Source organism: Beta vulgaris, chromosome 9 (assembly GCF_026745355.1).
Source record: "Beta vulgaris subsp. vulgaris cultivar EL10 chromosome 9, EL10.2, whole genome shotgun sequence".
In the NCBI taxonomy this organism is placed as follows: domain Eukaryota; kingdom Viridiplantae; phylum Streptophyta; class Magnoliopsida; order Caryophyllales; family Amaranthaceae; genus Beta; species Beta vulgaris.
This window is the reverse complement of record NC_079210.1, coordinates 2,140,295-2,212,383: the sequence shown is the minus strand read 5'-3', so window position 1 is coordinate 2,212,383 and position 72,089 is coordinate 2,140,295. Positions and strand designations below refer to the sequence as shown.

General features: G+C 36.1%; 6 protein-coding genes across 11 annotated transcripts in view; 2 read left to right on the top strand and 4 right to left on the bottom strand.

Moving 5' to 3' along the window:
- Positions 1-3,346, bottom strand: part of LOC104902623 (BTB/POZ domain-containing protein At3g19850) — a 7,031-nt gene extending 3,685 nt beyond the window's left edge. The window contains exons 1-2 of the mRNA XM_010690466.3: positions 3,107-3,346; positions 1,781-3,004 (exon numbers count right to left, since the gene is read on the bottom strand). Coding sequence (XP_010688768.2) covers positions 1,781-3,004; positions 3,107-3,169 — 1,287 coding nt within the window. The 5' untranslated portion in view covers positions 3,170-3,346. The remainder of the gene's footprint in view (positions 1-1,780; positions 3,005-3,106) is intronic.
- A 17,946-nt stretch (positions 3,347-21,292) lies between these two features.
- On the bottom strand, positions 21,293-29,007 carry LOC104902622 (transcription initiation factor TFIID subunit 15). Its single transcript, XM_010690465.4, has 8 exons — positions 28,765-29,007; positions 27,635-27,804; positions 27,158-27,498; positions 26,854-27,045; positions 26,175-26,258; positions 24,312-24,393; positions 24,107-24,233; positions 21,293-21,935 (listed from the first exon to the last, which is right to left on the bottom strand). The coding sequence occupies exons 2-8, from the start codon at positions 27,752-27,754 to the stop codon at positions 21,721-21,723; spliced, it is 1,161 nt and encodes a 386-aa protein (XP_010688767.2). The 5' UTR covers positions 27,755-27,804; positions 28,765-29,007; the 3' UTR covers positions 21,293-21,720.
- A 2,799-nt stretch (positions 29,008-31,806) lies between these two features.
- LOC109133526 (organic cation/carnitine transporter 2-like) lies at positions 31,807-41,867 on the bottom strand. Of its 6 annotated transcripts, none has more exons than XM_048635819.2 (4): positions 41,728-41,853; positions 40,157-40,396; positions 37,121-37,326; positions 31,807-33,490 (listed from the first exon to the last, which is right to left on the bottom strand). In XM_048635819.2, exon 4 carries the CDS (start codon positions 33,459-33,461, stop codon positions 31,923-31,925), a length of 1,539 nt encoding a protein of 512 aa, XP_048491776.1. In that variant the 5' UTR covers positions 33,462-33,490; positions 37,121-37,326; positions 40,157-40,396; positions 41,728-41,853; the 3' UTR covers positions 31,807-31,922. The 6 variants fall into 6 exon arrangements, with proteins under 6 accessions (XP_048491776.1, XP_048491775.1, XP_048491777.1 ...); XM_048635818.2 differs by having other exon boundaries at positions 37,121-37,279; XM_048635820.2 differs by having other exon boundaries at positions 37,121-37,279; positions 40,157-40,229; positions 41,728-41,851.
- LOC104902621 (pentatricopeptide repeat-containing protein At1g61870, mitochondrial) lies at positions 40,871-42,106 on the bottom strand. Its single transcript, XM_019251765.3, has one exon. The coding sequence runs from the start codon at positions 42,104-42,106 to the stop codon at positions 40,871-40,873; it is 1,236 nt and encodes a 411-aa protein (XP_019107310.3).
- A 21,930-nt stretch (positions 42,107-64,036) lies between these two features.
- LOC104902620 (organic cation/carnitine transporter 2) lies at positions 64,037-65,626 on the top strand. The gene has a single exon (XM_010690455.3). The coding sequence runs from the start codon at positions 64,037-64,039 to the stop codon at positions 65,624-65,626; it is 1,590 nt and encodes a 529-aa protein (XP_010688757.2).
- Positions 65,627-70,975: 5,349 nt separating this feature from the next.
- The window catches only part of LOC125493844 (uncharacterized), a 1,920-nt gene continuing 806 nt past the window's right edge, over positions 70,976-72,089 (top strand). Inside the window, exons 1-2 of the mRNA XM_048637369.1 lie at positions 70,976-71,680; positions 71,949-72,089. The exon at positions 71,949-72,089 is cut by the window's right edge and continues 21 nt beyond it. Of these exons, the coding sequence (XP_048493326.1) occupies positions 70,976-71,680; positions 71,949-72,089 (846 nt within the window). The remainder of the gene's footprint in view (positions 71,681-71,948) is intronic.

The window sequence follows — 72,089 nt, the reverse complement described above, 5'->3', positions numbered from 1 at the left end:
TAACAAAAGACCTCCACATTATATATTGGCCTATTTTGATAATTGATCTTGTCACAACAATTTTATGTCGTGCCTAAAGAGTCATAAAATACTCTTGGCTTATATATTTATCACTGGACTTTCATTAGAGCTGAAAATCTATAACACACAATACAACAATAAGACTTAAATTGACATGAAATTAATATGAGTTATTGAGAAATACTGAAACACGACACAATTACAAAATCAATTTGAGCCCTAACCTTAATTGACACAATACGTAAGTAATTATCTTATCATTTAATATTGTTTTTGATATATTTTGTGAACGAGTAAAAATCGACATGAGCCAAAACACGAATTATCAGCTCTAGATTCAACGCAGACATGTAAGCTGGAAAAAAAAACACCTAGTCTTAATTTACATATTTTGTCTATATCACTGTGTTTAGTCGCTCATTTACCAAAAAAGATAATCTAATCTTATTTTACATATTTTATATACCACTAATATTATCAACTAACTTAACCAGCTAATACTACCAATTTATCAAATCAATCAAACAAATTTTCTAACAACCTACAACTAATAACCAAACAAAGCCATTTCCCAAGAGAAATATATTACTTCTAAACACAACTCTTGAAATTAATTAAACTAGTTACCGAAAGATCAAACTGTATAATTTTAATACAAAATAAAGTAGACATAGTCACTAAATGGATTAAACTAGTTACCGAAAGAAATTATTATAGTCACTATTGGACTAATTCTCTATTTAACATTGAACATATCATTGTCTAATTTTAATTTAAAAGTAGACGATCTCTTAAAAGACAAACTCCTAGTCCTAGACCTAATAAATATTACTTCTTAAAGTGGTCATAATATAGATTTGAGTTTCAAGAAAGATTAAGATCATACTAGGAATATTAAAAGAAGTAGCCTCCAATAATTTGTAGGGAAGGGAAGAATAGTGTCAGTGGAGGGATGGCATATTTTCCATGTAACAAGAGGAAAAGGTCAGGAATAGAGCTCACAAGCAGGGAATCCTTTGTCTTATCTTTTAACTTGTCTCCTTTGTATTAAGTCTTTTTGTAGTTTTTATAATTTTAGTCCAAAAAATATCTATCAACCCAACTCATCAAAGATAAGAATTACGTAGTAACAAACAAACATTCAACACCATTTACACCACCAACAAAAAATTGCCTTAACCCAAACGAGATACAAAATTATGAAATATAAAATATCTATTTGTAGATGATTCAAAAACAACAAAATAAACCTAAAGTTAACTCGAAACTTCCTTATAGATTCAGCATTTTAACTTTTACGTTTACCAACAGACAATTTATAACATAATTTATCAGTTAAAAGTTTAAAAAAGGTCATGGTAACTCTTTTTTAAGTCAAAGTGAGTTATGTAAATACCGCGAAAGCTAACGTGTCATAATTTACTCAATGAAACAACATGGTACAAAAGAAGAAGGCTATATATATATACTCCTTCCGTTTCATTTTAATCTATACACTTACACTTTTCACGCATGCCAATCAAAACTTTGAGGACATATATTTTAGTTTTGTATTTGTAAAAATTATAAAAACTATATATTAATAAAATACATGTTATGATGAATCTAACAAGATCCCACGTGACTATATTTTCATCCGCGTATAACTCATAAATAATGGTCAAAGTAAAATTTGTGAATAGTGTAAAATGTCAAAGTGTATTGATTAAAATGAACGGAGCGAGGATATGATAGGTTTGAGTAGGTCAAAAATATTTACCTCAAGGTAGATATCTATGGCTCTGTAGACACCATCAAAGCAATCCCTTGCCAAATCTGGTAAACTTTGTGCAACACCTATGAATTTGGAGATCTTAAGGTTTTGATCAGGTGAAATCTCTGCCAAATACTGATCCACCAACCAACCAACTTTTTTCAATCTTTGTAATGATACACCATCACAATGTACAAAAACTCTAATCAATCTTATCACAAGATTAACATCATAAACACCAGAAACAGTATTACTGCTTTCAGTACTACTACCAGTACTATGACCAGATATTAACAAATCATCTAATTTGGCCAAGTCAATCATACTTCCAATCAATCTCTCCAACCCAGTTCTACAAACTTTAGTAAGTCCAAACCCAGATACAAGTCTCATCACCCAAAACAATGCTCTGCAAGAAAATGCAGTTTTCCCCATCAAAATCACACCATAAACTGCAGTATCAGCAAGACCACTGTAATCAGATTTCGAGTAAATGGAGCCGGTTTTCTTGCTCGTTAGCGCGATTTTAAGGTAGTGTAGGAGAAATTTTGTAAGCAATAAGCTGTTATTGTCACTCCCAAAAGCACTTAAACTCCTTATAACCCTCTCTATCACCATTGGAGAAAGTGTAGACAAATCATCAAACCACCATGCTTTGGTGTTACTACAAGTAGTAGTATTATTAGTGCTTGATGAAGATAATGGTTTGCTCAAATCTGGTGTGGTTTTACTTGATGAATTCGAAAGCCGAATTCTTCTGGACATGATAGTGTTATCAGGTGAAGATGAAGATGAAGAATTTGATGAGAAAATCAGGGAAATATCAGAGTTTTGAGCAATTTTAGCAAGCAAAGTTGTAACAAGTTTATCAATAAGGTTACTTGAATCAGCATAACAAAAGAATGATTCACAACTTCTTATGCAAATAAGCACATCATTCCAAGACCAATGAAACATCCCTTCAAGAAAAGTTTCAGATTGTTGCAATAAATTGCAATTTGAGAATTTATCAGTCATACCCAGAAAAATTGAAGCACAATATAAGTGGGAAACATTGTGAACTGTGATTGGAATTCTGCCATTGTTGTAACAAAATCTTGTAACAAGCTCAAACCCATCTGTACCACCTGGGAAATCTTCAAGTGAAAAACTCAAATTCTTCATATGGGTTCTTTTCTTTTCTTGTTTGATCAACTTTCTAAGTTTCCCTGAGAAAGCTGAGACAATTTTCTGCAGGAAATTTAATATTTTGAGCATATTATAAAAGTATTGATATAAAAAATATGTAAAGTTCTGATCTTTCTTGCATAATAAAAATGATGAAATTGTTACCTGATTGAGAAAGAATGTTTGTTGAGCATTGATATGGATTTGGAGATCACATTTGTCAGCCATGATTTGCTAAGTTTCATTGAATGAAGCCCCAAATAGAAAAATGTAAGAAAGAGAGAGAGAAAGAAGAGAAGAGAAGAAAAGAAGGGTAGTAGTTAAGAGTTATATGAGAAATAGACAGTGGTTTGGGTAATGCGATAGCATGTATGAGTGAGTGTGTTGGCAGATAAACAGGAAAATATTCCTGTCTTTATTAATATGCTTTGCCACAAATTTATATAAGGTGCTCTATGAGTACGTACAATTGAACAGCTCGAGCTCGAGCTTGGTTAAACCTTGTTTTTGTTCTTTTTTGGTGAATCATTTGATAATTACTACTACACTAGTTTAGAGATAGGGGATTGTGTATACAGGTCTTTCGGCACGAATCTGGTGGAGTTTCATCCTAAAACTAATTGAAATAGGTAGTTCCTATGTTACTCAAACACGGAGTTAGTGTCTACTCGGATACGGGTGTCCAAGTGTCTGACTCGGCTATTTTGTAGAAAAAAGCCAAGTTTTTAGTTTAAAATACAGTATCCAAGTAAAGTGTCGTGTCGGACACGACACCCCGTTCATTTGACTAATATGTTTGTTGTTCACATATGAGCTTATCAGCACAAAACTGGTGGAATTTTATCATAAAACTAATTGGCAATTGGTGACTTAGTTTACTTACATTTACATATGAGGTTGTTTTTTGTAAAATGACCCTCTCTTGGGGTAAACAATTTTGTCAAGTGATGTGCTCCAAATCGATCGTCAAAACCTCTTATCTCCATCTTGCATTTGTCAAATCGATAAGCTAAGCCCTTCTGCGCATAGAATTTTACCTTCGATGGAGGATTTCAATCTGAATTAAAAGTAAGATTTAGACATCCTATTTGAAATTGTTAACTATCTTATCATAATACTCAACACACATAACTCCTTCTATCCTTTTAATCTACAATGTTTATACTTTACAATATCCACTTGCTTTGATTTGAGCATCATTGGTAATTTATACACAATGAAAAATATAGTCATGTGAAATTTAATTACATTGCAGTCTCTCAAACATCAAAAAATTCACTTATTTAATAATTAATGATATTAATGATTGAAATCATGAGTTCACAAGCGTGAAAAGTCAATGTATATGAAATAAAAAGAAACATATATAAAGTACTATAGAAAATTTCGGTTTTGCACGTTGATATACTACTATATACATAGCTTTGAGTTGATAATAGGTGGTAGATCTTACATGTGAAAATTAAAATCACATGTAATTACGTAGAGCTTATCTTAATACAAAAGGGATCGGAGCATGTATGGAGCAGCGATAACCTAATAATATTTTTAATTTGAAATTAGTGTAACCTACTTTCCAAGTAATAAAAATTACTCTAATTCTTTTCTTAAACATTTTTTCAACGAACTATTTAGAAGGTATTCTTGGCACATTGTCCTTACATACTCGACCTTTGTTCCTTTTTGTTTCCTGGTGGGTGAGAGTTTAGCAACTGACAAATTAATATGAGATTAGAGGCTTGATTATGCTAGAGTGCCTCTAGTCTAGACCACTAAAGTGAATTAACAAGGTCCTTAATTAGTGATTATTCCATTTGTCTAGTATCTACCAAGCTAGTTGACTTCAAGTTGGTACTATTGCACCAAATTAAGATGATTCCTTCTACAACTGATTTTTAAATTATCTATTTTTACCTAGGGTGTCACTTGTGATAACTAGAGTAGTTTTCTCGTGCATTTAAATACGGGTACTTAGCATGCACATTATCTAGTTGTAAAAAAAAAAAAACTGATCATTTATAGTATATACTTTGATACACTATCAATAAAAACCATTCAAGAGAAAAAAAAACCATGTGTTTCAATCAAAATGGTGGGTTTTAAGGGTTTACCCTAAAAAAAACTACCTAAAATTTCAGGAAAATTTAACGTCACTTACCTCAATTACAGTCGGGTTTTTCCAAAAGTTACTCCCTTTGTTTTATAATGTAGTGTTTGTTTTTACGGTTTTTTCACCAAGTACCCCCGAGTTTTCAGAAAATTCACCTGGTACCCTCCAAGTTTTCAAAATTCACAGGGTACCCCTAAGTTTCAAACTAATAGACGGAGTACCCTTAAATGCCCTTAATGACTAACGACGTTAACCGCCATTAGTCATTAACCGTAATTAACATCTAATTTTCTCTAATTAACTTAAATAAACTCTAATTAACCTAAACAAACCCTAAAACCTAAAACCTAACTAACCCTAACTACCACCCAGCCCCCCTCCACCACCACCCCCCACCACCACACAGCCCCCTTCCCCCTCCCCTACCCCCACAACAGCTCGACTCCTCTCCCCCTCCCCCGCCAGCAGCCCGACCCCCTCCCCCACCCCCGCAAAAGCCAGACCCCTATCCCACCCACGCAGCAGCCCTCCTCCCCCAAAGCCCCACTCAGTTCAGTTCGACAGTCCCCCCACCCCTCCCTCCCCATCGCGCCCCCGACCCTCCCCCACCCCCGTGCCCCCCACAGCACCACCCCCTTCCATTTTCGCACCCCACCATTTGCGCCACCGGGAACCCCTTCTTCTTCTCTCTGTTTTTTCGCTGTGGGGTACTTTATGTTTCGCGAAAATTGGAGGAGGGTGGTGCAACGAGGGTGGGGGAGGGTTGCAAAAATGGAAGCGAGGTGGTGTTGTGGTGGCGCGGGGGTGGGGGTGTGCTGTGAGGGTGCGGGGGTGGGGGAGGGGTGAGATTTCGGTGCTGCAATGGTTGCGCGGAGTGGGGGAGGGAGGGGTGGGGGTTTGCGGTGGTTGCGGGGAGTGGGGGAGGGAAAGTGGGGGGTTGCGGTGGAGGTTGTGGCTGCAGGGGGTAGGGTGGATGGAGGGGAGGGGGTGGTGGTTGGGTGGTAGTGGGATTAGGGTTAGGGTTTGGTTTGAAATTAGGGGTTAGGGTTAGGTTAATTAGGCCTAATCAGGGTTTAGTTAGGTTAATTAGGCCTAATTAGGGTTCAATGAGGTTTAAGGCTAACGACGGTTAACGTCGTTAGTCATTAAGGGCATTTAAGGGTACCCCGTGTATTAGTTTGAAACTTAGGGGTACCCTGTGAATTTTGAAAACTTGGAGGGTACCAGGTGAATTTTTTGAAAACTCGGGGGTATTTGGTGAAAAAACCGTTGTTTTTATTTTTCACGAGAAATAAAGAAGTGGAATATATCATAATTTGTATTTATGCTTTACTTTTATTGGATAGTCGATGATTTTTTTTTCTTTTTAATTTGTAAAACAAAAATACTAATCAACATTGATTGAAACTCATGATAAATTATGCTCAACGTTTTAAACAATAAAATGAACTGTTATAAACAAAAACAACCAATAATATTACAACAAAGTAAAAAATTAAAATAGAAAGATTTCATAAGGGTACTATTGAGACACCCAAAATCAATAGATAAAACACTATGTTTTGAGATGGAGGAGTAATACATTTTGATTATCTTAGAGTGATCTTAACTTAAAGGTGTATTTTTGCTAAATTGGTTAATTATTATATGTCACACTCTTCCATTGGTTTAAACTAATTAAAAAAATGGGTTATGGCAGAGTAGTATATGCCATAACATCCCAACTTAACAGGCTGATTAAAGTGAAGCTAAGGGCCATTTTGGAGGACACTCATCAAAGTTGGGACTGCTTATTTTCAGAGCATATTGGTTATATTTAGTTGGGGTTGCTGGAATCCATTTTCAGTCAATGTAAAGACAGGTCCTCTATTATTGGCGTGTTTTTATTCGCCTATGCGGGATAAGCATGAATTTGAATACTTTATTGTAAAGGTTTTGTATTGAAAAATGTTTTAAAATAGAAGAAGTCACCACCAAGTCTTTAAAAGAAGACTCATAAATCTAATTGGACATTGGGAAATCATAGGGACAATTTAGTGACTTATCCAATGTAGATTTCCCCTTCATGACTCCATAGATGGTCAATGAACTATATATTGAGTTGTGGGTGAAGGTACAAATAAGATCAGGAATCAAATTCGTTCATTGATGACCTCTACTAAATATCAATTCATATCTATATTTATGCAAATAAATAACCACATAATATTTTAATGCAATATAATAATTAATCTATGTCGGTTTATTAAACAAACAAAAGACTAATTTTTTGGTGACATGTTATTATGCAATCAAATTACAGGAAACCTAATAGTTTGTCCAAATTATATGAATTTAATGTTAGAATAATATTTTAGGTCTTTGATTAGCAAGAATAAATTAAACGTGTGCGGTGATGAAATCATTAAACACATATACAATCAATATGCATATGAATAATATAATATAAAATAGAAAATAAAGAAAAGAGTAGAAGAGAATCTACAAGAAAGTGTAAATCCCTTTAAGATCTACATCATGACATGTAGATTGTTAGTTAATTAAATAAGAGATTAATTGAAATTGAATCTTAGAAATTATACCTTGGTCGTCTGGGTCTTATGTAATGATCTTCAGGTTGAGCAATCTTGAAGCATGAAATATGAAATTTGAAGGTATTAATGTGTGTGAATGTGAGTTGAGTGTTTGAATATGAGTTTGAGTATAGGAGAGTGTGTTTAGAAGTCGTAGGAAAGTATTGTAAAGCATTGCGTGAAAAGTCAAGGCAAAGGAAACCGAAAATGAATAATTGAAAAGATAAACTAAAACCGTGTACGACACAGAGCCATGGGCCAGACGCACTGACAACTTCGCACCACGTGCACAGATGTGCGCCAGACCTACAGCTTTGCGCCACACACACTTACTTTATTTGTAGCCTGTTTTTTTTATTGTTTTAAGATTTATATATCCTTTGATAAAATTTATCCTTTGAAATTCGAAATCAACTATGCTTAGGAATAAAATTCTGATTTTTGAAATATTCTTTAAAAATTAATTATCAAGAATAATTAATATTAAAATATTAAAATACAATTAATTATCAAAAATATTTATTGGTCCTTAAAATTGGGCTTGGATTTAATAAATAGATTTTGTATTTTGGAAAGGCTTTTGGGCTTAACTTGTTCGATTGATCTTCTTTTGGAGCGGATCAATTAGGACGATGATATGTTTGATCATTGGGTATTCAGTGGGGACATACAATTTTGTGTCTATACCCATGATGTCGAGAGTCATTCCAAGTCATCATGAGGCCAGCTATTGTGAAGCTTCTTCATAAATAATAAAGTATGTATCATGGAACATAATAACCAGCCCAAAGTTAAGTGAATTTGACGCTTATAGTACAAGCTTTTGAAATCTTCCCAAGGCATATATCCAAATGTCCTTAATCGGTGCATCCTAGGGCCAGTGAGATAATTAGAAAGTATATCCATGCCTCACAATGGTTATATGGTGGCTTTCTGAGCTATCTCGAGGATTAACATAGAAATATACGAACCAATGTGTAGAAAGTATTTTGAGTCAATGTAAAGGGTTCTAAAACCCTGCAATTCAAGGCCCTCACAGAGATTTCTAGATAAATAAGATCATTGAGTTTGAGACATTTCATATCTAGTCCAAAATAATTGAACTTGAAGGTTATAATGCATGATTATGGGACCTTCTTAGGGCACTCGAAAATTACTTCATTGGTGCATCATTGGGTCATGGGAGAAATAGACCATTTAAAACATATATATCCAAGCCTAAAAATGGAGATATGGTAGCCCTCAAAGCTATTTCGAGGCTAAATATGGAATGTACAAAGCAAGTTATGTGGAAGGTAGTTTAGGTCAATGTAGAGAGTCTCAACCAACCAAGAATCATACCAAGTCATCTTGAGACTCACGAAAAAGTCCACATTAAATGACATTGTCAAGTCTGAGGAAGTTCTAAATTAGCCTGAAGGATCCAATTCAAAAACTTTTGGGACCCAAAAACTTGTATATCACAAACCCAAATAGGATTGACGAAGGCAGTAAAAAAACAATCTAGATTTTTTTTGAGAAGGTTCCCCAAATTTTGAAATTCGTTTGAAATCATCAAAAATTAAAGTTGAGAGTATTTTGAGAAGATTGAAAGTTGGAATTTTTCCATATCAATTATTCTAATTATTAGTGAGTGAAATTTTAGGTGAAATACTTGTGTGTCTCCATGCCTTCCATCCATAGTTGCATGTGAGGGATGGCTATTATGCTAACCCGAGAAATGGATCAGCGATTATAATTTAGTACTCCAAAAACTCGCCAAATCTCGATTACATGATGCTAAATGAATTATAGCACAAGTAAAGCTAAACTTCTTTTTTTTTTTCTATATATACTTTCTATCGGACCAAAAACTGAATTTTGTTCAATTATTAACGGACACTAGTAATAAAGCTTGTTTAAAGCAATTATTAGATGTTTTATTTTATGATTTAAATCTTTACTAGATGAAATTGCTATTTGCTTTTGTTGCACTCAATTCATATCATATACTTCTATAATCTCTCACCATTGTTTACGTCTCATATGCTATAATTCTACACACAAACACAATACAATAATGATATCTTGAATTTGTTTTATAGTATTATAATATAAACAGATTAGGTATGATCAGGAATTCAGGACTATAATTTTTTCTTTTATATGGTTGTTATCTATACCTATGCAATACTTTTATTAGTTACTGAACTAATGCAACTACCTCTTAAAGCTTCCTATATACTTCCTCTGTTTCTAAATAAGTGCAACACTTCTTGTTTTCACGTTTGCCAATGCATTATTTTAACTGTTAATATCTTCAATTATCAATAAGTAAAAATTATAAAAAGTTGATATTAAAAAAATTCACATTCAGACAATCTAACAAGATCCCACATGACTATGTTTTTCCTAAAATGTAAATCACCAAAGCTAATTAAAGTTTAAACTGTGAATAGTAAACACTATGCAAATGTTGCACTTTTTTTGAAACGGAGGAAGTATATTTTTGGCAAACAATTTTCTAGTTTTCTCATACTTAGGTATCTAGTTATTTGACATGGTATATCTAGGTGGTCCATTCTACACTTGAAAACACGCGCATGGAGTTCACCACTTCTAGCCCAATCCATATTAATAGCACTTTAGGTATTATTTGAAGTGGACACACTAATAAGGAAAAATTGATTTACTCAATCCTAATCATAAGCGTCCTAACAAAAACAGTTCCAACTATAATTTTTTTATTATTTGGTCCCAACTTTAAAGGGCATTTTACTATAGTAGTCCAAACAGTTTAAAAAGCAGGTAATTCTACCATTTTTTCTTTTTCTTTCTATATTTTTCCTTCTCCTTCCTTTACTGCTCCCTCCTCCTCTTCACTGCCACTCAACCCCCTTCTCCTTCCACCCCACTACCCCCTCCCCCACCTCCACTAACCCCTAATCCCTTGCCCGCAACCCCTCCTCCTGTCCCCACCACCTATCCCCTGCCCCATCCAACCCTCCCCCACCCCTAAAACTCCCTGCCCTAGCCCCCAAACACCCCCTTCCCTCCTCTTCCCCCACCTCCCCAGCCACCCCTCCCCTGAAATCTCTCCTTCCTTCGGCTACACTGCCCTTGCCACCCATCCTCCCCCAAACCCCTCCCCTACTCCAGCCACCCCTCCTCCACCCTAAAACTCCCACCCCCTATCCCGTTGCCACCTCTCCCACCCCCCCCCCCAAAAAATCACCCCGAAACACCTCACCCACCCCTCGAAACACCTCCCCCACCACCCCTGAAACACCTCCCCCACCCTCGAAATCACCCTAAAACACCTTGCTCACCCACCTCCACCATCTTTTAAACCAGCTCCTGAAAACTCTAAAGATGAAGGCGAGAGAAATAGGGAGGATGCAGGGAATTGGGTTTAGGGGTCGGAGGGTGGGCGACGACAGTAGGGGGTTTTACGACTGCGGGGTGGTGGGCTGGGATAAGGTTGTTGGGGGGGGGTGTGGCGGTAGTGGATGTATGGTGGTGGGGTGGCAGGGGAAGGGGAAGGGGAAGGGGAAGGGGAGGAAGGAGGAAGGAGGGAGGAGAGAGAATGACTTAAAGAGTGGGTAGATAAAATATGAAAAAAGGGTTAGTTCATTTTTTTCACCGGTTTAGCAAGTCACCAGTAACTCGTACCACCAATATTAGGGGGGTGGTTAAAGTTGGAACTAAATAATAAAAAATGATAGTTGGGACTCTTTTTGTAAGGACATCCATAGTTAAGACTGATTAAATCAATTTTTCCAACTAATAAAACAATTAAAACTCTCATATTCTTTCCTACTTTAACCATGTGAGACTTGTAACTCTTTCCGCATTAGTAAAAAGGCAATTTTTTTTGTTTGAATCCTCATTTAAGGAAGACCGTCGTTATGAATACCATTAATATATTTTAATCCAAGATAATAATCTCTATTATATAAGGGAAGGGGGGAGCAATGGTGTCCTCTTTTGAAATGCCTATTTTGCCCCCTTTCCCTTTCTAAATTACAAAAGGATTGTCGAAATCAAAATCGACACTCAAAGAAAACTACCGAAAATTAATTTACAACACTCACTCACAAATCACTTAAAGAAGAAACTTTACAAATCACTCATACAATTGAGAAAAAATCACGTTATAAAAAGTCACTCAAATAATCAGGAAACTTATTAAAACTTAAAATTAACATACAAACTAAAATTAATATATTTATAACAATCACTCACAAACTACAACCTATGAAAAAATTGATTTGAAATCAAAATGTCCACTTTTTTTACAATTTATGAAGTACTGTACTTAATTCAAAAATCAATTAAAAAATTATAATATTAGAAATCATAAATAAATACAATAAATTTTTATTGTGTTCATAGAATTTAACTTTGAAAACTAAAAAAAAAAAAAGAATGGTGAGAGACTTAAGTGACAGAAACTAAACCAATCAAAATTTGCAACTAAAAACAATTATACTTCATATGTTTAATGTTCAAATTTTGGCTCCTATCCCGAAAAAAATCGAGTTTCTGTTTCGAAAAAAATAATTCAAACACGCATTGCGTGCAAAAAATTCTAATCTTAATAATTCAATCAACAATGAAATAATAGAGTTCTTTTGTATATGTGTGTGGCAATAATAGAGTTTCTTTTGTCTTCAAAAGTATTTTGGTTAGTGTCTTTGTTAATAAAAAAATTGATAGGTGATGCATGTCTTTATTACACGTGAGCCAAATTCACTAGAGAAAGATTAGAAAAAGGAAGAGATGAATTTTGTTAAATTTTTGCCAAAAGGAAGCCTTTGGGAGATGAATAAATTGACAAAAATGAAAGAAGCTGGATGAAAGAATAATTCTAGAAATTTGTCTCTTTTATGTAATATTAAGAAAATTTGTCTCTTTTATGTAATATTAAGAAAATTTTGTCTCTTTTATGTAATAAAGTTTTGTAGAGCCAAGAAGCTTAATCGTGGATATCCTTTGTCCCATGTGCATAACCTTTGGTTTCCCTTGCTTGCTTTCCTTTGGATTTTTGTGGGTACTACATTTTGATGACATGTGAACTAAGGGACCCAAAGACAGCACACACTCCAAATCCATCCATTAATTTGATGGAGAAACAGAAGAAACCTATACCAAATATGAAAAAAGCTTTCCCCCTTAAGGAAAGTGATCTTTTCTTGGTTAGCTAATAGTTATTGTATTTTAAATAAGGGTTTAAGAAGATATGATAAAATCCCGTCTTGTTGAATCCCATTGATTACCACATGTAAGTGTCTCACAGTGGATAAAGAGGAGAAACTAAAAGACTCTAATATAAACTTTGAAGTTACTTCTCCTATCACACAATTGGTTTTAAGATAAAACCTCCTTGGACTTGTAAGTGGCCTAAACTCTCATTCTCCTTATTGGGTTATCCAGTCCATTTCATATAATCTGAACATTAACATGTCTATTTCACTGCGCTTAGTATGCCACTCCCTTTAAGATGATTTAGAGTACTCCGTCCTCGTTGCAAATTTAAACGTTGGATATTGAAGTTCAAAGTTTAAGTTTCAAGGATATCTTAGGAAATTAATGCACTTGAAGTTCGATGTATGATAAGGGTATTTTGAGCCCAAACACAAAGTTAAGAAGTATATGAAGAATTATCCAAATGTGAGGGATAATTTGAGAATTACGTCAAACCTCAGGGATACCTGAGGAAATTTCAAAAAAAAAAAAAAAAATTTTGCCACCTAATGAGGGTTATAAATAGTTAAGAAATCAAGTATTTTATGATATTTACCCACGCTTATATTGAATTTCTTTGGAAGAATTTGGTACTAGAAACAAAAATGTTATGTTGTTATGCCAAATTACATGCAGCCCGACAATTGAACAATACATGGTTGAGTTTAAAAATCATGTAGTAGAAGAAATTGATCTACGGATATATGAAAGCTCACAGTTACATCATCAATAGACAACTGCCAGATTATATGTATTGTATACTCCTACATGGCAAAATGTAGCAACTAAATTGGGACGAAGGATTACATTTTACTTATAACGCATTGTTACTCCTTTGGCAATTGGTTTTAGACTTTTAGTGTGTGATGGACATTTTTCCTTTTTGGACATTGGCTAAAGCAAAAACTACAACATAGTGGGCCTGAGACACTTCTTGACCATCAACCTTTTGCATGAAGAATATTTTAAATTTTTAAACTTTTAAAATTTTAAAAATTTCAATATTCTTTTTAGATTTTTGTAACCAATATTCTTTTTAGAAGTGTTTTGCATTTTATTATTATATAGCTAGCCTTATATGCATGCTTTGTACGCGGAAAAAAAAAACATAAAATTGGTTGGATTGATTATAATTTTAATCGAATCATTATCATAGACACATATGATTTTACCTACTTTAAGTATGGTTTTGAGGACGATTACTTTTATTTTCGATTTTTAAAGAATGCATTGATTTGTATTATTTTTAAGAGATATTGCACTTACATAACCTCTTTTTTTTATAAAATTCTAGGTGTCTTTTTCTCTTCACATTATGTTTATTTTTTTATATTGACTATTATTTTATAACCAAAACTGCAAATTTATTATTGTAATTTTGCATTGCAAATTTTACTGCTTATGTTTATCTAACGCACTATTGTTTTTGTAGATTTAGTAGGAAAACATGTGTTGTAACTTGCATACCAAGATAAACAAATTACATACTTAATTGAAAATATATAACTTGAGTCTCTTTTTTCTTAAGTGCTTGTAGTTGAAAATGCGATTTTATTAAGATAAACACATGCTTGAGATTGTAGTCATTATTCAATGTATTACTCCGTATTTTGTATATTATGTAAGGTTTAGTACATGGTGACTTTTCATTTTTAATTTTTTTTTGTCAAACGTGATGTCCAATATGCCTTAATTGTGATTGAACTTTAAATTTCTTGATGTACATTGATTAAAGTTTGAGTTGATTGAGAATTTATTTTGGAATGTTTATATATGATTAATAATTTAATACTCCCTCTGTTTTTTTTTATCTTTCTCATTTGTAATCTTGACACTATTCATGCATAGAGAGAATCTTCTCAAATGTTCTCAATTTATAAGAAAAAACATAGTTATGTGGGGTCTTGTTTGATTCGTCTCAATTAGTACTTTATTAATATTCAATCGTTATAATTTTTACTAATATATAATGAAAGATATTTAAGTTTTAAAACGTGCATTGGAAGACGCGCACAGAAAAGTAGGAATGATAAAAAAACAGAGGGAGCAAGAATTCGATTTTTTTGAATAGAAGAGAGAGATTCTCTGTCTTCTCTCTAGAAATCCAATGGAACAGTAACTTGACAAATTCTTCTGTAATTCTTCTCAATACTTCGGTGTTGAGCCATGGCAAAGAAATCAGGAGGAAATGCTCAAGGAGGTAGAAATGGGAAAGGCACTGAGAAAATTAAAGCTAAAGGACCTTCATCGGATTCGTAAGCTTTGAGAACGAAATCAATGGAGGAACTATTAGGTATTGAGGCTCTGGATTTTGGTCTAGGAATAGGCCAACCTATGACACCGGAATCTTCAATAAAGGAATTATTGCAGCAACAATCAGACATTCGTCATACCTTCAATGAATGGCTTCAATCCATTCACAAAAGTGTAGAGGTGAAGTGCACACCAGGAGCTCGTGAGGCTTCACATAGAGGTAATTCTGCTCCTATTCTGTTTCAATTGGATGATGATAATGATGTGGATCAGAATGATCGCATAGTTAGATTGAATGTTGAAAAGGATGATCACGATGATCACATTGTTGGATGGAATGGTCAATCATAACCAGTGATTATAGAAATGGAGGATATACAGGAAGAAGTGGATTTATGGAATTCTTCTTTGGTTTGTTATGTATTAGGTGCCAATCCACCTGTTCATGTAATGGAAGGATATTTTCGAAGGATTTGGAGGAATCAGGGAGTGGATAAGGTGGCTATGATGAAAAGAGGAATGTTCTTGGTAAGATTTAAGGCGATGGATGCTAGGGATCATGTAATTAATGGTCATTACTTCTTTGATAAGAAGCCACTGATCATGAAAAAATGAAATTTCGAAATGGATTTTGAGAAGGATGAGTTGAAAACTGTACCTGTGTGGGTGCAATTCAAGTTGAATCTGAAGTATTGGGGAGAGAAAGATTTACACAAGATTGCTAGTCAGATTGTGATCCAATAAAACGAGATGAAGCTACAAAAAATCGTGAGAAGCTTCAATATGCTCGCATCTTAATAGAGGTTCAGATAGATCGGATTTACCCTACAACAGTGCAATTCTGGAATGAAAAAGGGGAGCTCACTGATGTTCCTGTGACATTTAAATGGTCACCTTTACATTGTGTGCATTGCAAAGAATTTGGACATACTGTTCAAGAATGTAGAAGGAAAGAAGGTAAAAAGGAATGGAGGCATAAGCAACCAGCTTCCACTGCATTGGAACCAGTTGTTCAGCAACCAGTGGAGGTATAGCAAGGTCTTAGCAAGGTGATTATAGAGAAGGGTAATCAGGGGGAGATAGATCCAGAAGGCTTTCAGAAAGCACTGAAACCTATTAAAGTGAGGAGTTCAACAAGAGTTCCTATGTCTACTCAGAATCCTTTTTAGGCTCTTATTGAGGAAGATGGTAAACAGTGTAGAACTGGGGAGCAGGAGGCACAAGAAAAGGGAGGGGGAGATCCTCCCAAGTTGAATGGATAGGCTCTTGCGTTGGAATGTGAGAGGCATTAATAGCACTAGAAAGCAATTGGAAGTGAAGAAATATATTCACTTAAGTGTTGCTGGTGTTGTTAGCCTCTTGGAATCCAAGGTTAAGGCCTAAAACCTTGGTAGATTATATCAGAGAATGTTTCAGGGATAATGCTTCACATCCAACTCAGCTATGATTGATAAGGGAAGGATTTTGATAGCTTGGAAGCCTACAAGCTTCCACTTGAACATTTGTCAATGTTCAGATCAATTTATTCATTGCTTCTTGAAATCTGCTAATGGAGATAGGGGTTTCTATGTTACCTTCATCTATGCCTTCAATGATAGAGGGAAGAGAATGGAATTATGGGAGGAGTTGAGAAGGATCAAGATATCTGAACCATGGCTAATCTGTGGTGACTTCAATTGTATCATGTCTGTTGAGGAAAGAATTGGAGCACCAGTTAAAGAGACTGAAATGGTAGATCTCAGATCTTGTACGACACATTGTGGGTTACAAGATATTACATCCTCTGGTAACTTCTACATTTGGAACAACAAGCAAGATTGGATACATAGAGTCTTTTCCAAGATTGACAGAATGGTTGCAAATCAGTCATGGTTAGATATATACTCTACTGCAGAGGCTTCCTTTCACAATGAAGGTGAGTTTGATCACACTCCTGTGATTCTAACAATACATCCTGGCCTTCATGGGAGGAAAAAACCCTTCAAATATTTCACCATGTGGAGATCTTTTCCCAAATTCTTAGAGATAATTAGAAGACATTGGAGAGTAGAGGTTCAAGGGACCAAGATGTTCCAAATCCAGAAGAAATTGAAGAGTATTAAAGTAGACTTGAAGAGGTTGAATAAAGAAGGGTATTCAAATATCCAGGCTGCTGATGTGAAAGCTTATCAAGCCATGATGGAAGCTCAACAGAAGCTTCATGGAAATCCGAGTAATCTGGCAAATATAGCAGATATATTGGAGGCTTCTCAGAAATATAAGATCACTCATCAAGCTTGCGTGGAGTTTCTTTCACAAAAAGCTAAGACTAAGTGGATCAAGGATGGGGATGAAAATACATCCTTGTTTCACCAGAGTATTAGATTCAGGAAACTTCAGAACATGATCTATAGTATATATGATGAAAATGGGAACTGGTGTGACACTCCTGAAACTGTTTCACAAGCCTTTGTATCTTATTACTAGAAACTACTTGGTGATAATATTGATAACAGAACACCAGTGATACAGCAATTGGTGCAGGGGGTCCTATTATTACAGAAGAACACAGGGCAATATTAAATGCACCATACACTGAGGCTGAGATCACGAAGGCCCTATTTTCTATTCCAGGATCCAAAGCTCCAGGCACAGATGGATATGGGACTTACTTCTACAAAGATGCTTGGGAAGTCATAGGAGAGGATATTATTGCAGCTGTATTGGACTCTCTTCAAAGTGGTCGAATTTTGAAGGAGGTAAACACAACAGTAATCACTTTAATTCCTAAGACTTCATGTCCTAAGAATGTTACAGAATATAGGCCTATCTCTTGCTGTAACACCCTTTATAAATGCATAACTAAAGTCTTGTGTAATAGGCTTAGATTAGTTCTTCCTGACCTGATTATGGAAAACCAAGGAGGTTTTGTGCATGGTAGGAATATTATTCATAATATCATGGTGATACAAGACTTAGTCAAGCATTATGGTAGGAAACAAGCACAACCAGGGTGTTTGTTAAAGATTGATTTACAGAAAGCCTATGACACTGTTAATTGGAAGTTCCTTGGAGAGATGCTTGAAGCTCTGGTTTTCCTTTATAGTTTAGGCTGCTGGTTATGGAATGTGTTACAACTCCCAAGTTCTCTCTGATGATTCATGGAGTGATGGAGGGATATTTCAGTTCATCTAGGGGATTGAGGCAAGGGGATCCTATCTCCCCCTTGCTCTTTGTGTTGTGTATGGAATACTTGTCTCGAACATTGACCAAAATGGGAGAACTTGAACAATTTCACTATCATGCCAGATGTAAGGAAACTAAACTCACACACATGTGCTTTGCAGACGATTTGATCATGTGTTGTAGAGGTGATTATGCATCCATCTATGTACTGCTGAGAGCTTTCAAGTTGTTTTCTATGACAACAGGCTTGCAGGCTAATGTATCTAAGTCTGCAATATATACATGTGGAATGAGCCAGAGAGAGCAACAAAGAGTAGTGGATGCTTCTGGTTTTACACATCAACAATTACCATTCAAATACGTGGGGGTGCCAATTTGTGCAAAAAGGATAAATGTGACTCAATGTGATGTACTAGTTGATAAGATGATAGCCAAGATAAAAGTGTGGAGCTCTAGAAATTTATCATACACTGCTAGAGTGCAGTTAGTCAATGCAGTTTTGATGAGCATTCATCAATATTGGGCTCAGGTGTTCATATTACCACAGCAGGTGCTTCACAGAATCACACAAGTCTGTAGATCATTCCTCTGGAGTGGCCAATACTTCACTCTTAAAGCTGGCAATGTAGCTTGGGAGAAAGTTTGTACCCCTAAGAGTGCAGGAGGACTGGGATTCAGGGATGTCTTTAAGTGGAGTATAGCAAGTCTTGGGAGATATGTATGGGCTATTTCTACTAAGCAAGATAGTGTGTGGCTTAAATGGGTGCATTCAGTATATCTTAAGGGATGAGATTGGTGGGAGTATACCCTTACTACAAGCTCAAGTTGGTATTGGAGGAAATTGTGCCAGGTGAAGGAGCAATTGAAGCAATCATTCACACAAGCTGATTTCAGAAACATGAGGCAATATTCAGTGAAGAAAGTGTATGAAGTACTGATGGGTGAGCAAGAAAGAGTTCACTGGGATAGAGTAATATGGAATAGGATGAATCTCCCAAAACATAGGTTCATGTCCTGGTTGGCTATTCAAGGTAAATTACAGGCAACTGCAAAATTGGCTGTGATGGGTATAAGTAACAGAGATACATGTCTGCTATGTGCTAGTTATAAAGAAGATCATTCACATTTCTTCTTTAAATGTCAATTCAGTCTAGCATGTCTGAAATATGTTAAGGAATGGCTCCACTGTCCAGCACAAACAGATGATTTGCATCAGATAATTACCTAGATTCAGAATAGCAGAAGGACTAAATTCCAGAAACAGGTTCATCTTGCTGGTGTTGTTGCCTTGGTCTACATGATATGGCAGAGTAGAAATAGAGTTTTTTGGGAGCAATGTGCTCTAAGTATTAGTTCAGTTTGCAAGCAAGTGATGAGTATTGTAAAAGCTAGAGTGAGGATAGTATTACCTAAAAAAATTACTAGGAAAGACGGGGAATGGTTCCTTAGTCTTTAATGATTGTAGTAAAATAGTGCCTTTCTAAGGGTGAGGGAGTCCAACCTAGTTGGTTTGCCTTCCCTTTGATAGGTTTGGTTGTAAATTGAAGTTCAATATATAATATTCTCACTTGCTTAGCAAAAAAAAAAAAAAAAATTAATACTATGTATGGTGTTATTCTCTTACTGTTGAGGGTAGAGTTCTAATTTAATGAAGGGGACACCATTGCTTCGCTCTTCACTTATATAATAGAGATATATACATAAAGTTGAAATTTATAATTCTAGTACTCCATAGGGATATTTTGAAACAAGTTATTATTTTTCTTCTTGAATAATAGAAAGGAAATAGACTCTTCTGTCCATCCAGATTAAATATTCAAATATATATTACTAATAATGTTCGAAAGTAATTGTAACATTTCATAAATGGTAGTTGTTTTGGGTTTTCTAATTTAAGTTTTATCTTATTAAGTGAAAACAAGTCATCATAGATGATTTTTTTGTGAGGTTATGTCATATGAAGTACTTCATTACTTTTATTTAAAAAAGCTCATGAAAATGCGATCTCTTATTCCTCACAAAAGCGTAGAAAAAGTGAAATTACGGTGTTTACTCCCCCTCCCCAACCCCCCCCCCCCCAAAAAAAAAATTAAAATAAAATAAAATTGTGATATTAAGCCTAGTGAAAATCCTTTCATGAAGTCAAGTAGTCAACAAAAGATTGATCTCTTGGTTCCAATAACATGTATGCTTTACAATGTCACAACTTTCAATTAACTTAGAACTATCTTAATTTTAGAATTTTTTTACAACAGAAACCTCAATATAGATTAAGCTAGTTGAATAAATCATAAAACTTATATATGAAGTAAATTTAATGACTATGATTTGAATTTTCTAAACAGAATAATAATTCCTAACAATTGATGCCCTCTAAAGAAAAAAAAAGAGAGGAAAAGCATTAATTTTGTCTCTTTCAAAATAACACAATCACCAACCATTGTTGGTACAAGTATTGTAAATTATTCCAAAAATAAAATGTTAGAACTAAAAGATACTTTCAAATTGCACTTAAAAAATTAAAAGTGAGAGAGGCTCTCCAACTCAATTGCTTGGGGGTTCAAGATTGCACCAGCACCACTACACCAGCACCAGCACCACTGCACCAGCACCAGCGTTATATAAAGATTTAGCCACAACCCAAGCCCCGAGAGGCCGAGAGCGTAGACTACGAGCTTTTTTTTGTTTAATTTGGTTTGTAAGAGCTGGTAAACTCATGCAGGTCTATAGTCTAAAGATTCCATAATTTAGCCACTAATGCCAGAATGTTATGGTAACTTTGGACTCGTGTAGTCTCGTGCAAGTGCCTGTCAAACAAAAGTGTAACCTAACCTTGTGCAATTGCTGAACGGAATTGGGTTGAATCATCGGTGATGAGCTTCGCGTAAAAAAGTGCAGTTTTTTTCTCTTTTGCCTATCAATAAACAAAATCATATACTTGAACATATTATTCAGAATTTCAAGTCTAGGCTGTAGTTTCCAGACCAAGCTCAAGGCTTCGAAACTCGACGACAGAGGATCATGTAAAACCAAAAAGACTTGCGTTATGTACTCGCATCAATATCTAAATATGATAGCAACACATATGAGTTACAGTACAAGACAAAAAAAAGCCACCAAAACAATTGATACATTCAATTACTTTCGCCCCTACGTACCTCGAACGATATCCTAAACTCATGAGGCAAAAATGGATCATATGATCTCGTCAAAAAACGTCATTCTAGATCCAAATTTTCAGAGACACGAAGTCCATCTAGGTTCCATTTTCGGGAGACTATGTTCTCCCCCATCATGTACATAGCAAACATAGAAAATTCATAAATAAGAAAATTTTCTACATATAGCAAGCTATGGCATATAAAATCCGCTGTAGGCCACCTGAAGTCGTCGATTCATGGATCATGTTAAACTAACCAGAACCTTGAATAATAAGCAATCAGCTAACAATATTATCGGTACTTGTAACGATCCCTGTCTCGGTTGTAATCTCGATCCCTGTCGTAATTATAATCTCTATCCCTATACTCCCTTCCCCTGTCCCTATCTCTCTCTCTGCTTCTGCTCCGACGCCGATCCCTACTATCTCGCTCTCTGCTTCTGCTCTCTCTGTCATCATGATCTCTCCCCCTATCCCTGCTCCTCTCTCGTGCTCCATCAGCTACACCTGAATTTGATTGAGATGTCATTGATTTGATCCAAAGCAAATAATATAGAAAATCTAAATAAAATATAGGCTCTTTCACAAGGAAAAGAAAACTAATTCTAAAAAATACATTTTGCCATGATATGCCATCTTCACAAAAAGAATTCTAGTTCCAAATATCAAAAGTACTATTATAGGGGCACAGAATACCCAAGTGATCTATTATGCTGCGACTGGTAGTCTATTGAGGAACTATTGTCGGCAATGGTTCAAGAAGGCAAGATCACCTATGAAATCAATCTATCATAACTTCTGTTCATGGAACCATAACCAATCAGGGAATAGATGTTCCATATATATCAGAAAGGCAGTGTGCATTCCATTTACTGCTGATGCTCTTAATCATTAAATGTTATTGACTAAATATCGCAATGTGATCCAATATTTCATATTTGAGAGAATTTTTGGCATAAAAAACACACTATTTTAGGAGTAAAATTACATACTTCTCTAGCCAAACCAAAAAGATAGCAACTGTGTACACAATACAGGTAAATGGTCATTTTACTTGGGTATTTTGTGCCCCTATAGAAGTGCAAACATACGAAACCACAGGGTCACAACACTTGTTACAGAAATCTTTGCCTTCCAGAAACATGTAAGAGTTAGATTGTCACTACGCGAATGTGTTATAGATCCATGGCAGTAATAATGAGCACCCCTGTCAATCATAGATCTGTGATGAACTCAGTTCACCACTTACCTTGCACACAGAACAAGCACAACACACCAGAGCAATACAGTAACAACGGCGGAGTGAGAATGTGAAATATAACAGTAATAATAAGAAGATAAGTGAGAAGAAGTGAGCAACTTAGGCCTTTTTAGTTGGTGCGTCACAAGATCACTTGAACCCATAGAAAATCTTTGGATCTATGCAGCAAGACTTAAAAGTCGCAATCTTATCATAGCAGCACCCAGAGGGTGATACTTTGTGTGTTGCAGCATGAATTTCACATTGGAAAGATTCCACCAATCAAGTAATCGTTGCAAAATTACACTAGGAAAAGTGTACTTTCAGACACCTGACCAGTCAGGTCAATTTCGGAAGAAATGAATAGTTCTAAACATTTGTATTGAGTGTAATATGAGCCTGAAGGAGTGCAGGGTTGTTGATGATTTCAACTTTCAATAGATATAATGCTTTCGATACAGATGTGCAGATAAAGTAACATAATATTTATGACAGTCTATAATGTATATCACGGTATGATTCTATAATGCATCATGTATTCGTGTAAAATTGCTTTTCACGGATTGGCAACGTGAAAATCATTCATAAAGCCATGGAACCTTTTTCACTCTAAATCACTTGGCTACAGAATCCCTTCAACTGAAACCAACCACCTAAAATGAATGAACATGATATTTGGGAGGCACTGAAAACTTAATATAAGAATGTAAATAAAACCCATGAATAAGAAAAGAAAGATAATATCCTAGCCCAATTTGAGAGGGGGGAGACAATTCTTATAATGCAGTATAGAGGCAAAGTTCAATGTGCCCAACTGTTAAGTGAAGAAATCAAATGGGCAAAGAACCCGCGCATGAGCTTTGATGAACCAGGGAAGCGCAGAAAAAAAATAGGGATAGAGAAAAATTTGAAGTTTCTTTTGAGCTGTAGCTACAATATACTTTAGTTTCATTCCAAATAGCGAGCATGTTAAAAAAAGTGTTTAATAAAGATATATTGATACCCGTGTTTCTCTAAGTTTGATGTATAACATAGGGTCACTTTTATTGTTATCATAAGCAAATTCTGCAAGCATACTTTAATCTTAAGAAATTAGAAAGAACATTAGTGTGGCAAAATAATAAATTTACCACATTGTACCCCAAAAAGAACAAAAATGGTGCAGCTCAAATCCATGTAGCAAATAAAGCTATTGCATGTCATCTAAAACAACCTAAAAGCCAAAACACCCATATTTCTGTTATATAATTACTCTGACACACTAAAGCTATTGCAGATTATCGACTCTGCCATTGAATGATAAACGACAGACAGCTTCAAGACTGCAGTATTTCTCTCAAAACAGAAGATGACATTGTATTCAGAACATGTGGCATCTAGAAGTAACAGTTAAGAACTTCACAGAAAAGAGACCACCTGAGGTGGTGCTGAGCATTACCTAGTTCCTCAATTTCCCACCCTGCACGCCCTGCTCCTGGAAGCACCTTGACTGTTTCAACTTGCTGTGTTTTTACACGAAATTTTTTCTTGAGATTGCCAAACTCATCATACATCTCTCCATCATCCTAAAAGTGCAGCATTAAACTCAGAAACAGGAAAACAGACGCATACAAAGAAATGATGAGGAGATAAATAATTCTCACTTCTGCGGCTTCACGCCGGCGTCGCTTTGTCTCCTCCAACTCTTCCTCGTCAAGTTCCTTATAGCCACCGGCACGACCCCCCCTGGTAAGAAGCAATAAATATATAGTCAGAAATGCCATCTCATTAAATTAGTGTGGCCTCTACCCTGTTTCTCACGCAATTTTAGATTCATGTCCTATTCTCAAGGCTCACAAGGCACACAAAACGAACGTAGCAAGTGCTCAATAAACCTGCTATCTGCATTATGTATATGAAATGTGAAGTCCGAAGCTAAAAGTTATGGCACTACTGAACCAGTATCATGATGTTGTACGTCAGAAAACATACAGAATCTGGAAAGAAGTAGATTCTGTACTGACCAAGCACTAAGGCTCCGTTTGATAGGGTGTAAAATATTTTCCATGAAAATGAGTTTTCCTTTTTCTCTCATTTTCTGTTATTTGGTTTGGTAAGGGGTGTAAAACAAGTTTTCCATCAAGGGAGCTCTAGGTGAAAATCATTTTCCTTTAAGAAAGAAGGGAAAACATATTTTCCTCCCTCTTCCTTAGCAACCTTTTACTCTCCTCTTATCCATCCTCTCCCTTCCCCTTCCATTTTTCTATTTTGCATAACTTTTTTTACATTGAACCAAACAAAGGAAAATTAGCTTTACATTTGAATTTTCCATTGTAAAATGTTTTACATGAAAAATCATTTTAAATTGAAAATGTTTTACATCCAACCAAACGGAGCCTAAATCAAACCAACTTTTCTGCAAGTTATGGCAATGGGGTATAGTTGTAATTACAGCAAGATACTATAATAAGTAATCTCTTAGACAGCACAAAAAGTAAATGTGAGCATGCCTGAAAGGTTATAAGCCCATCGTTGCACTCGGATTTTGTGAGTTAGAGCAAGCTAGTTCTCACATGATGTAAAGCATATTCAAGATAATATTCTCAATAACTTTCGGAGACACACTAGTAAATCCAGCGCCTTTCCTACAAGTGATGGTCCTCTGACAGAAACGATATATACTCCATGCTTTAATAATGACTACATACCCCTTGACGTACACATCAAGGCAACAGAAAAAGTAGAGAAATGTGGGAGACAAGTGGTTCCCAATACCATGTGAAAAAGTAGCTATGTGAGAGAAAAGCTACTAAAATGGGTATGTGGTGATTAATAGTGAACTTCCATAAAAGGAAATGTAGTGACTAATAAAAGTTGGAGGAAGTATTATCCAAAAGACCATGGTGCTCCAAGGATGGTTATATTATATTGGCTCCCCATTCTTCTTACTAAAGGTTAATCACAACCTCATCTGTCTGCAGTTATATCACACTTTGCATCACTTCAGAACCCACCTTTCCCCTCACAACCAACCTCCAGTGTTTCTAAACTTCATTCCACTTTGTTAATCACAATTTCAGAACCCGGATACTAAAAAGATTCTTTTTATGCACTTCATCTGAAGAAAAAGAAAAAAAAGTTTTTATTAAGATATTTCAGATTTCAGTTTTCCTGAACTTTCAATCTCAATCAAGGAAACATGAACTCACCAACTTTCTGGGGGAGAAAGACACATGCTAATAATTATAAAATGTATTGAGTAAATAAGCATTTAGTTCATACATAGCATGCAAAGCTTACATACCTAACAGAACCAAAGTACCATAACATAGCAATTACCACAGCTTAGACCTATTGGGCATGAATCCAGCCTATGAGGAGGTCTAGGGAGGGTCAAATGCACACAATTTTACTTAGTAGCCCTTAATACCAGAGGCTGTTTATACACCGAATGGTATATGCAAAGGATGCATATCTAATCAGGGTTATCTTTTAAAATTGCAAGAAACATCCTCAAGACAGCGTACCTTACACCTCCCTCACTGATTCCGGGTTTATTAGTGTTGCAAATATTGCACTTAGTTCGCTTTGCCCAGTTGATATTAGCACACCTGCAGCATCAGGGAAGAAAATTCCATAATGAAATTGAAAGTTGCAACAAACTTTTATCTTAAAAGAATCGAACCACAAATAAACCTTTTCCAAGGAGGAAACAAAATAGCATCTTAGTGCATTATAAATATAAAAATAGACATAATCAGGAAAAAAAAAAAATTTTTTTTTTGGGGGGGGGGGGGGATAAGTGATAAGAAGCAGCGTTGAAAGAACACCAAAACAGTCTACTCGTTTATAGAAGAATGGTAAAAGAACAAAAACAACCTGTTCACCTTGAAGAGGACTATGCATGGGCAACAAAGAGTCAAGAAGCCCTCAAGCAAAAATAAGAAGTTGTTGATCAACAAAGTGATGCACCAAATAAAAAAATAAGAATGATGCCAACTTTACAAAAGGAAACACGTGAAAGCGAGTGCACCATAACATTTTTTAAATTAACAAAACTGGACCATAATCTTGAGACAAGAATAAAACAAAATAACATGTTCAACTTAAATGAGCATTGATAGCAAAATGCAACAATCAATCAATCATATTATAATCTATCACGGTGAAATGAAAATAATTATATTGCAGGTTATACAGCCTTACATGGGACAAGACCAATCATTTGGACCAAAAAGTCCAGTTGGACCAGCCGCAGCTCGGGTGTTACCAGCAGCATCAGCAGCTCCACGACCTCTTCCTCTACCACCACCCCCTGCACCACCAGATACACCAGCGGGACGGGCAGTTCCACAACGGTTGCAAACACCACGAAAAGCGAAGTTCACATTGGAGCAGCTGTTTATACGCAATGGCATAAGATACTTGGCAATACTAGAAAACTAGCAGAACAAAAACTAGCATGTAAAAGGAGCAAGAAAGAGCTGCTCACCAATCTCACATCACAGACCTTGTATTTGGACACAGCCAATCACCATCTTGTTGCCATGCTTTTCCAGAAGCATCACCTCGGCCTCTACCGGCTCCACCATCCCCATTCAAGTCCAAAGCATTTTCAACAGGATCGCCAAATTCACCAGGTACATTTGTATCCACTGCTTCATCCTTATTCTTGGACTCTGCTATAAAAACACCAATTACGTTTCCATGAAATTCTTTGTTATTGAACCATTCCACAGCAGCTGCTGCAGCATGAGGATCTTCATAGGTTATTGTTGCATCGCCCTTTGGTTCATTTGTCACCTTATCTCGGTATAACCAAATTTTAGGTCGACCAGTTCTTTTATCTTTCTGCAATGTACCATAAGCAAAGAAAAATAAATATCCCTGGATAAATGACTTTAAGAATTGCTTTTATACTCCCATTTATATAGAAGATGCAAAGTGCAATATCACAAGAAATTCACAGCATCTTAAGAGCCCCTACCTTAAGCAATCCAATGGTACCAAAGAATTCCGCCAACATGTTATCATCAGTCCCTTCCGGTAGGTTACAAACATAGATAGAGCCATTTGTAGGAACACCTTTACCCGCATAGCTTGCCATTATGCTCCAAATATCATCCAAAATCCCACAACTTCAATCAGCATCAAGCCCTACAGAATATAAGCAATAATACAAATATGTAATTGAAATTAACCTCTGTCCAGAAACAAAAGGGCAGTATTCTTCAAGTGATTCCCAAAGGTACGAAAAGTTGCAACTTTTCAAAGTGTATATTAACAGTTATGCTAATGCATTTCTCTACTTTATTATCCCCAGTAGTTAGATTGTAAACTCTATTTTATCCCTTATCCTAAACCCTATTTGTATATTTTTCCCTCTAAAACTCCACAATTCAAACTTATTTTTTCAATTATAACATGGACCACTAAGGGGGCGAGCTCTATGTTCTGAAAAATTTGTCCTTTGATATAAATATATATAGACAGCAGTGTATCCAAGGAGTTTAGGTTTTTTCACCTCAGCTCGTGACACTTTCACTCGAGTCTCAAGCTTAAATTTTCAAGTTCAACTTATCTTAAAACACAATTTGAGTTTTAAGTTAAAGAAATTTTCATAATCAAACTTTTGCTACTTCATTTGACCTTCTCACCAATACCATGAACATTTTTACCATTAAATTTCTAGTTGAACTCTATGACATGTCAAACTAGCTAAAAAAATTTTATTTCGAGCCTGTTCACGAACTTCACAAGCCGAACTTATCTATGCTCTCAGCTGAAGAAACTCGAATCTTCGCAAACCAGCTAGGCTCATTAACACCCCTACCTGAATGTACGATAAAAGTTGTACATGTCAAATGTAGGTTATATATTGAAATGGAAGAAGTGTCAAACATCCCACAGCAAATTCACCTAACAGTCTCAGCACACAACACATTCCATCAAAATAGTAAAAAGAGGAAGTGCAAAGTACAAAATCTGGATGTTTTTAGCATACAAGTGAATAAAATTTCTCTAAAAATATCTGAATTCTTACTCAAATATGTAAAGTATAAACTACAAAATTGAAATCTTAAAGCCTACAATAGTAAAATTAGTTTATAAACAAACCTTCAAAATATTGAAATCGTCGAAAAATTCCTTCAAATTGTAAAGTGACCTGAATTGATGCTGGAAATACGAAATTGAAGATTTTAGATAGAAAAGTGGAATGGATGAATGTAGATTGTAGAGAGAAATGGAATTTCAGTAGTAATCGAGGGTTAGCGAAAATTCTACTGGTTCGAGATTTAGGGTTACAAAACTTCTTATTTTTCGATGTTTCTTTTTTTTTTTTTTTCCTCTATCCTTTCCTCTTTGTTATATTTGTGGGGTAGAGGAAAAAGAATTTCTAGGAAAAAGAATTTCTAGGAAAAAAAGAGATTTTCTAAAAAACTTTTTTGTGGCCTTTTCTAACAGAATTAAATTTGCATTTAGCCCCCCTCTCCAACTCTTTAAGTATTGAATTTATGTAAATATACACTTCGATTAAATAAGGATAGAAGTTAGCTAGAGCGTTTTCCCTTGACCCTTGAGGTTAAGGGTTCGATCCTTACCCCCAGTATTATTAATAAGGCATATGATCTACAAATCTAACTAGTTAGACCTGCGAGATACTAATGCCTTTCAAATAGGGCCAGATTTAGATTTAATGCAAGAATAGATATTTCCAAAACTCGATAAAGATGATCAAGTCACTTCCTTATTGGTAGGAAATATCTAAGAACACTTTTTGTTAAAGGAAACACAAAGAACATAAAATTCTTTCGAATGGTGGATGGATCATCTTCAAGAGATGTGGTACAATATATATGTACATGCCAAATATGGCATAATCTCATGATCCTTGACGTAGATCTCTATTGGATGTTACATAATTATCCCATGGGGTAATGTCCTAAACAAACTTTCTTAATGGATTTCACATTGGCTAGAAGAAAAGGGAAAGAATACATGATAGATTATTCTTCTCAACTAAATTCAGCCATTCTAAAGAGAGATTTGTCGATCACTTTAGAATAATGGAAGAATCTACTTTTAGAATACTATTAAAACATATTGGTTATAACCATTGAGCATAAATTCTCTGCTAATAATTTGTGGGTTATGAGAACATCACCTCATAAACCAAGGGGGGAATTTGTTACTACCACTTTTATGTGATGGTTAACATTTATTATGATACATTGTATTACACTCCAAAGGATTTAATGTTTACATTAATGTGAAGGCCCAATCATAATAAGAAGCCCATGATAAAGAGTCAAGGAAAGTCAATTAGTAGAAGTCCATAAAAGAACGTCCATGAAGGCCAAGAATGTTCAGGAGATAAAAGTCACATGACATCAAAACGTGGACAAGGACGTGGGTAACTGTAAATCTGACGAGGGAGCATGCAAGATTACGTGGGTAGTGGGACATGATCACTTTGGCGTCCTAAGAGAGCAATTGTGATTTGAATCATAAATGATTCAAATCATTTCCCTCCAAAGAGGCAATGAAATTACGCATGGTGATGAAGTATAAATACAAGAAGAAGGATCAATTGAAAAACAACAAACACAACACACAACACCGTGCAATTTACTTCCTTTTTAGCGTAACTTTAACCTAGATTAGCCAACCCCCTTTCGGGGTCATAGATTAGTTCCTAGCCTAGATCTAGAGCATGTACTAAGTGATACGTTGGTTCATCTCCAGTTTTAGCCGGAACTCATGAAGGTATCCATCTTCGTGTTTTCCCTTTAATTGTCTAGCCTGGTTTATCTTCATGTGTGCTAGAAAGAATCTTTCTAGAAGTTTGTGATATGAGTGGGAATACTCAGCTTTAATTAATAGATTAATTAATTCATTGTTGTCTTATCTAATACATATCGCCTGAATTTATTAAGCGTTGTAATTTAATTAACTTAAGCTATAACAAAGTACGTTAGCAAGGTTTAACTAATTAAAACCCGTAACCCCCGGGACTAAGACTCCTGTGGCACTCAGTATCTAATTATTAGGTGTGCATTGACTTGTTTGCAAAGTCATCCAACTGATTGTGCACCAACAACTACTAAATCATGTCACATTCGAGTTATCATTTTAAAGTAAAAGTTTCAATAAATGAAAGTTATAATCACCCAGGACATTGCCCGGACTAAAAACTAATTTTAAACAGAAATGAGCATGATAAGCTTTCAACCAAATGAGACTTTTAGGTGCATGATTTTTTGATCCATATGAGCCACGAAGACAGTACAAAGTACAAAGAAGGGGAGGGGGGATTCGAACTTGTAACCTATCGTCCACAACACCTCAATCTTAACCACTAGGCCAAGACATCCTTGGTTACTTTTAGGTGCATGGTGTTAGTTAATTCTATTAGCGTCTAGACCCTAAATTGTAGTAATAAATTTGACGTGCACAATTTAGTTAATTCTATTGACGTCCAATTCTCAATTTGTAATAAATTTGAGGTGTACAATATTAGTTAATTCTATTAGCGTCTAGATCCCAAATCGTATTAAATTTGAGTATTTAAAGCTGTTTAGGACTTAGAAGGCATACAGAAAAATGGTGATTATGATCATATGACTTTCATTGATATGGTCACTTATTACTAGATTGCCAATTGCCTAGCAAATTGCTTATTATTGGATGGTCTGATGGTCATTGTGCAGCAAATATCATGCAAATAAACTTTAGGCTAAAATGCCCCTTCCAAAAAAAAAAAAAAAAACACATAAGCTAATATCCACGTCAAAAAATAAAAATAAATTAAATCTAATATCTAATCGCCTTATATTCTTATACTATATATCAAGCAAGACTTAACCTAGTGGTAAAAATTTAGCCTCATAACTTCAAGGTCATGAGATCAAATCCCACTAGGGGCTCTTTAAAGGTGATGTTTCCCTTACCACCCCCTTCCCTCCAAGGACTCTGACCTGCAAATCTAACTGGTTCTACCTATACGAGGTGCCAGTTCAGTAAAATCCCTTCATCTTACCAACTTAAAAAAAATAAAAAATGCTTATACTATATGGCTTGGAAGGTGGAACACCAATAAAGGTTCAACTAAGTTGCTCCTGTCAAAAAAAAAAAGTTGCTGAACTAACATAGAACTCATACTACAAAGCTTGTTTATTTGATCAAACAACTGAATGACTGATAACATAGTTGACAGCTAAATTCCTATCCGATTAATCAATACAATGTAACAAAACAATGGAATTCATCATAAATTAGGCATGGAAAGAGCGATTTTTATCTTGGGCTTCCTGCTCTTCCATGGAATCACATAACACCCTGCCCCTAGTTTCTGGCAAAAAAATGACCAAAAGGCCACAAGAAAGAATGGTCACTCCAAAGATTAGATGAGAGAAGAGTTGGATTCTCCTCCCTATCACCACCAACACAGGGACAAAGATAGACGCGAAGAGCAGTGCTTGCCTCGACAGTGAGGCTGCAGTGTTCCTGATACAAGTTGGAAACAACTCAACTACATACATAAATAAGATATTAAACACCATACAAGCACAAAAGAGGGCCATAAGTTCTAAGCCCACATGTACAATCTTATGGTGATGACCAGCTACAATGGAAATTATGCTGGCAACACCACTAATTGTACAAAATCCCAACACTGAGCTCCTCCTGTTGCATCTTGGGATCCAGAAAAGGAAAGTAAGCAGGGAAGATGATAGTAATAGTAGAGCATTAAATATTGAGCTCAAGTATATGTTGAGACCCAAGCCTCCAACACCCAACAACATGCCGAAGTACATCATTCCAACGCCAAAACTAAGTACCATAGCTACTATCAACCTTTGAATTGCCCATCTTTTCTTGACTAATATCTTGACAGAAGAAAAGGGATTATTACCGTTAGTGTTGGGGATACCTTGTTTGAATACTAGCATATTTGACAATGAAGAGCTGAGATGATCATCCAGGGACCCAATGCTTTTCAGAACGTTTACCGCATCTGTTGTGCGTCCCCTCATGAAGAGCCACCTTGGAGATTCACAAAGGAAGAAATGAGTTAATATAGAACAGATGACTCCGGGAATGGAAGTACATAGATAAAGAATTCTCCATGAAGAATTTCGAGTCAGGTAAGCTAAAGTAGTCAAGGATAACAATCCCAATGTTAAGGAGAGGAAACCGAGCATAACTATTTGTCCTCTCCACCGCTTGCCAACCCTCTCCGATAAGAGGACAAAAGAAGAAATGGTAATAGATACACGACCAACACCAGCAACGAAACGAAATACGGAGTAAACCCAGATGTTAGGAGAGAAGGCGGAGGCAAGCGAAGCTAGTGACATAATCAAGCAAGAGAGACAGAGAAGATTCTTTCTCCCAAACGATGAATCGCCAAGGGAGGCAAGCAAAAACCCACCTAACAAGCAACCAACGAAGTAGGAAGTCGCAGGTAAACCCTTGACGAAAGAGTTGGCACATTGGAGATCCCAGTCTGATATGATTGTGCTGTGCTTATTTCCATTCCAAGCCCAGACACTCCTGGAAAGACTACAAATATTAGTTTTTCTGGAGCAACTATTGCTTGTTTGATCATCTTTGGTGCAATGCCATACTGGTTGAGCATCTGTGAAGACACTAATGAACGTCTGTTGGTTGTCGAACAATGGAAGAATAGATGCAAAGATGGCTTGCATCATCTGAGCGCAATTCATCTTTCCAAGACTACCCTCAATCACCTCTTCCACAGACAGTGGAGCTGCCATTCTTGAGTCTCTCTCATCATCGTGTTCCTCCATTTGGTTCTGGGTCAGACACTACAGCAAAGCTGAAAGGGTACCACCAATTAAGAAACGCAACTTCCGTGATCAATGCAGGCAGCAACTACACAACAAAGACTTTTTTTTTCCTCAAACGTGTGAGAACTGGTCATCTCCATATATCAGGTATTTATTTATTAACATATGCCAATATAAGAAATATAAAAATATGCATCACGAGAACTTGCTGAGGTAATCAATAATAATATATATTTCAAATTGACTTCAGACAGTCAGATATATGTATATAATATAATTGGGAAAATCATTGACATACATTATTGTCTGAAATCTCTCTCAAATCAGGTAATTTGAAGGCAATGAATCATGATTGGCCAATGACAACAAACTCTTGTGAGTGACTTATAGTTAAAATTAGTGCTTGTTGTATAATAGGAACAATGACCAGGTCACATCGCAAATCCAAAATAGCAAAAGGAAAAGATCATTTTGTTAATTATTAAAGGTAGAAAGGACGTTAAGATCCACCTACTTACTATTGTTGTGATATATCAATATCAGTATTCCACTGTTTCCAGCAAGATTTTTGTCTAAGGTGGACTAAAGACTTTCAAAGGTTTGAACCTTCAATACTGTATAAACAATGGTTCTGTTCTTTTTCAGGTTTTCAACTGGAAAGAAAAACCATAAAGCAGTGCATGCCATACAGTATACTCCCATGAAAGCTAGTCTTTAGCTGGTGTGGCAATTTATCAATGCAGGATTCTCGGCAGGACCACTTCATTACCATCAATAAGAATATTAATATACTCTCATAAAAGACTATATTTAGCAGAAAATTTTCCGAGGTCTTACTGTCTCTAATTTGCACATTTCATGTATGGCATCACGGCCTAGAGGTACATCTAATACTTTGAAGATGGTCACCTTAGCTCATCAGTAAACCACAAAATATTTGTCTGTGTGTAATAACCAACGTATCATGCTGGGCATTATACTGCTAATGCCGGTATGATGTCTTAACTGCTAAAGCAAAATTATCCAAGGAGCCGTAGGGAAGACTTGTATAATTTACACTGTTGTGGAACCTTAACCTCCCCACTGGTAGGTAATTACCTCAAGTATGAATACAGGCTTCAGTCGTGCTCCAAGAGAGCTCCACGTGTGTCCAGGGGATTCGGAGGATCATTATCCTTCCAGTTACTAGTCCGGATACTTTTTACCACAGTACAATTCTTACTGGTAAACTCTCATGACTGGCATCAAAAGGGGTTTCATATTGGAACAAGTTACAAGTAGACCTAGATCCATATATATATATATATATATATATATATATATAGGGGCAAGATCACATGAGAATTCTCTTTACATGAGAAATGAGAATAAATCTCAACCACACGATTGGATTAGAGTTACGACACTTGTTCATTAGAGTTATACCCACCTAAAAAAATTTGAGCCCAAAAAAAAAATTCAAATTTTGAATTTTTTTTCTAGTATTCTTTTTTTTTTATAGAGTTACACCACTTTTTCATTAGAGTTACATCACTTATTAATAAGAATTATATCACATAAAATTCATTCTCATTTCTCATTTAAGTATGCATTTTCATATGAACTCATTTCTATATATAAATGAGTTCATCTGAGAATGCATACTTACATGAGAAATGAGAATGAATTTTGAGCGTTATAACTCTTATAAATAAGTGATGTAACTCTCACGAAAAAGTGATGTAACTTCAAAAAAAGAATATTAGAGAAAGTTCTTTTTTTTTTGTGATCAAAATTTTTTAGGGGTATAACTCTAATGAACAAGTATTGTAACTCTAATCCAATTATGTGGTTAAAATTCATTCTCATTTCTCATGTAAAAAAATTCTCATGTGATCTTGCCCATATATATATATATATACTACCTCTGTTTTTTTTAGTTGCAACATTTGTTTATTCACATTTGCCGAGACAATTCTTTGAACATTAATATCTCTTATTGGGTGTAAGTAAAAAATTATAAAAATTTGATATTTGGAGTTGTTGCATTGAGACGAATCTAACAAGACCCCACTTGACTATGTTTTTTCTTATATAATAATGCGAGATAGTTCATCAAAGTTGGTTGATGAATAGTGCCACAAACCAAATGTTGCAACTAAAAAAATACGGAGGTAGTATATACATATATATATATATATAGAAGTGAGTTCATATGAGAATGTATACTTACATGAGAAATGAGAATGAATTTTACGCGTTATAACTCTTATGAATATGTGATGTAACTCTAATGAAAACGTGATGCAACTCCAAAAAAAATATTAGAAAAAAAAAATTCCAAAAAAAGAAAATTTTTTTGGGCTCAAAAATTTTTTAGGGGGTATAACTCTAATGAACAAGTGTTGTAACTTGAATCCAATCGTGTGGTTGAGATTCATTCTCATTTCTCATGTAAGAAACATTCTCATAAGAGTTGTATTTATTGTGTTCACTTCTTTTTCACGAAAACAAATATTCTTTAAATTTCAGAGTTTTTGACATTATACTATAGAACATCTATACTAATATATTAAAAGGCGTGCGTACATCAGGAACGGTGCCATGTGGCACTCTCCCTAGGGAGTTTTAGTTCATGTAATCCATGTACAATATAAAAAATTAGAAATTGCATAATATAGGTTTTGATCCTGTGACCTCAAGTTCATGTACTAAAGTTTTAACCACTAAACCAAGTTGTATTTAGTGATATCATATCAAAGTACAATATTAATAAATGAAATTTTTCTTACCCGGGGCATAGCCCGGGCCTAATAACTAGTTAACAAATTAAATCTCGCCACAGACCCACGGATAGTGAAACACCTGGCAATTATTGTATTATTAATCTAATTGGTGGACGGACATATCAATGCTAAAATTACCGTTATTTCCTAACTGCTGACTCAAATAGCCAATACAAACAGATGAAACCATCATCTTCATCTGGTCAAACAAGCCAAGTGAACCAACTCCAACAACCAACAATTTAATGCTAAACAATATGTTCATACTCTTAGATCATGCTAAAATCATCTGTCTCCACAAACTCTGGAACAATAGATAGTGAAGTGTTATGAGGAGGTAACAAAAAAAATACTACGCAGCAGGACTGTCGAAATAATTTTTGGCATATGCAGCCATGCAGGTGCAATGGAAAGATATTGTCTATCCTATACAAGAGATGAGATGATATAATGAACATATATACAGATATACATAGCACAACAAAAAATCTATATCCAAACTGTCAAAAGAAAACTTTAATTGTCCAAGTCTGATGCTGCTTTATGATCAGTCTGGTGCATGCTTTACTACTGAAAGGTCATTACAAAGTGGGACAAGAGTCAAGACAATGACAAGCATGAAACTTACTTGTATTCTGTAAATGAAGCTACTTCGATATCAAAAGTAGAAGAAATAGTTCCATTAAGATAACATTGTTGGAGGAGAACAAACAATGAGATAAAATATGAGGCAACGTTTCATGGGTCAAAAGATAAGCAGCAGTTCCTTCATGTTGTCATGTCGAATTCATGTTTTATTTTGTATGCCAGAAGTAATGTTTTTAAAGAAATAATTTTGACACGCATGAGTCCCACAACTGAAAGGAAAACCCATTAAAATGTAGATAGCCTTACCTCATACTGCTCCAGCAAAGATTCCATTCATACAAACCCCGTCTAGTTCGTGACAGCTTCGTATTCGTGTTATGTTGACGTGTCATATTTGCCTTCTGAGCAGTTTCATGATGTGTGGTCTGTGTCCTCATATCAATATCATCTCCGAGATTGCCAATCCTATTTCCAGAATATAGAAGATTGTTTCATCTCCAACACTTCCAACTCTATTCCAGAATATGAAAATTAATGAAAATGATACCATAAGAGTTTACAAATTAATAGAAGAGCCCAACTGCAGAAAAACATAAGGATCTACTGCACTTTCAGTCTCTCACAGCCGAAGCAGCCAAAAAAATCAGGAGGGTTCAATTTGCTTCAAAGGATTAGATAGAACATTTTGGAATTGGTCTTTGAAATAGATTATTAAAAAAAAAACACAGTTTTCTCCCAAAGCACAAGGAACAATAAAGGAACTTCAACCTATAAAGTGAACAAATCATAACCCTGGCTCTTGCACACGTCTAAAATTGCAGGAGATAGTAGTAGGATCTACAAAAGGGAAAAACAGAACAAGGATTGGCAATTTACGCTAACATAAGGTTTTTCTTACAACTTCCATCCATGTTCAATGGAAAAAAGCAAGAGAAAGCAAGTTAAGTGTGGAGCTGCAAGGTAATAATCTAAGCAGACATTAAACTCAAGCTCCAAAACGGATAATATTTTCTGTCCACTTAAATTTATAAGATTCTTTTTATATATAAAAAAAACTTCTCCCTCTCTCCCTCGTCTCGATGGGAGGGGATGAAGAAACTAAACAACAGATACAAGTCACCATTCTATGAATCCCCAAAATCTACTAATCTCCAGTCCCAGAAGAACAGTTAGCATAAGTTTTATAGCACAATGAACCATCTCAGGTTTGAAAAAGGAAAATACAAAATCACTAATTTCCATGTCTCTAGCCTCAAACGACAAAGTGTAATCTGAGAATGTATAATTGATGTTATTCAGTCATACTTAAAGCAACAATGTGCAGTCAACGGCACTTATCTCATATGTGCAACTCTATTACTAGAATCAGAAACTTCCAGAGAATTAGATTAGCTCAATCTATGAAAAGGACTGGTCAGTAGGACAATATATTCTCCTCAAAAAACAACAAAAACCTATAGCCAGTTTATCAGCAAAAAAAGGTTCTACCAGAGCTGCAAAATTCAGCTACTATTCCTTCAAATCAATTCAAATTATCAATATAAGACTATAAGCTATTGCCAGCTGTTTGTCATCAAAGCCTCTATGATTAAACACCAGAAATCTCTAATTCCATGTTCAGTGTCTCCTAATATCTTATCCTGTATCTTGTTGAATTTACTTTTACATTACTTCACCACACCTAGTACCAATATGTACCACACTCCTGTGATGGAAGGAAATTGCAATCACTAATTCTCCCAGTCTGTCCCTGAATGCTATGTAGCCATTATTGCGTATCGTGACAAATGTTAGCCTCTTTTCTTTTCTTTTTTTTTTCCATTTGATGAAGACATATGTTAGCTTCTTCATCTTTTTCTAATGTCTCAGATTAGCTTCTGATAGAACTGCCGAAAGTAAACATCTACTTTCTTCCCTTAAATCACTCTGCATTCTATTGATCGACAATAAGCTTTTCTAAGGACCTTACTTCTTGAATATCTTTACAGATTACTAGCCAATCAATTTACTTTTGAAAGACACTTGATGTCCACCAAATTATGCCTAAAGTTCAACCCTTGTCAAGGCTAGATACTGTTTCAGTGTCACACAGCATATATACCACTTAAGTTTTGTACCTCATTTACATAGCTTTCCGTCATTGTTGTTCAGAAGGTTGCAACTCATGAAAGGGCCTTACTCTGTTCTATTGACCAATTAGGCTTCTAATATTTAAAGTAGTGCATTTTGAGTTTTTGACCTATGAGTTATCAAGTAATTGCTGCTAGTCACCAGTAGAATCTCAAGACCTCAAGATCGGCTAGTTAACAACTTCTCCTTCAGTTACACAATGATACAATAATGTAAAAGCTCAGGCTTGACCCCTCGCGGAGTAATCAGCATATCCTTAATGCACAGCATGGAAAACGCCAATGCCCAAATTACGCAAAGATTAGCATTCAAACTCAAGTTCTCAATCCTAATTCTTTGCCCAATCATGAAAGATAACAAAGGTTCGATGGGAACAGACTATGCAATATTCATTGAGCTTTAGAATGATAGATCGGATTTCCTAAAGAAACCTTAAACAAGAATTAAAAGTACTCAAAAGATTAACCAAAAGCTTCAAAGGACATCTACATAAAGCAATAATTTTAAATCAGAACGGAGACTCAACAGTCGCAGCACATCTAAAATAATAAACATTGACCAATGCTCAAACAAGAAGGAATAAAGGAAGCAACAGCTTTGGAAGCAAATCATTCATCACAATGTGGATATTGAATATCACCCCGAGAAAAGAATAAAAAAGAGCTCTCTCTACTCCATGATTTCAGTTGTCCTAAATGTATTGCTATGTGAATATTTGCATGGTACACAAAGTAATTTATAATATATACCCCAAGTCATTGTGTACTTTAAAGTATTACCAATTATGGGGGAAAATGCACGAATGGCATCATCATATTGGGAAAGCTGACAGAAAGGACAGAACAAACAATGAATTCCATGAATTTACAATGATAGTGATCAGTGAGACAGTGACTACAACAGCAGCCCTCTCTCTCTCCAGTTATATTGCATATTGTTGAATAAGATAAGTTGTACTTGAGATTGAATACGAGTCCACGACAACAGCACCAACAAGAACAGCCACCACCAAGTATTGGTTGTATTCAAGTAAGTCCACATGTACGTAGCCTTACTTGTAACAAGTGATCCCAATATTACTTGGGAACGACTCGCTCTAAAGAATATTAAATTATTGTCCCTCTCAGAAGATTGCATATCTTATGCTTGCAATACTGTTTATTGTCCTGCAAGATTGTGACTCAATTAAACTGCTTAAGCTCATTTTCATACCTCACTTGCTCCTCATGTTGGTGATCTTGCTCATTCCAGATGATTAACAAAGCAAAGCGTAGCTCTTATGCACCTGTTCTGGGACTTCAAATTCATTAGACCAACTCCAATTAAAATTCATTGTATATGAATTCACCAATCAAACACTCATTAAATCCTGTAAGCTGGATGCTGGCAAGTTATTGCTTCTCCTTCAGCTCACACGATATACTTGACCTGGTTGAGAATTATGTAGACTTCCTTGACAATGATAGATCTCAGTACGACAAACAGAGAAAAGCTAATAGACAAAAATACGAATTTCCTTATTCAAACTAAAGATGATTTATATTTCAGTTCTAAACCAAAAGTAGCTAGACTATTAAACAAAAAAGCAATTCATTGTACTTCAAAATAGAAAGGAAAGTTTCCTTTCAACAAGCCTACAGACAAAAGTAATCAATTCTAATTAGATAACTAGCTAAGTCCACATCTCAAACTAGGACATAAAAAAAGTATTAAGCTATAAGTGAACTTCAGAGTAAAGGCTCAACAACAACAGATAATCTAGAGCAAAAAAAGCTAAGGAAAATATGAGAAAATGCTCAACCTAGGATAGATAGAAAAAGCAGTAGGTAGCTACAGTACCATACCATCCTTCTCAAAGTGAATATCATCGATTAAAGTAAAAATATAACTGTCATCTTCAATTGTCGATTTCAGCATACCACATGCCTACAAGGGAAGAGCAGCTTCAACCTTCCCCCACGACACCAAGGCAGGTCCTCGTAGCCTTTTCTTCATCTTCTTAACCATCTTAATTGCATCCTTTCTATTCGACATCTCAACCAAGCCCTTAACTAGACCTTCCATGGCCTCAAAAGGAGGCACCCATTTTCTCTTGAAAATCATCTTACATGTATCCAATGCCGCAACAAACTCTCCTTCTTGCACCATATGTCTAAACAAAGTATAATACGTCAATGATGACGGTGCAACTGACCCGTCACTAATCATCTTCTCCAAAACCAATTTCGCCAATTCCAAATCCCCTACCCTACAAAATCCATAAATGATCCAGTTATAACAAGCTGCATTCGGTGTAATGCCTTTAGCCATCATCTCATCTAACAACTCCTTAGCTCCAGCAGACTCTTTCTCCTTACACAACCTCACAATCCTATGCTTATAAGTAGTCACATTACCCTCTAATCCCTTACTCAAAACATCTTTCACCATTTCATCAAACTTCCTCCAATCCTTCCTCTTCAAATAAGCCCCCAACATCACATTATATGAATGAATAATCTCCGGCGAAACTCCAAACTCCTTCTCCATCTTCCCAACCAACAACTTCTCCGCCAATTCCACATTCCCCTCCTCACATTGCGCTCTCAATTTCAAATTATACACCTTAACACCAGGCGAAACCGAACTCGACTCAACAACATCATCAAAAACCTCATGGAATTTCTCAAAATTCGAATTGTTCAGCAATGCAGTAAGAATTGCACAAAACAGTTTAGGTTTTTCACTAGAATGAAACTGAGGCATAAATTCATAAAACAAACGAAGAGCATGATCAACCATACCAGCTTCAGAGTAAAGCATGATGAATCGAATAACAAAACCTTCAGAAATGTTCTTCTTCGTCGCGAGATGATCCTCGACAATTCGCGCGACAAGGTCACAACGACTGGCGCGTGCGAGCTTGCGGATTGCGTAGGGGTAGATAGGGCGGTAACGAGTGAAGGCGGAGAAAGAGGATTGAGAAAGGAGAACGTCGGCGATTTTGTTAGGGTTTGATTCTGTAACAATGGTGGACTGAGCTGCGCGGAAGGAGGAGAAAGGAGAAGGAGAAGGAGAAGGAGAGGGAGAAGTGTTGGTGGAGAAGAAGGAGAGTTTAGAGGAATGAAGGAGGAGTGAGTTTGGTTTTGTTGTAAGTGCTCTGTGAAGTGAGTAGGTCGCCATTGTTAAGGTGAAGATGAAGGTTTTTGTTTGAAATGGGATGACAGAAGTTGAGAAGAGAGTTTGTGAAGTTTGAACCACGGCCCGAGACTGGTGGTGAGTGGTGAGTGGTGAGTGGTGAGTGGTGGGTGGGGGAGTGGTGACCAATATTGAACCCGCACGTTTGGAGAATTAACGGGTTTTGGGTATGATTTCTCGGCAAGAACGACGATTTATGGATATTTTGAATCCGAACTCCTAGGGAATTTCGGGCTAGTCCAAAAGTTTACTTCTATTTGGCTTGAAATAATGGGGCTTTGGGTTTGGTGTGAAAAATTTGGCCTTAAGACTCAGCTTGACTAGATTCGAAGCTTTGGTCTGAATTGGGCCATTTTTTGTGTAAAACTCGCGCCGGACCTATGATTGTCACTTGTGGGATGTGGGAAATGGAACTACTTTTCATTTTTAGCCCAGCAAGGAATTGTTTCAGAATCTGAAATTTGAGAACTCATGAAAGTATACCTTATAGATGTAGATCATTACAATTTACAGTTGAAGGGATGGAAGATGTGAGCGTGAAACTTGCAAGTGAGGACATGTTTGAGTTGAAGGATGTCAAGTTCATCCCTGATTTGAAGAAAAACTTGATATCAAGTAGTCAACATGACAAGTCAAGCTACAAGGTAGTGTTCGAGGGTGGTTCGTGAAAAGTTGCTAAGGGTGTTATGGTATTAGCTCGAGGTGCAAGCAATAGAACAATATAATGTACACCACGAGGAGCGACAAAGGTAGCTAAGGAAGGAATGAAGAAAACTTCACAAAGTGTGTCGTTCGTTCAAAATTATGTATACAATAGGCCTTTGAAAAAGAACCGTGGTGGTAAAGTCGGTTTCACTTCAGCTAAAGTGGGTCGTGGAACGAACAAGGTGAAGACGACACACATGAGTGTGGAGCATGAGAAATCGAGCTTAGAGAAGGATGTTTTGTTTTGGTGGGAGCATTGTCGGGATGCTAGTAGAACTACCAAGAGTCGTAATGTTTTGTGTTATGATGACGAAGACTCGATGTCGAGTGAGACCTCAATGTTGCTTCCTTTGTGAGTAGATATTATCTTAATTGATATGATACGAAGACTCAATGTCTAGACCTCAATGTTGCTATTATCTTAATTGATTCTATCATATCTCAAAACAAGGAAGATTCATAATTAAATAATGCCATCTATTCAGTATGTTCAAAACACGGTTTTCATAGTTTTTGATCGGAGATACAAGAGAAAACTGAAAATCAGTGGCACGGACATTGTCAAGTGAATTACTTAGAAAAAAAGGTATCCTCTATCTGCTTGATTAAGAAGCGTTTTTTTGAGGAGAATATTTTTGTAATTTCATAATTATAGAGAGTTTTAGGTTGGGTACATGAGTTTGTATTTGATTCAACTTAGCAACACTTATAGTTAAGTGTTGGAGAGCACAACTAGAGTTAATAGTGGAGACTTATACCTTGAGTGAGGTATTAGGGGAATTCGCTATTAGTGGATTTGGTGGACGTTGGTCTCGGAGTAAATATTGAAATATGTTAAAACTCTCAATTTCAGTTGAAACACAGTGCATGTTACAGTTTTATAACTTTAAAATTCGATTTTTTGCATGATTAATTTTAATCAAATCGATCCTATTGATTTGTAACTAATATCTTGCTATCTCACATACTGAATTCTTAGTGTTAGTTATGTTTTACAGTGAATTTATTATCCAATTTATAATATATTTTATATTAGAGTATATATAATATTAAATAATATAAAAAAAGAAAATATATATGTATAATTAGTTAAATATAAATGGATTACTTTCTTGACGGTTAATGGTTAACCAAAGTTATTAAAATTGCGATTGAAATCTTAAAATATTAGATTTTACGATTCAAATATTGTAGACGATTAGATTCACGATTCTAGACAAATTCTATATATTTCTTTTGACTAGCGAAAACCTCGCAAATTTTAAATCATGCTAAGAAAGCAAATAATATATATATATATATATATATATATATATTATATATATGTATATATGTATATATATATATGTATATATGTATATATATTATGTATATATGTATATATATGTATATATATATATATATATGTGTAATATATATATATATATGTGTAATATATATATATATATATATATATATATATATATATATATATATATATATTGTTAGTTATTGCCAATATAGTGCGTAAACAACTTTTTTTTTTTCCAATTTTTATGTTTTTTAACTTATAATTTTAGCACATTTAATGAAGATTGAGTGCAATATCTTGATTATACTTACTTGTAGAGTATTACGATTCGATTCTAAAGGCCGTATCCGATTCAAACTAGAATATTGAGTTCACCAACCTTGTGGTTAACCGAAAAACCATATAAAAAATAACGGTTAACCACGTAGGAGGTAATCGATTTAAAGGTTATGGTTACGGTTTGCAGAAAGAGCGAACCAAAACTTCCAATTACCGAATTGTATTGTCGTTTCGGGACGTTTAATCACCCATGAACACCCCTAGTTCCTGCAACACTAGCAAGGCTTTGGAAGCCGTGTGACTGCCTACCCACAGGCTTAGGCAGCGTCATCATCCAGCCGCCCCCGTCCACAGGATTTTACGTTGGGCTTTGCTTCGACGTGGGTTCACATTTTTTCCTTCTTGCTTCGTTTCCTTGATTACTCAGGTTTCTAATTTATTGTTACCCTAGTATAAATATGTTGAATTGAAGCAGTTTGTTGTTTGATTCATGCCAAGCATAAGAGAGAGAGAGAGAGCAGGGGGGTAATTAATTTAGATAGACTAAAGAACCCTAGGAGTGGTTAGATAGTCTAGGGAGAATACAAAATTCTCATTTGTATATACTTTCTCCGTTCCAAATTAGATGCAATAATTCCACTTTTACGCATGTCGAGACATTATTTTGACCACAAATATCTATAATAATTACATATAAGTAAAAATTATAAAAAGTACATTTTATGAAAGTACGTCACAAGACAAATTTAACAAGATCCCACTTGACTATATTTTTTATTATCAATAAATCACAAATCTTAATCAAAGTGAAAAGCGTGAATAGTAAAAATGTGGAATTGTTGTATTTAATTCGGAACGGAGGAAGTATCATCATCTCATATTCAAAATCCTATTACGGTCCTCCTGGTTTTCTCCCTATTCAAGGGTTATTCACGTTAAATATACTTGTGTTCTTTATTGCTTTAATTCTTATTTTGTTCCTCCTTATATTATACTTCGATTGCTCGATTTGTTAACGCCTACTATACATATTCCTAACAAGTTATACTTCCCTTATTTTGGCAATTCACGAATATTCTCACTTCCTATGAATTAACAAATGTTGTTTGGTTGAGCATATGAAGAAGTTGAAATTCCTATAGGAAGTTCTACTTACAAAGAAGGGGGCCGGGAGGCTAGGTAAGCAACTTTCTCTTTTTTATTGGAAATAGAACTTATTAGGAAGTTCCACTTCCTATGTTCATATTAACCAAACAATTTCTTTGATTCTAACTATCTAAGAAATTAAACTTGTCATCACTTAGATATATAGTTAACCAAATAACCTCTAATAATACTACCAAACGAGCCCTTAATTATAACATTAAAAGTACTTTTCTTTTTATGGAGGAACAATATTTTATTTTGATTAACCTGTTATAGTGGTTGACAGTAAAGACAATCACGATCTCACAACAAATTGCGTGGACTTAAAGGACTCTATGAGATTGTTCTTTTGAAGAAGATGATATGATTATGTTTACAGAAACTAGAGCTAAAAAAAGATAAAAGGACGTGGATCCAGTTGATGAAAGAATATAATAGTAGTTAGTAGGAAGTATATATTGCTTGTCCTAATGGCCATTTAATTGGTCTCTTTTGGGTGGTAATTTAGAATATCTTTTTGTCATATTTTGTTGTTGTTTCGTCAGTATTCTGATGTAGGGAAACAATGGTTATTTGAAGTTTATGCAAACCACGTCAACCTTCTAGATTAAGGAATTTCTAGTAGTGCTTTCTCTATACATCGTTCTAGTAATGGTTACAATTATTAAAAACTATACCTCACTTTAAATTGCTTATTATGAACTTGTTGCAACAACGTACGCCTTCTTGTCTAATGGCTGCGCTTATTGTCTTCTTGCCTCATGATCCACTTTGGAAGTGTGCATGCTATTTTTGAGCTTGTTGCATCAATATTATTCAATATCATCTGTACATAAATTAGCGTCTCTAAGTTTCATAATATAGTGCTATTCTTTTTGCATGATATTCAAGACGTATTTTTATCCGATCTTTGTTATCTTGAATTTTATATTAATAAGAAATATAAAAATTTGAGATTATGAAGGTACACATTAATACGAATTAATAGGATCCCACATGATTTGTTTTTCTATAACTAGAATATTTGGTCAAATATTTTAAAGTTTCACCACCCAAAAGGAAACAAGTACTATATTATGGGACAGAACGAATATCATACATTCATACCAACACCCATTGTCGGTGTCATCGCGGCTCCTTCGTCTCCTCCTTTTCACAGTCTCCCCCCTTCCTCCATAAGTATCATAATCTTCTTTCTCTCTCCACCCAACCCCCTCCACCTCCACCTCCACCTCCACCTCCACCTCCACCACCACCACCATACCATCTAAAAACCTAAAATTTAATCCCAAATTTAAAATAAAAAGGGCACTGTAACAACAAGCAACAACCACACAACCCACCTCCTGTCTCCTCCGTCTTTGGCCATCAAGACAGTGGGTTAGCCGCGCCCATGGCCATCATAGTTAGCACAACTCCGTTCGCGCCGCCCTCCTGTCCCACTCCTTGCCATCACATTAATAAACCCCTGAGCAGAATGGCATAACAAAGAAGAGCAAGAATACATGTTCATTCACTATTGTTGCTGCCATAACATGAATTACAGGTCATTAGAAGAAATCACACAATTGACAAGCAAACAAGAATTGCCTTCAATTACATTAAACAAGAACTGCCTTACACTATGCTGTTCACTCGTAAACTCTCCGATTTATGTTTTTGCTAGAACTAACTTGTATCAAAATACGAAAACAATGAATTCAAATAATAGATACAGGAATTTAACGTGGTTCAATTTCACCTCTGAGATCTACGTACACACAAACTACTTCTCTTATTATTTGAATCCTAAAATATCATACCCTTAATTGATACAATACGATTCCCCCACCATTCCCCAACACTTAACCCTAAGTCGAAATTATAGAAAGAATAAATCCTCAAAAGCGTGCTTCTTATTCAAGCAAAACAGAGGACTGTTACAAACGTTGTATAATAACCTAAACTGACTAGAACTCTGTGCCACACTCCGTGCTTTGGGAATCAGTTTTCAGCTCTCAAAATCTTCGAAATTAAATATGAAAACTTGAATTCTTATTTTGATTTCATATCCCTTATATAACTTATTTGTTGAATGAAAATCGTTCTCCAAGATATGGTTATCTTTTATTCCTAAGATTAAGGGATACAACTTTTCCTTTAAAAACAAATTTTATCTTTTATAAAAGATGATTTTTTTTTCAATCTTATAAGATAAGAATTCTCCACATCCTAAGTCAACTAGTAATCAATTTTAATTTTATCTAAAAAACGTGTTTATCAAAACCAGTTTTCTTTTTTCTTTATTAGAAATCCTTTTGTTTTCGAAATTCTTCTACAAAACGTTTTCTTTAAATCAGCTTTTATAAAACCTTTTTCGAAGTCTTCATACAAAAAAAAAGTTTTCTTTGATAAACTAAATTTCGAAACTAAAACTCCCTTTTTTTTATATCGACACATGAAATTAATATACTTACTTATTTTCTTAACTCTAAGAAAATAGATAACCATCCTAATTTCACATTTCTTATTTAGCAAAAAGTTTAGCACAAAGTTCTAATACTTTACCTTGCATAATTATAACTAAGAGTATAACAAAATCTAAACTTCCATATCTTCAAGTTCTTTAATCTTTCACGAACATCCAATCTTGATGGCCTTCTTAGATCACTGTCACACACATACATGTTATGGCATAGACTGTTTATCATCATGAAAATTATATTGACTTATATTCACAAATTACCTTTAATTCGAACAAGCACTCAATCCAAATTACAGTTAGGATTTTTCTAGAGATCGATAAAGGAACAAGAAAGATTGTGTACGAAGCACAAAGGGAACGAAGATCTTTCCGAGTGCTGAAGAATTGGAGGAAAATGGTGTGTGAGCTAGGGATTTTTTATCAGTCATTAACTGAGTAAATGTCGGATAGATAAGGTCAATGCTGGAGTGACATCAGCGGGTTTATAAACGTGATAAAAAAATTTTGGTTTAAGGTTTGTCTTGACAAATAAAATTTAAAAGGATGGTTTTTGACAAAAAGTGACAAAGGTTATTTCTGACAAATTTCTCTTTTAAATTAGTATCCTAACAAATATTTAGATTATATTAGAATGGAGTAAATAAAAATAATTTTTGAACATATTACTTGCTATTATAGAAGACTAATTTATGCATATATGTTGCCAGTTCTCTGAGCTGTCATCATTTGTCCAACTGTAGGCTCAGTGTGCTGATTGTAAAGAACAAATTGAAGAAAGGTGATTGGATCGCAGATACTAGATACTTCTACGACGCTTACAGGTGACTCACAACTTGTCATTCTTCTTTTATAGTACCTTTTCCCACTAATACTTCGTTAGCTTTTTAACCAAAATTTTGAGACAAAAATTAGCCCTTCATAGAAGATTTTTGAAAAAAAAGAAAAAAGATGTTAGAGAGAGAAAGAGAATTCTCCCCAGAAAACCCTAAAAAGTATCCCCCTTTTCGCCACCTTCTCTCCCCCTCCATTTCGTCCTGTCTTTTCGATTTCCTCCTAATCATTGTCTCGTATGGAAGTAGGAGGCTAAGCTATTGGTGTTTTCTGATAGCTTCTAAGTGTTGGGCGGCTATTAATTGCGTCCTTTCAGTTTTCCCAAATTTTTCCCCAAATCGATTTCAGCAAGATATTTCTTTGAAATCATTGCAATCCTTCTTTCAGTTTGTTAAAGTGTTCATTCGGAGTGCTTTTTCCTTCTCTCTCCTTTCTCGAGACTCCCAAAAAGCTTTGATTTTGTTTGAGGGATTTAATTTTCTTCAATTTAAGTTTAAAAGAAAGCGATTAATTAGGGTTTTCTGGGTTTTTGCATTAATTGCGTATGAGTGTGCTTATGGGTTGTCAGTGGTTGTGTGCTGCAGTGGTGTTAATTCTTGGTTCGTTGGATTGAAAATTGTGTCTGTTCTTGGAAGGCCAAAGGTTTTCCTTCTGAACTGGGCTAGCTCTTCTTCGCATGCTTCTACCATTGCATTAAATGCGATGGTCAGGCTCTTTGGGATAGCTGGCTACCTTTGTGGTGCTCTCCTATCCTTCCAGGTTTGGTTTTTTGTCTATAAAAGACATTGGTTGGTAAGCTCTATTCAATTATCTCAATCTTTCAGTTCTTTTTTCTCCTCGTATCTTTCTGTGTTAAGATTTTTCTTCTGTGTTTGGTTGTTAGCAATTAATATGGCTTCACCTCCTTCTTTCAAAGAGGTGCTATTAAATAACCCTAATCCTATTGTCATATCTTCTGATTCTGAGGTGCTTGGTCTGAATTCTGAGGTTCCTCCTCCTTCTACTCTTCCCTCCTCCTCATTCCCTACTCAAGATACTACTGGCCCTGTGTCTAGCTTAGACCCCCCTCCCCTCCTGTTTTCCCAGAGTCTCTTATTTTAGATGACCTACCCCAGGTCAAACAAGATATTGCCGAGCTCTCTCGTTCCTGTTTATTTGGCAAAATGCTCTCTGCTCCCCTTGATATTCGTACTATTAAGGCCCGTACTAAATCTGACTGGAAATTTGTGAAAGGTGATGTTGATCACCTTGAAATGGGTAATGGCTGGATTCTCCTCAGATTTGCTAATCCTCAGGATCTGGCATTGGTCTGGTCTCTTCGTCCCTGGCACATCCAAGGGGACCTACTGGTCCTCCAACCTTGGAAGCCCTCTTTTGACCCTTATATTGAAGAAATTCAATGGGTTACTTATGGGTAAGGATCCCTCGTCTCCCTACTGATTGTTAAATTTGATTCTGTGCCAATTTACTTGCTGCTATGATATTGGGGCCCTTATAAAACTTGATCAAAGCTCTTTATTAAGGAACAAAATTCGTTTTGCTCTGCAGTGTTCGTGTTAATATCCAAGCTCCACTATTGGAATTTGCTGAAGTATGTCGTGTTGGTGATTTGGTTCATGGCTATGTCATTTACTATGAAGATTTTTCTGTGGGTTGTTCATTTTGTGGTGAAATAGCTCATGTCATTGATGTTTGTCCTCTGTTACATACCCCTAAAAAAGAGTTCACTGTGCAACTTTTGAAGAATCCTAAACAAAAAGAACTTGTTATGTCTTTGGCTAAGGCTACGGGCAAGAACTGCATGACTCCACTGCAAAGCAAGAGTGGTCCATGCTAAGTCTAAACATGTCTTTAAAGCCTCTTCTACTCCCCCTTCTATTGGTGCTAAGTCTGGTTCTAAGTTTGGTTCTGCTGGTCTACTTCCTACCCCTACTGGGAGAGGAATTGTGTTTAAAGAATCTCCCTTTTGCCTAATGATGCTGCTGCTATCCCCCTCCCCTGTGTATGGAAAAGTAAAGGTAAGCTTATTGTGGCCCACCCAGTCATGTCTGATGATCCTCTGATGAATGAGGCGACTATTCTGGCTCCTCTTGTCCCTCTTCGTCATTATGACCAGGTTGTTAAAGAGATTGTAGTAGCGGGCGAGGGCTCTCCTCTGTGCTCTCATGCTGTCCAGCCAGTGCTTCCTCCTCCTGATGTGGAGACACCTTTATCTAGGTTGATTCCCCAGGTGGGGGCAGGTGTCTGATAGCTCTCCTCTCTATGATGATCATGGTGATAACACCTTCCTGCTTGATAATGCTGCTGCTGATAATGTGGGAGTTGGATGGCTTTGCTGAAAGTTCATTCCACTCTCTCCACTCTGATAGTTCTATTGTGCGTCATATTGAGCAGATGGGGATGGACCCCTCTCGTCCTGTTATTCTCTCTTCTCAGTCTGGTTCCATGCGGCGAAGGGATGAAGACATGGAGTGTGATGATGCTTCCTCCGCCCTGAAGAGGAAAAGAAACTAATTTGTAGCCCCTCCCCCCTGATTATGTTGGTTGTAATAATTAATTATGTCAATTGCTTTTTGGAACATTCGTGGTGCTAGTCAAAAAAATGCACTACCAGAGGTGAAGGACTTTTGTAGACATTCCCGTATTAGTGTGATGATGCTGTGTGAAGTCAAGACCCAATCCCCTCCCTCTAGTAGCACTGCCCAGCAGTTGGGTTTTCACCATTTTGATTTTATTCCAACGCAAGGTTTTGCGGGGGGAATCTGGCTTTTTTGGAAAGATTGTAATCTCAATCCATTTCGGTTATCAGTAATCTTAAAGTCTAGTCGTTTTATGGTCTGTAATTATCATTCTCTCTCGCATGATTTTATCTTTGCTATCATATTTATATATGCTCCTGCTAGACAAGACCAAAAATCTGAATTTTGGGAAGAACTTGTTTTGTACATAAACTCATTAACCACCCCTTTTGTCGTGTTGGGTGATTTTAATGAAATAGGATGTGCCCAAGATAAATTAGGAGGGGCTAGATTTTCATCTTCAGAACTTTATTTTATCCTCCTTCTTTTCGCAAGCCCAATGTGCTAAATTCCTTTTCTAGGTTCCCGTTTTACTGGCGAAAAAAGGAAGGGGGGAGAATAATATTTATGAATTTAGACAGAGCAACTGCGAGCATCTCTTGGTTGGCCCAGTTCCCCCAAGCTAGAGTACGCCACCATAATTTCACCTCTTCAGATCATTGCTATGTCTCGCTTGAGTTCGAGTGCTTAAACCGCGCTAAGGCCTTCCCTTTTAGATTTGATAAATTGTGGTGTTCCCGAAAGGACTATGATATAAAGAAATCGTGGTGTTCTCATTTTGAAGGATCTCACATGTTTAGATTAGTAAATAAGTGCAAACTTTTAAAGACAAATTCTAAAAAGTGGAACCTAACCCAATTTGGTAACTCATCTCGTCAAATTCGTACCGTAGACCGTAAATTAGAGGACATCAATCAGCTATTCTCAATGACCAGCTTAATATTCAACTTCTTAAAAAACAAGATTTGCTATTACTTAAACTAGTAAATTATTGGCCTTTAACCATGAATTTTGGAAACAAAAAGTAAGAACTTACCTTACCCAAGGGATGCTACACTAGTTATTACCATGCTCATGCATCTATAAGGCGTAATCTAACCAAATCTCGGAATTTGTCTCTCAAGATAACATTTTTTATGACATCCCGCTCGATTACTAGCGCTATCACCACGAATTCCCAGCGTTTTCTCTCTAATCCGGATTGCTCCTTCGATAGCCAGTCGGATTTTAGTCTTATTTCGCCCCTATTATCAGAGGAGGATAATCTCTTCCTTTGTGCTCCTCCATCAGGGAGGAGATTAAGGGTGCTACGTTTGATTTAGCTCCGATAAATCTCCCCCCTGATGGCTTCCCTCCGGGTTTTTTCCAAAAGTACTGGACGCTTGTTGGCAATTCAGTCATCCAGCGTTCAAGCTTTTTTCCATTCGGGTAACTTCTTAAGGAGATCAATATACCTCTTTGGCTTTAATTCCAAAGTTGACAATCCTACCTCGGCTAACCATTTCAGACCCATTAGTTTGTGCTCCACTATTTACAAAATTATCTCCAAAGTTCTTACTCGCAGGCTTAAGGTTGTTATGGGAAAATTGATTCATCCTCTTCAAGGTGCGTTTGTGCCTGAACGGTTGATTCAAGATAATATTTTGTTAGCTCATGAGGTGTTTCACTCCTTCCGGCGGAAGGGGGTCAAATCAGGGTGGTTAGCCATTAAACTAGATATGGAGAAAGCCTATGATAGACTTGAATGGCCTTTTATTCTTACTATGCTTCGCAAATTAGGCTTTTCGGAAAGGTGGGTGGCGTGGGTTTCCGAGTGTATCTCTACAGCTTCTTTCTCAGTTCTTGTTAACGGAATCCCGGGTGACTCTTTCCAGTCGTCCAGAGGGATCAGACAAGGGGATCCTCTCTCCCCGTACTTGTTTATTCTCTGCGCGGAACTTCTAGCTCGTCAGTTAGCGCAAGCCTCCTCCGATTCAAGTAAATTAGTGGGTGTCCATGTTGGGAAATCTGGAATGCGGATCCCTTTCCTAACCTTTGCTGATGACACCATGATTTTTGCTAAGGCTTCTAATGAAAGTTGCTCTTTTATTCGCTCTATATTGGATAAATATTGTGCTATGTCTGGCCAGCTAGTGAATTATCACAAGTCGTCTTTTCAAGTTTCTAAGAATGTTGATCCGGCTTCCAAAAGTTCATTTTCTCAAATTTTGGGTATGCAGAAAGTTAATGATCTGGGAGAATACCTGGGATGCCCTATTATTTCTTCTAGGGTGACCAAAGAGACTTTCGGTAGTGTATCGGTAAAAGTGACAAATCAACTTCCTAAATGGAAAGCTAACTCTCTTTCTCAAGCTGGGCGGTCGGTCTTAATTCAAGCCAATCTTGCCACCAAGGCCAATTATTTAATGCAGAGTTTCCTTCTTCCGAAACCGATCCTTACCTCTTTGGATAAGTCTTATCGGAACTTTTTCTGGAATAAGGATAGTTTGAGTACGTCCCCAATCTCATTGGGTGGGATAGGATTTGTAAGCCAAAGTGCTTTGGTGGCATTGGCCTTCGGAAGGCGGAAGTTAATAATATGGCGCTGCAGCTTAAACTTCTCTGGAAGCTGCTTAAGGACAATAATAGTTTCTGGGTTAAGCTGGTTCATAAAAAATATGTTAAAAATAGCAATCTGTTGTCTCACCAGCCGTCGGTTTTGGCTTCGTGGCAGTGGAAGCGTCTCATGAGTCTGCGCCCTTTGTTTAGGAAAGGGCTGCGGTGGCAGGTGGGCAATGGCTGTAAGATTAATTTCTGGTTCGATAATTGGGTCTTTCAACACCCAATTGCAGATCTGGTTAGCCCTGTTGCTGGTTCTTTTCATATGAAGGTGTGTGAATTTATTTCCCAGGGGGGAATATGGAATATTGCTAAGCTAGCTGTCTTCCTTCCTTCGCATTTGGTCTCCCAAGTTTCTGAGTTATTTCTCCCTTCTGAAGAGCTGGAAGATGAATTAATCTGGGGCCTCTCGCCAGATGGTGATTACTCGGTTAAATCAGGTGCTTTGTTAGTCCAAGGTTTGGTAGGGAGTGATGTTCCTAAGGTCTCTTTTTCCTGGATTTGGAAGCTCAATGTCCCTCCCAAGGTCCGTAATTTCCTTTGGAAGGCGTGCAATGATGGTATTCCTACTAAGTCTCGTCTGGAAAAAAGCCATGTTTTTACTCCCCAGGAGTGTGTGTTCTGCAATTTTCATTCTGAGTCGATTACTCATCTTTGCTTTCTATGTCCGTTCACTGTTGACGCATTTTCTATCCTTCATCATCTTCACGGGTGGCCGAGTTTCCCTTTTCATCTTTTTTCGAATAGTGATTCCTCTTTCTTAGACGCTCTTTTGCTCTGTCAGAATTCCTTGCCTTCCCTGGTTGTTGAGAGATTTGCCATTGGATGGTGGTTTATTTGGTTTTTTCGTAATAACTTAATTTTTCGTGATGAAGCTATCTCTCATAGGCAGGCGGCTATTGCTATTGCTAAGTTTGTGGCTAATTGGTTTGGTTCAATGGACAGTGCTTCCTCCCCTCTGGTTAATCCTTCCTCCTCCTCTCGGGGATGTCGTAAAGTGAGGTCTGGGCCCAAGTCCTTCTGGTCTCCGCCGCCTGTCAACTTTTTTAAGCTAAATTTTGATGGTTCCCGTCTTAGCACTGGTCATTCTGCTTGTGGTTTTGTGATTCGGAATGCGCAGGGGGATGTTGTGCTCGCTGGTGCCCTAGCGTTAGGGGATTCGGTCTCCATTCTTCAGGCTGAAGCTTGGGGGCTCTAGTCGGTATTCGTGGTGCTCTCGCGCAAGGTATTTCCCATCTCCAAGTTGAGGGAGACAACTCCTCGGTTATTAATGCTGTATCGAAAGCTTGGCCTTCGCCTTGGGAGATTCGCAATATCTTGTGTGATGTTGAGAAGAAGCTACCTCAGTTTGCTTCCTTTTCGTGTTCCCATGTTTTCCGAGAAGCTAACCGAGCTGCGGACTTTATGGCTCATAGGGGTCACTCTTGCTCTTCCCTCTTATATTCTTTTCCTCCCTATGATGTTGACTTTTCCCTTATCATCCGAAAGGATGTTTTAGGTTGGCCCCCTGATTGAAGGGGGTCTGCTTAAGTTTTCTTTCCTTATTAAAAAAAAAAAAAAAAAAGAAGATTTTATTTTGAAATGGTTTTTTTGGAGTTTCAATTTGCGAATTAGCTTTTTAGAATCATTCTTTCACATTTCAAATCCTTTATTATATACTTCTTCCGTTTCAAAATTATATACAATACTCCTTTTATTTAATAAATTCATTATACTTCCTATATTCTTTTTCTATTGTAACAATGAGATTTTTACACTATTCACTCACCACCATTATCTCTTATGACTTTTACGTAAGGAAAAATATAGTCATATGAGATCTTGTTATATTCGTCCCGACTCCCGATTTATACTTTCAAAATATCTAATTTGTATATTTTTACTAAAAAGTAATTAAAGATATAATTAATAGTTAAAGTTGTGCGTTGGCAACCGTACGTGAACACTCTATTATTGCAATATAAAAAGAACGACCGAACAGGGATAGTATTAACTAAGCACACTTGTAGATGCACAACTTTGACCATCAATAACTTCAATTTTATATTATTAAAAATATCATTGTGAAAATATACATTGAGATTGACCCAACAACAATTAAAAGAATGACATTTATCTTTATAAAATAGTAATTAAAAACGGTAAAGTTGATATCCAAATAGTGTCAAAAGTTAATATAATGCATCTATTAAGAAACGAAAGAAGTATAATATTGTCCGGATTTAGGGCCTTTAATCCGGACTAAGTATACAACATTACAACGGATTATCCAATCATCGGGTGTACATTCATGCAGGGGCTAGGGATAGGGGGTATAGCGAGGAAGATTATACGTTGTGGTGATCGATTTAGGAAGCAGTGGCGGACCTAGAAAATTTCAGCCGCAGGACGGATAGAGTGAGGACATCTAGCGAGGAAGACACATTGTGGGGAGGAATGCGCGGCTTAGAGCAGCTTTTATCGTATTCGACACGAGGTTTAGCACTAATATCCATAATAATCACGTATCGCTGCATGTTCTCAAAATCGGAAATGATAGCAGACATGCAGTAGTTAACAATTCTACTCGATCGGAAAATTCGAAGTTTCCAACGAAGATCTGGAACAATGACTCAAGCTTAATTATTTACATCCAAGTTGATAAGATAATGATTTGCATGTTATTATAGAAATCGGAAATGATGAGTAGGGAAAAAGTGGGCTGTGCTAACTTTTTTGGGTTTTATGACTATATTATACTATATGATATCGACTATTGAGCAATGTGACGTACGATTTACCTAGGTTCTTTCACTATTTTGTTTGGATAATAATGTTTACTTGGCAAAAGTTGCCTCCATAAGGACATGAAAACTAGTTACATACATCACTATTTCACTATTTCACTATTGAATACATGCATGTCACATCTATCCTAGCTCATTCATCTTTTTTTGCTTCAGCCCTAGCAGAAATAAATATTTGTTGTAGTATATGTCAATAAATTCTCACCAACACCAAAGTAGCTAGTGGTTTTTAAGCTTTTACAACAAAAGAGAATAAGTAAAATATCTTCTATAGTTCTATATATGAAGTCATGTTAACATATTTATAAATGAGAAAGTAATTGCATATTTAAAGTAGAGTTTGCAAAATATTACCCAACTCGCTAATTTGATCTGAACACAACTCATTTATAATAGGTTGGGTCAAAATTTTCAACCCGTTTAATTAAATGGGTCGATCTGATCCAACCCGTTTAATTAAATGGGTTGAGTCACATTGAAAATTTCGACCCGATTTTTAACTCGTTTAACACATTTATGAAAACAATCTAAAACCCTAACTCATTTCATAGTTAAAAAAAGTTGGGCTAAACCTAAAACCCTAAGTTAAAAAGTAAAAGGCCCTAACTGATTGTAGTTAATGTTGAACAATTGATTATGGAGTTGTAATGGTGTTGATTCTGAACACCAATTAGGTTGAGTTGATTTTGAACAATATCTAGCATATGGGTATGTAATGGCTTAACGCTAATGGCTGCCTACTGCTGCTTTGTAACCTAGTTTTTGTTGTTTTACTTTTTTTTTTTCTGGAAAAAATACGAAAAAGAATTAAACGGGTCGACCTGAAGGTTGACCCATTTATCATAAGGTTTGTTGGAGTTAAGGCTTGGAAAAGCCTTGGCTTCTTTTGTTGCTTGTCCCACATTGCTTGTGGGAGGGAATGTCTCCTTGTTTATATATTCCTTCCTTCCTTCCTACTATTGAGTTGGTACTTGAGATACTTTTGTGGTTGGATGTCATGGTTGGTTTAATTTGGGCTTGCTATCACACACACGAGCGCGCGCGCGCCGTCCGAACCGGGCCATGGGCTTTGGGCACTAGTAGAATAAATGATATTTGCTGCGGTAATATTGCTGCGGTTTTACCTATACGCAGCAATATAACACGCAAAAAAAAAAAAAAAAAACAGAAATTGACAATATTGCTGCGGTTCCCGCCCAAAACCGCAGCAATATTGTCTAACGGATACTTTTTAAAATAAAGTGGGGATTTGAACAACTAATATTGCTGCGGTTTCCACGTAGGAAATATATTGCTGCGGTCCTAAGTGGAAACCGCAGCAATATTAGGCTCCCCATATTATTTAATGGTATTTAAGATGGCACCTCTCTCACTAAACCCTAAAGAAATCGCTCACATCTCTCACCCTCCTCTCACGCCTCCCTCTCTCCTCTCTCTCTCTCTCTCTCCTCAAACTCACGCATCTCCCTCCTCTCCTCTCCTCTCACGCATCACTCCCTCCTCTCTCTCTCCTCTCACGCATCTCTCTTTCCCCTCTCAGATTTAACCACCCACCACATCAGTTTCACGCCTCCCGTCGTTGTTCCGTTCCGGCGAAACCACATCTGCGTCGTTCCAGTTCGTTCGTCGGTCGTGCGGCGTTCGTTCTAGAAACCGCCGTTTCACTTCGTTCTACTCGCGTTCATTCGTCGTTCTACTCGGCCGTCGTTCTCAAACTCGGCCGTCGTTCTCAAACTCGACCGTCGTTCATTCGTCGTTCATTTGTCGTTCTACTCGGCCGTCGTTCTCAAACTCGGTTGAGACGCGAGCCACGATCGAGATACGATTTTTTTTATTTTCTTTCGAAATCCATTTGGTTCGTTCGAACCATGATTTTTTTTTTCGTTTTTTTTTCATTCTTTTTAGATCTGTTTGTGATGTTTGGTTTTAGGATTTTTTTTCATTTTTTATTGTAACTCCAACCCTCATAAGAGCGGTGGAGATGATTAGCTGCTGCTTGAGTGCAATCTCGTTAAGAGTTATTATGGAACATCTGTTTGTTTTTTTTTTTTTTTCCGTTTTTTAAAATCAGTTTTTAATTTTTTGTTTTTATTATAATTTTTGTAATTAGTCTAAGTTGTACTAGTTTTTTATTTTTAAATATTAATAAGATCCATGTCATTTTATTTCCGGTTTGTTTGCGAATTTGTTGGATAGTGGATGAGTTAGTGGTATGATTTTAATCTTTCAAATTTAATTGTAAAATTACAAAATTTTTTTTTTTTTTTTACCTGGCAAGGACATATTGCTGCGGTTTTGGCAAAAAAACCGCAGCAGTTGTACATTTTTAATTAAGAAAATTATATTGTTGCGGTTTAAAACGCAGCAATATAATAATTGCCTATTGCTGAACACCAAAACCGCAGCAATATGCCACTTTTTAACCGCAACAAATATCATTTATTCTACTAGTGGGGCTTTGGGGAATAAAATTAACTTAACTAAAATTTTGGACCCGGGACTGCGCGCTTGTGACCGTTAGAATTCTGTAACATCTTGACCGTTACAGAATTGATGGCAATCCCTTGTGATCCGCCCATTTATTGCCGTCCGTTTTTGGCCTGATTTTCTCCTATAAAATCAGTGCCTTCTGATCAGTTAAGGACACACAAAACAACAAACACTCTCTTCCTTCTCTTCTCTTCTTTCTTCTTTTCTTCTCATGGGTTTTGTGCTTTTCTCCAAAGCTTAGTCTGCTAGTGGTGGCAGTCTACGCTACTGTGTTAACCTTGGGGAACGTTTCGGCCAAGATCGATTACCACCGTTGTCGGGCCGTAATTGCTTTCAAGTCAGTGGTCTCCTACCAAGACACAGTCTTGAAATTCTATCTCTTCTCTGTCATTGCGAACTGTCTGTTCTAACAAGGTTGAGTTGGGTTGTAATTCCCAACCCGCTTAAGTTAACATGCCGGGTTGGGTCAAGGGATTCTCAACTCGTTAACCCGCCAACCCAACTTGATCTTGACCAACCCGACCCATTGTCAGCATAATCTAAAGTTTAGACTGTACATTTCAATCACAGAGACGACACATTCTATATAGCCCAATATTTCCTTTTTTTCAATACTTACAATATTTTTTATTTTAAAAAGTTATATATTACTTGCAACGTTGACAATTTTAACAATTTATGTTTTCTTTCTCTCTCCTAGCACATGATTTTCTTTTTCTCATCACTATCTCGCTCCTTTCTTTAATTCTTGTGGATTTTCAACATTACAAGTAGAGGTGTTATACAATTTATATAATCTAAACATAAACTACGCAGTTTTAATTCAAAGTTATGATAAAATACCGTAAATAATGGAGGTTCAGTGAAACAATATGAAACAAGATCTGTTTCTCTCGACAATGCTCCGTGCTTCGTCCCTTCTCAAATGCATCTCTTTATATACATCTTCCATTCTTTAATTTCTTAATTGCAATATATATTTTTTACGGACTTCAATACAAATTATGATTATTCAGATTGCTAATTAGGTATAACCAAAATTTATAAATTAAAAAGACGAATCTAACAATGTATCACTTGATAATTAATATTGATTACATTTGGATATATATATACGATTAAAATTTTTCTAAATTTAATCTTTAAAAATTTATGTTGCAATTTTTTTTTTAAAAAGGAATAATTTTTTATATGTTTTTTTTGTTATTTTTGGGTGGAGGCATTGGTTGATTTAGTCTATTGGAAGCACTACGGACAAAATCATATATGAATGACTCCGCAATGCACTTGCTGATGGCTAATATACGTACTAATTGCCGTGAGACCTGAAAACATCTAAATGGATCAATTGCAGCACGTAGTATCAAGAAATACCACCAAAGTATAAATCCACGCAGCCCACTAAGCTAATAAAAAAAACATTATCAATGGCCGTCGTGGAATCCTTGGCAAAAGCAGCATGTATGATTAATTACACATTCGTCTCTAAATTAAAAAACTCGCAACTTAATAAGAACTAATTCTTCCTTATCACGAATAAAAACAATAAAAACTTTACCATAGCTGGGAAACTTAGCGCCACAGTTCAACAAAGAAGTCCATCGTCGAAAAAGCCTCAAATAATTTTTACTTGTCAGGTTTTCAATGTCAGATACCTTAATAAAAATTTCTTTTCGCAAAGACAAACGAGCTAAACAGTCCAGCATATTAATCATTTCCGTACTTTGTTTTCACCTAATTTTCGTATTAGGATTTTGTTTAAACTATTTAAACATTATTAGCCGTCATTAGAAGACAACTTTCATCTTAATAATAATATTTAAGAGTTGAACTCCTTTCTGGTGGATTACGGATTTTTTTACAGATTTATCGCTTGTAAATCTGTCTGTTCGTTTTAAGAATTGCGTTCGCTTTTCCTTTGATAATTCCGAATGCATCATTAAAAAAAAATTATTCCCATCGATGCCCTGAGGAAGAACCTAGCACCAAATTTCTAAAACATCAACCCATCAAAATACATGATCATGCATGTATCCCACCAAACAACATAACTACAACTAATAAAATGACCTCATTAATTCCAATAGACATTAAGAAGGATTAACGTAACCGATTATGAACACTAACTTTATATGTTAATTATCTCTTAATTATAAACATAGTGTCATTGCATCAAGAAATAATAACAAGGACCAAGTAGGTACATCATGATGTCACAAAGCAATGTTAATCCTTGCTTTCCAAGTGCCATAAACGGTAACACATATGAAAGCACAACGAATTTGTTTCCTGAATGTGGAGCGCCTCTACTAGCACTTTCTCCACTCATTATCAAGGATGCAACTTACTCTCTAGGGCCACAAATAAATGTATACATGTATACTAATTTCTTCGTCTGTACAAATATATTAAAAGGCGTGCGAAAGGAAGCTTATGTGACATGTGGCACTCTCCTCAAATTTTCTATGCAAATGTCTTATGTCTATGTGTACTCATTACTTAAAAAAATGTAAGTGCAAGGTATGGAACATGTGACCTTTGAAATGAAAAGTAAGAGCTTAATCATCAATACACTATGATTTTGTTGTCAAATGTTTCAAATAAAATATGATGAAGTCTTCTAATAATAATAATACTTAACTAAAAAGACTTAAATAAGTATATATACATCTGATCTCTAACACTCTTATTACGTAACTTACAAGAGAAAATTGATGTCATATTATCTTACCACAATTCCTTTTAAGGTGTTTTCAAACTCAAACCATTCAATTTATTTTACTTATCACGTCGTGTCGTGAATTTTTCAATTTCTTAATGGACAAAAAATATTAAAAGTAGCAAAATAAATTATAAAATTTTAAAATAATAACATATTTGTTTATTGTAATTGAACCGAGCCATCGCTCGGGAAAAAAAAACAACTAGTTTCTCACTATAAAATGTTCATCATTTCGTTTCATTTCAATCTTTCTAAGAAAACTCGATGGTCATAATATCTTTACAATCTCACAACAAAAAATAATATCTTAACAATCTATTCTACCTAGCTATTTCGATGGAAATAATCAAGGCAACTGTAATCAAGATATACGGATTCAACTCAATGCTAGTATTCCTAATCTAGTAGCTATTGAAGCACCACCTTTAAAACAAATAAGAGTATAAAGCCTAATTAATAAATGAGATTGTGGGAAAATTTTATATTTTTAATACTCATGGCTAAATACTACTTATAGGGAGATATGACCAACAGTGAGGGTCAATCCAGCCCATCCAGTCCAACCCACCTCGTAGGCTGTGTGGGTCGGGCCTGCAAAAAGCCCGATCCAGCCCAGCTCGAACCGTGAATTTGATGGGTGTGTCGTGGGCCAGATTTCTTGTGCCCAACCCACTATAGTTCGTTACTAAAACCGTCCAACCCGAACCACGGAAATTGGTCCAGCCCGGTCCATGAATTGGACGAGCCCAGTCCAAGTAAATATTGAACCAAATTGTGTATATTATAATCAAATTGTATATATTTTAATCAAATTGCATATATTATAATTCAATCAAATTTTAAAATAATGAAATTATTCATTAATGTTAATAATTGTATATATTTTAATTTATTTAAAGATTTAATTTAACAATAATGAATAGTTTCAATGATTAAATAATTTTGAAAAAAAAAATCCTATGCCAGCCCGCCATCCCGATCAAGCCCACTAGACCCACGAACTGCTAGAACCGCTTCCTGAACTGTGAAAACTGGTAACAGACCGGTGTGGGCTAAGATTTTTAAGCCCGCGGACCAGCCCGTCCAAACCATGAATTTCACAGTCCGATTCTAGGCCGTAAAATTGCAGCCCAACCCGCTACGGCCCACGGTTCGGTCCGCCCAACCCGCACTAGTGGCCATCACTACTTATAGGTATAGATAAAGTTCTGGTTTTTTAACCTCCTCACGAGACAATTTAACACTAAAGTAGTATTCCACAATTTCTCATGATCAAAATGTGTCAAAACCAACATATAAAGGTCCTATACAACCAAGGGAACTTCATGTCTTCTAGAGTAACCTGAAAGGCCTGGAATCACCACAAATTATAACATATCGTTCAACTAGGCACAACTGCACAAGTGTAATGTAAACGGATCACAAAAATTAAATTTGGCCTGATATAGAACACCTATTGAGTATTTTAATATTATCTCACTAAGTGACTTAGCTCTTTTTACTTGACAAGGAAACTAGTTATAATGATTCAATTCAATACGAATAATCCTAAAAGTGATACAGAGAACGTACTATTTTAATTTAATTATGGATATTTGTAAATTACTTTTCATAGTGGTTTTAATATCTCCTTGTATGACTGCATGTTTGAATTTGAATAGCTACCCACCTATCGTAGGTGGGTAATATCTCCTTGTATGGGGCTCTATATATATGCGTGCATGATGATGTTTCCTTGCCATTCAGTTTTCAACTAAGGAAATCCATTTCTAAATTTCGTAACAAATTTGAGTGCAATTTATACCAATACCAAATTTATAACTGTTGTGTAAATTCAATATGCTATATAACAGCATCTCTATAACATAAAGAGTGTTTTTCTTGCTATAACCTAACCATATATCATTTTCTCTTGTTCAACCTTACAAAACAATTTAGCGACTCTATCTTAATTTTTTTTAAGAAGGTACAAAAAAAAATCAGGACACCCTCCTCTCAAGAAAGGTAACGGCGCTATCTATCTGATGGCGCACGAAAGTCCAGCAGCACCTGATCACCAAGAAGAGGTGAAAGTTCTTCCATTCTTAATCTCCGTGGAAGAAATTTTTGAGCAAAGTATTGGACTCTTAACTTTAACTCAAATCCTACAAAGTATCTTCACATCATTATCACCTTTCTTTGAAAGTTTACAAACTTTCATAAGTATATTTACTCACGCTCAACCAACATGGCACTGCACGGGTACTAACAACACCTCATGCGTCGCCAATAAGTCGAACCTATGCAACCTCGCACGGTCCGATTGGGCTTGGGATGGCAGCCGCAACGTGCATACTTCGATCATATCCGAGTGGAATCTCGAGTGTGCTAGCTCGTTCATCACTGGTCTTCCAGCAACTTCCTACTTCGTAGGTTGCTTGTTAGGTGGGTTGGTGCTAGCCACACTAGGTGATTCATCGCTCGGGCGAAAAAATCTCCTATGCATCTCATCCTTGGTGCTGTATGTTGCAGCACTAGCCTCCGCATTTGCTCCCAATATTTGGGTGTACTCCGTGTTTAGGTTCTTGAGTGGTGTTGGTCGCGCGCCTCTTCCTATGTGCGCGATCATTTTGTTCACCGAAAGAGTGTCGAAAAAGTGGCGATCACAAGCAGTAATGCTTGGGTTCATCTCCTCTTCACTAGGACTATTAGTTTTGACGGGTATTAGTTATATATGCAAGGGTTATTCATGGAGAATCCTCTACTTATTGACTTCAATTCCTGGAATTATATTCACCATTTTGGCTTATTTTTTCATGTACGAATCACCAAGATGGCTACTGTTGCAAGGGCGTGAGCGCGATGCCATAGATGTATTGACAAGTCTAGGCAGACATACAAGCTCTCAAATGAGTCTAAGCTTGGAGATGATAGTAAAGTACACGCAACAAAACTTGCGCAATAATACTAGTAATAGTAATAGTAATAGTAATAATCCCTTTGCATCGTACAAGATTTTGATGAGTAAAAGATGGGCTGCAAAACGCCTAATTGTATCAATGTTGCTTGCTTTTGGCATCGGACTCATGTACTTTGGAATGTTCTTGGGTGTCGGAGGCTTAGGATCCGATATCTACTTGACCTCGGTGTACCATGCTCTATTATCTTTGTCCTCTTCATTGCTTGCTTTCCTCTTTTGGATTCCGAGGTGCAATCGTAGGATTTCGTTGCTCGGATTTTGTACACTTAGTGGTGCAATGAGCATGATCCTATCTATCATAGGGAAGGGAAAAGTTGGAGGAGGTCTACTTCTTGGAATGGAGCTTATATCTATGTTTTCTGCATGTATGGCATACAATATGGCTATGATGTACATTGTGGAGCTCTTCCCAACTTGTATAAGAAGTTCTGCCTCATCATTGGTGAGACAAGCGACGAATTTGGGCACGGTTTTGGATCCGATTTTGGTGTTGCTAGGGAGAGGAAACTTGCTATACTCTTATGGGGTGTTTGGGTTAGCAATGCTTCTATGTGGTTTCTTGGTTATTCTCTTGCCAGAGACAAGAAATCAGGTGTTATGTGATACCATGGAGGAACAAGAACTCAGGGACAAGGAGAAAACGGTTAATCTTTAATTGTTTGCGGTAAGATAGTATTGATATCCAGAAAATTTGTAAGATGTGGTTACAAATTAAGTCCTAGATGGTATAACCCAATTAGTATGCACCCATGAATAAGCTTTAAGATATGTCAAGTTTCCATTTCAACTAATCTCAAGAAATATCTATTTTTTGGGTTGTGAGAGGGATGCAAATTCAAGTAGTGCAACCGTACCTTATATGAGAAAAAGTGAAAAACTCTATATTGCTATATGAGTCATTGAAGTGGAACTATTAATAAAAATCTATGTAATAGTATAAAATATAATTAGTTCCTTTAAACTGATTTTTGTGATTAAGTGACAAAGTAGTCCATATCCAACTCAAATACAATCCAATATGAGAAGATGATATAGGATTTTTGCATCATTAATTAAAGATAACTCCTTACCAAACTACCTAACATACCATTAAACTAAGTAAAGCGACAAATAAGCTAATTAATGATCATTCTTCCACAAGGACTAATACTAACTACCAACAAGGGTTAATTAATACAAGTTAGGCCGAAGAAAAAGTTGATCGTTGTCAATTTACCAATTAAAATAAAATAAGCATTTACACAGAAAATAACTAACATATATGATTAACTACGACGAAATTAAGCTGAACAGATTAGGGGAAAGGGATCAACCACTAACAAATTCATGTTTTAGGTAATCAAGGAAATGAAACTTAGAGGAAATATGATTAAGCAACTAATTGAAGTGGTATATACTCTTAAAAATTCCTAATCCCTCTTTCAAAGGTGCATAAAAACTATCTAAATCACACATTATCTCACTTCCATGCATGTTCTCAAATATGAAATGAAGAGATCGATATGAATAATGTCAATCTATAAAACCCTCACTCAACATCTCACTCTTAATCCTTAATCTTAATTAATCTTCTCTTTCAATTTGTTTAAGGTATGAGCTAAAAAACATTTGAAGAGGCCAAAAGAATGCAAGCAAATAATTATCATAATATTAATCAGTGAATAGTCCTAATTAAACACCTAATCTCATCCTTAAACACCTAAATCAATTATGGTTATTGGTTTTCACCTAAACCCTAACCAACAAACCACTCAGTATTAGACATGAAAACTCAACAAATTAAAGTAGCTATCTTGATGGACAATGAAGCTCAAGAAGTAGGTTGCGTAACCAACATGATTCAGAAACAACATTCGCTACACCATGATATTTAACTTCAGCATTATTAGAGCGAGATAAGTTAGCCTACCTCTTGAGTGACCAAGTGAGTAAGTTGTCACCAAGAAAAACACAATATCATGATGTGGAGCAATGAGTATCGGGACAACTACCCCAATCGACATCATTGTATGCAACGAGGGTAGAGGTGGAAGAAGGGTATATGTGAAGACCATGAGTCAATGTAATGTACCCTTTATATAGCATATAATATGCTTCAAAGCATGCATGTGCATATCCATAGGATTGTGCTTAAAAAGACATATATGTTGCACAACATAAGAGATGTCAGGCCGAGTGAAAGTAAGGTATTGTAATGCACCGATTAAACTCCAATAATGAGATGGATCATCATAATGAGTGCTAGATGTAGCACTTAATTTGGGTTTAGTGTCTATCAGAGTGGGAGATGGCTTACAAGATGAAATACCTACATGCTCTATATATAATTTATACAACATATTTATTTTGAGAGAGAAAGAATCCATGCATGATCATGACGGGTGACAGCAATGCCCAAACAATAACTCAAACGTCGTCCCATATATTTCATCGCAAATTCTGAACCAAGAAGAGCCATGATGGACTTAGAAGATCGTCAGAAGAAGCTGTCCAAATAATGTCATTAACATATAACAAAAGATATGCCATATAATGTTACAATTACGGTAAATGAAGAGAGAATTATTAGAGGTGCCGTGGCGAAATCCAATAGAGGACACATAATCTGCAAATCTTTTGTAAGAGGCTTGTGGAGCTTGTGGAGCTTGTTTGAGCCTATAAAGAGATTTTTAGAGAAGACAAACTTAGTCTGGAAGTGGAGGATCACGAAAGCCAATGGGTTGATGCATGGATACAGTTTGATTGAGATCAACGTGAAGGAAGGCATTTATAACGTCGAGTTGATGAATCGACCAAGCTTAAACCCTAAACCCTAACTGGGATTACTGCTGCCGGAACGACCACCCTTGCCGGAGTGCCGGCCACCCCCTAAATTTTTCTTGTTATGATGAAGAGAATGAGAACTTTTAGGATTTCCATGGTGGGATGGCCTACTGTTAGAAGAGAAAAAGTTGTCATCAAACTCATGAGGGGAGGCAGTAAAAAGAGCGGAGTCGTCGGTGGCAGCCTTTTTGGCAAGGCAAGGTTCCTCAAGAGTAAGCATTGAACGTGCTTGGTAAAATTGAGGAAAAGGTTTGGCTTGATGAATTAACGTGCCGACATTGTTGTAAGCGTCCGTGAGGCCGAAGACAAGTTGTTGAACCAAAAGACTATTCGTTACCAGAGCGCCCACGTTTTTGCAGTTGATCGGAGAGGAGTTTTAGACGCTGACAGTAGACTGATACATTTGGAAAATCACGCCAGAAGGTGTGAGAAAATTCCTGTTGTAAAGTAACGATACGGAAGTGCTCGTTATCTTGGAAAATGTACGTCTCTTCGTCGAGTCCGATCCACGCATCAACGACCTTTGCTTCCGGTTCAATGATGGTGTGCAGGAGGTTGTTAGAAATAGTGGAGTAGATCCACTGTAAAACAGTGGCGTCGAGAGTAGACCACATTTTGGATCCTCATACGCCGATGATGCCTTCCAAATAAAATTACATCCTAATAACCTCCTTCCTTGCTTTAATAGGAATTGAGTGGGCTTTTCCTATTTTAACTCTTTCTACTTTTCAAATCCTAATGGTCTTGAAGCATCTTGCTAAATATTTGATAACTAAGGAGATTCTTTTTTATAGAGGATAAAGTTTTATTTTCTTCTCGAAGACCGTCCACTATTGTTTTAGAGTATGTCCATATGTCCAGCACTTCAATATTCCGTTTTAACATCTCCTTTAGGCTGAGGTATATTGCTAAGGCTTCTGCTTGGTCTGCTGAGCTTGCATTAATAATGTGTCCTCCTTTGTCTACATCCTCATTCCTACTTTGTAACACCCATCCATAAGCTGTTGTTCCTGGGTCACTAGGGTCGATTTTGTTAGCCTTCCAAGCTCCATCTACTAGAAGAGTGTAGCAAGCTACTTGATCTGCCCAGTTGTAGTTCCAGAGGAGGGGTTCTTTCCTTTGATATAACTGGCAATTCTTCTCTTGACCTTCTTCCTTGCTAACCATCCTTGTTCCTTCCCTATCCCTTTTTTTCCAAGATTTAAGGATGTTGAATACTTCCTTTGGGACTACCTTTATACTTGGATTAAAGGTAATAATATTTTTCCTAAAAAGCCATATACTCTAAAGTATCCCCACAAATTCAAACATGGATGAGAAAACATGCCACGACCGAACACGTGAAATGTTACACAATAAATTATACGAATCTTTCATAGTTACCTAGCCATGGTCGTGGCAACAAATTTTGCACGAGGGAAGCGCGTCTTCTCTATGCACATATGAACATGCTTGCTTTTTGGTGAAGGTTCACACTCATCAATAAAACAATGTGATAAATATATTATGTATCTTGTAGTTGTTGGAAAGACAAATTGTCATGAATTTGCAGGGTGCTGTGATCAAAGTGTAGTGGAACCTTGGACTAATTGGGCTCAAAGATTCGGACATGACTTGGACTGTTGCACAAGTTCCATCTTTTATACTATTTAGAATTTAGTAATCCAATTTGTGAATTAAGTATGACGTTTCTTCCCGACTTTTTTGACGAGTAGACCTGGGAAGGGAGGAGATCATTCTTAATTGAGAAGGTCTTGATCTTTCTTTATTAAGAAAGTCATGTGTATGACTACCTTTTTCCAAGTTTAAATAAAAATGTTGACTGAACTTTTTTCTAATAAATTTTAAAGCTAATAACTTTATGTCAATATGGGTGACTTTTAATGAGAAACTAGTGAGTGGGCGATGGCCCGGATTGTTGAATTAAGTAATTGCATGATTTTTAAAAAATAAACCCATAAAAGTGTGGGGATGAAAGCAATAGCTTAACTTTCTACAAGAAATTGGGGTAAACGTCTATAATACTCTTGTTTTCATCATAAAAAGGTTAGATATCTAACTATTTGTGCAATAATTATAACAGCTTGTGATATTTTTTTTTCAAATAGTAAACAATGGGGTTATGTTGGATTAATGGTTAAGCTTTCACTTTCCATTTCAAAGGTCAAGTGTTCGGTATCTTATAACTACACAACATTATTTGTCTAATTGAAGGTTTGACTTAAAAAAAAGCATTTGCACTAGAGCCTTAGAGGAGAGTGGCACGTGGCACACAATTTTTTTTAGCTAGGAACACCTTTTAATATATTAGTATAGATTTATACTCCTAACAAATAAGAAAGGGTAAATTAAAGCTTAGAGGGATGATATATAAAAATTAATAAAAAAGCCTAAATAATACTATAAATATATTTACTAACGGCTTTACTTTTACATATGAATAATTGAAAGAAATAGTTTATTTTTGCTAAATACGTCCTTCATTTTTTAATACTCGTACCGATAAATAATGTGCATAAAAATGAAGGAGAGGAGAGAGATAGAGAAAGATAAAAAAAAGCATGAATAATACTATGAAAATATTTACTAACGGCTAGCTTTACTTTTACTTATGAATGATTGAAAAAAAAAAGTTAATTTTGCTAACTACGTCCTTCATTTTTTAATACTCGTACCGATAAAATAATGTGCATAAAGATGAAGGAGAGGAGAGAGATAGAGAAAGATTAAAAAAAGAACATGCATGTACTAAGTGAGAGAAGAGAGAATATGTTGTCAAAAAAGCCGATGTTGCAAGTAATAGAAAACTTCTTAAAATGTGAAATGCTGCAAGTACGAGTGGAAGATTTTTATCTTTTCCTATCTTACTTTGATTATGTTGTTTAAATTTTTTCTTCAGATTTTTAAAAATTTTAACCGATTTATTTGGTTTACTTACATGTACATTTTGTTACTCAATTTATTAAAGAAACAAAAGTCTAGAAATTGGTTGGATTTCACCAATGTGTTTATTATATTTAACTACACTTAGCTCTCTTGTTGATACATTTTCTTTGTGATTATCGATGTGATTGCGCCTCATTTAGCGTCTCTAGTTCTCTTGGTAGCCCACACATAGCAGATCAGGATTTTATTTTGACGACGGGGAACATTTGCATGAAGTAAAGTTGGAAGTAATGACATGGCTGGAGGTTGGCAGGATACAAAGGAAACAATTCAGGATGCTTTCTTGGAATATTACAGATGCTTACTGGGCACTACAGGAGTTACAAAGCCAGTTAACAGGGAAGTGGTGAGAGCTGGTAAAATTCTCACTCAGGATCAACAACATGCTCTTATGCAACCATATATTGCAGAGGAAGTGAAGTTGGCCATGTTCTCCATTGAGGGAAATAAAGCTCCAGGACAAGATGGTTTTGGTAGCTTTTATTACAAGGATGCATGGAAGATAGTTGGGAATGAGGTAACTGGAACAGTACTAGATTTTTTTGAACATGGTAAGATGCTAAAGGCCTTAAACACAACACAAATTACTTTAATTCCCAAAAATGCACGCCCAAAAGACGTGAGTGATTTTAGGCCTATTTCTTGTTGCAACATCCTATACAAATGCATCACTAAGATGATTTGTAATAGGCTTACAGTTGTTCTCCCTAGTCTGATAGAAGAGACTCAAGGTGCCTTTGTGCAACATAGACAAATTGTACATAATATCATGATTGTACAAGATCCGGTGAAGCATTATAACAGGAAAAATGCTAGTCCAAGTTGTATCATTAAGCTGGATATGCAGAATGCTTATGATACAATAAATTGGACCTTTCTGAGGGCGATGCTGCTAGCACTTGATTTTCCTACTAGATTTGTGGAGCTTGTCAAGGAGTGTGTTAGCACATGTTTTCCTTGATGATTAATGGGGAATCACATGGTTTTTTTGCTTCTAAAAGAGGGCTCAGACAGGGGGACCCCTTTCACGTCTGTTATTTGTGATATGTATGGAATATTTAGCTAGAGTGCTAGCTAAAATGGGTGAACTAGAGCAGTATCACTTTCACCCAAGATGCAAAGGCATTAAGCTCACACACTTAAGCTTTGCTGATGATTTAATCCTGTGCTCAAAAGGGGAATTTGCTTCCGTATACTTGGTACTGTAGGATTTCAAGTTGTTTTCTGAGACTTCTGGGCTAAAAACAAATGTAAAAAAATCCGTATTCTATTGCTGTGGAATGAGTATGGAGGATATTAGAAGAATTCAGAATGTGTCTGGTATAAAGAAGGAAGACATGCCTTTCAGG

Bases quoted from the DNA above. Each gene is read 5' to 3' on its own strand.
- LOC104902622 (XM_010690465.4), bottom strand. From the start codon at position 27,754: ATGGCAAGCTATGCGGGTAAAGGTGTTCCTACAAATGGCTCTATCTAT. The intron at 26,259-26,853 runs GTAAGGCTGTAT...CTGATGCTGCAG, and splicing joins AATGATTGGTCTTGTCCCAT to GTGTGCTAATATCAACTGGG. The intron at 24,234-24,311 runs GTGAGAATTATT...CTGCACTTTTAG, and splicing joins GCCGGCGTGAAGCCGCAGAA to GATGATGGAGAGATGTATGA.
- LOC104902621 (XM_019251765.3), bottom strand. From the start codon at position 42,106: ATGGCGACCTACTCACTTCACAGAGCACTTACAACAAAACCAAACTCA.
- LOC109133526 (XM_048635821.2), bottom strand. From the start codon at position 33,461: ATGGAGGAACACGATGATGAGAGAGACTCAAGAATGGCAGCTCCACTG.
- LOC104902620 (XM_010690455.3), top strand. From the start codon at position 64,037: ATGGCGCACGAAAGTCCAGCAGCACCTGATCACCAAGAAGAGGTGAAA.